The following is a 72,089-nucleotide window of genomic DNA, read 5'->3' on the forward strand; positions in this document are numbered from 1 at the left end:
GCTTGCTCTTTGTTCGCTTGTGTGCTTGCTTGCTTGCCGAAGTCATCATGACTGAAAACACCAAACTTTGTGACTTCTCGAATACTAATAATAATGATTTTATTAGTACTCCGATTGCTCCCGCCACTAGTGCGGAGTCATACGAAATCAATGCCGCTTTGCTGAATCTTGTTATGAAAGAGAAATTTTCTGGCCTTCCTAGTGAAGATGCTGCATCCCATCTTAACACCTTCATTGAGCTTTGCGATGTGCAAAAGAAGAAAGATGTGGATAATGATGTGATTAAGTCGAAGCTTTTTCCTTTCTCGTTGCGAGATCAAGCAAAACCTTGGTTTTCCTCTTTGACCAAAAATAGTATCGATTCTTGGGATAAGTGCAAAGATGCTTATATATCCAAGTATTTTCCGCCGGCTAAGATTATACCTCTCCGTAATGATATCATCAATTTTAAGCAACTTGATCATGAACATGTTGCACAATCTTGGGAGAGAATGAAATTGATGATTAGAAATTGTCCCGCTCATGGTTGAGTCTTTGGATGATTATACAAATCTTCTACGCTGGCTTGAATTTCGCCTCTAGAAATATCTTGGACTCCGCCTCAGGTGGAATGTTCATGGAAATCACGTTACGAGAAGCCACGAAACTCCTAGACAATATCATGACGAACTACTCTCAGTGGCACGCTGAAAGGTCACCTACTAGCAGGAAAGTACACGCTACAGAAGAAATTAACTCGTTGAGTGCTAAGATGGATGAGTTAATGAATTTGGTTGCTAGTAGAAGTGCTCCTTTAGATCCTAATGATATGCCCTTGTCTTCTTTGATTGAGAGTAGCAACTCTAGCTTGGACGTTAATTTTGTTGGTAGGAATAATTTTGGCAACAACAATGCTTTTAGAGGAAACTATGTTCCTAGGCCTTTTCCTAGTAACTTCTCTAATAACTTTGGCAACTCCTACAACAATACTCATGGAAATTAAAATAGATTACCCTCTGATCTAGAGAGTAATATCAAAGAGTTTGTCAACTCGCAATTTTTTTAATGGGTCCATAGAGGAAAAACTACTCAAAATTGACGATTTGGCTAAGAGCGTTGATAGAATGTCTAGTGATATTGATGCTTTGAAAGTTAGATGTGCTCCTCCCAAGATCAATATGGATGAAACTTTGAAAGCTATGCGTGTTTCCATGATTGAGAACAAAGAAAGAACCGCCCAAATTCGTGCTAGACATGAATGGCTTAAAAAGGCGTGTTCTCGTGATAAGGATCACGAAGATATTAAAGTGCTTGGTGTGACTCCCATTGAATCTTTGTTTTCTTGTGTCAAGCGCAATGATGATGGGGCTGGATATGAATCCACTTTGGTTGAAAAACGCCCCAATGATTCGGAGTCCATCTATCTTGATGCTAAAAGCATTGAAAGTGGAGTAGAAGATATTAAAACTTTGAGTAGTAATGAAGTTACTACTTTAGATTTCAAGGAATTCAATTATGATAGTTGCTCCTTGATTGAATGCATTTCCTTGATGCAACCCATGCTAAACTCTCCACACACTTATAGCCAAACACAAGGCCTTTACCGATCATATCGTCGAAGCTATGATAAATTCTCTTGAAGAGAAACTTGAATTGGAAGTCTCTATCCCTAGAAAGCTTCATGATGAGTGGGAACCAACTATCAGAATCAAAATCAAAAACTATGAATGCAATGCTTTGTGTGATTTGGGTGCTAGTGTTTCCGCGATTCCAAAGTCTTTATGTGATGTTCTGGGTTTTAGTGAGATTGAAGAGTGTTCTCTTAATTTGCATCTTGCGGATTCCACTGTCAAGAAACCCATGGGAAGGATCAATGATGTTCTTATTATTGCAAATAGGAACTATGTACCCGTTGATTTCATTGTGCTTGACATTGATTGCAATCCTACATGCCCTATTATTCTTGGTAGACCTTTCCTAAGGACTATCGGTGCCATCATCAATATGAAGGAAGGGAATATTAGATTTCAATTTCCTTTAAAGAAGGGCATGGAGCACTTCCCTAGAAAGAAAATAAGATTGCCTTATGAATCCATGATGAGGGCCACTTATGGTTTGAGCACCAAAGACGACGATACGCGATTTTGTCGCCTTATGCCTAGCTAAGGGCGTTAAACGATAGCACTTGTTGGGAGGCAACCCAATGAATTTATTTATTTGTCTTTCTTTTTTGTTGCGTCCACACCATCATAATTCTGTTATGACTGTGTTTTTTGTGTTTCTTTTTGTGTTTGTTCCAAGCAAAACCTTTATGACTAGTCTTGATAATGGTTGTTTGATCCTGCTGGAAAAAGACAGAAACTCTTCGCTCACGAGATGATTTTTCATTTTTATTCAGAAAGAGATTTTGAGTTTATTCTTTTGCTGCTGGTTGATATGCCTTTTTCCCAGGCATTCGTAATATTTCAGAATTTTGAGGTACGAGAAGCATACGAAGTATATAGATTTATACAGACTGGTCTGTTTTTGACACATTATGTTGTTGTTGAGTTGGTTGTTTGTTTTGATGAAACTATGGATAGTATCGGGGGGGGGGGGGGGGTACTAGCCATGGAGAAGTGAGAATACAGTATCCCAACACCAATATCAATACAAATCGAATTGCTACAGTACCTGAAGTGGTGGTAGTTTGTTTTCTTGTGCTAATGTTATCACAAGTTTTTGTTTAAGTTTTGTGTTGTGAAGTTTTCAAGTTCTAGGTGATGATCTCATGGACAAAGGGACAAGGAGTGGAAAGAGCTCAAGCTTGGGGATGCCCAAGGCATCCCAAGCCAAATTCAAGGACACCAAAAAGCCTAAGCTTGGGGATGCCCCGGGAAGGCATCCCCTCTTTCGTCTTCAATCCATCGGTAACATTACTTGGAGCTATATTTTTATTCACCACATGATATGTGTTTTGCTTGGAGCGTCTTGTATCTTAGGATTCTTTTCTTTTTGTTGTGTCACAATCATCCTTGTTGCACACCTTTAGAGAGAGACATGCACTCATCATGATTTTGCTAGAATGCTCATAGTGCTTCACTTATATCTTTTGAGCTAGATAATTTTGCTCTTTGTGCTTCACTTAGATCTTTTAGAGCACGGTGGTGCATGACTTGGTAGTTGGCTTATGCTATGAAAGTAGTCCCAAAGGTGATAGGTACCCAAAGAGGATACAAAAACCTCCATCTTCATGTGCATTGAGTAGAAAGAGAAGTCTTGATTCCTCTCAATTAGTTTTGAGACGTGGATTTGGTAATATTAAGAGCTATGTTAGTAGGGTGTTGTGAATCTAGAAATACTTGTGTTGAAGTTAGTGATTCCCGTAGCATGCACGTATGGTGAACCGCTATGTTAGGAAGTCAGAGCATAATTGATCTATTGATTGTCATCCTTTGTGTTGCGGTCGGGATCGCGTGATGGTTAACACCTACCAACCCTTCCCCTAGGAGTATGCGTTTAGCACTTTGTTTCGATTACTAATAAAAACTTTCGCAACAAGTATGTGAGTTCTTCATGACTAATGTGAGTCCATGGTATAGATGCACTTTCACCTTCCACCATTGCTAACCTCTCTAGTGCCGCGCATGATGGGCTTCCTCAAATTGCCCTAGGTCTTCGTGCGCAAGCAAGTTGGATGCATACCCACTAGTTCTCCTTTTGAGCTTTCACATACTTATAGCTCTAGCGCATCCTTTGTATGGAAATCCCTATTCATTCACATTGATAGCCCTTTGATACACCGAGTCAATGTGACCATCTCCTCCTTTTTTTCACACAACCACCACCACACTTTATTCCACCTATAGTGCTATATCCATGGCTCACGCTCATGTATTGCGTGATAGTTATAAAAAGTTTAAGAAAGTAAGAGTGCGAAAACAATTACTTGGCCAATACCAGGGTTGTGCATGATTTACATTAGTTGTGTGAGGATGATGGAGCATAGCCAGACTATATGATTTTGTAGGGATAACTTTCCTTGGCCTTGTTATTTTGAAAGTTCATGATTACCTTGCTAGTTTGCTTGAAGTATTATTGTTTTCATGTCAATAGCAAACTATTGTTTTGAATCTTACGGATCTGAACATTCATGTCACACGAAAGAAGTTGCAAAGGACAACTATGCTAGGTAGCATTCCACATCAAAAATTCAGTCTTTATCACTTCCCTACTCGAGGACGAGCAGGAGTTAAGCTTGGGGATGCTTGATGCGTCTCTAACGTATCTATAATTTTTGATGGTTTCATGCTATTATCTTGTCAAACTTTGGATGTTTTGTATGCCTTTTATATCTTTTTTGAGACTAACTTATTAACTCAGTGCCAAGTGCCAGTTCCTGTTTTTCCATGTTTTTGACCCCTTTAAGAGGAGGATTTTAAACGGAGGCTAAACGGAATGAAACTTCCAAAAAGATTTTTTTCGAAACAGAAAAAGATCGGGAAGCCTGAGAATCAGGTCAGGATGCCACCAGGGACCCCACAAGCCCCCTAGCCGGGGCCAGGGCCCCCCCGCACCTCCCAGGCTTGTGGGCTCCCTGGGCCACCTCTGCCCTAGGTCTTTCGCCTATAAATTCCCAAAAATCTCAGTAAAAATCAGGAGATCATCGAAAGTACTTTTCCGCCGCCGCAAGCTTCTGTCTCCGCAAGATCCTATCTGGGGCACGTTCTCGTGCCCTGCCGGAAGGGGATTCGTATACGGAGGGCTTCTTCATCAACACCATGACCTCTCCGATGATGCGTGAGTAGTTCACCATAGACCTACGGGTCCATAGCTAGTAGCTAGATTGCTTCTTCTCTCTCTTGGATCTTCAATACGAAGTCTCTCTTGGATCTTCAATACGAAGTTCTCCATGATCTTCATGGAGATCTACCCGATGTAATCTTCTTTTGCGGTGTGTTTGTCGAGACCCGATGAATAGTGGATTTATGATCAGATTATCTATGAATCTTATTTGAGTTTCTTCTAATATCTCTTATGCATGATTTCATATCCTTGTAATTCTCTTCGAGTTGTGGGTTTAGCTTGGCCAACTAGATCTATGATTCTTGCAATGGGAGAAGTGCTTGGTTTTGGGTTCATACCGTGCGGTGACCTCACCCACTGACAGAAGGCGTAGCGAGGCACACATCGTGTTGTTGTCATTAAGGGTAAACAGATGGGGTTTTCATCATTGGTTTGAGTTTATCCCTCTACATCATGTCATCTTGATTAAGGCGTTACTCTGTTCGTCATGAACTCAATACACTAGATGCATGCTAGATAGCGGTCGATGTGTGGAGTAATAGTAGTAGATGCAGAAAGTATCAGTCTACTTGTCTCGGACGTGATGCCTATATGTATGATCATTGCCTTAGATATCGTCATGACTTTGCGCGGTTCTATCAATTGCTCGACAGTAATTTGTTCACCCACCGTAATATTTGCTATTTTGAGAGAAGCCTCTAGTGAACACTATGGCCCCCGGGTCTACTCCACACTATATTTTCAGCTTTAGACTTTTTGTTCGTTGCACTTTCCGCCATCAGATCTCACTTTGCATTCAATCTTGAAGGGATTGACAACCCCTTTATAGTGTTGGGTGCAAGATCTTTGTGTTTGTGTAGGTACTCTGGACTTGACGAGATTCTCCTACTGGATTGATACCTTGGTTCTCAAACTGAGGGAAATACTTACTGCTCCTGTGCTGCATCACCCTTTCCTGTTCAAGGGAATACCAACGCAAGCTCAAGAGACGACAGAAGGTTTCTATCGACGTAGCAGGCTCCTGCGATCAGCGGTAGACAGAGTAGAGAGGGGAGAGACTGGCCACCGACAGGTGGGGCATGCCTTTCGGGGTCGTCTTCCTCCTCTAGACAGAGGGAGGGGAGGCACGCCGGCGGCAGTACCGACACCCTCGAGACCAGGTGATGGCACGAACGACACCGTGGCATCGTCGCCTACGTGCTGGTGGTTGAATGAACGACGGGGAGGCCCTAGGTCACCAGCGATGAGGTGGCCGCGACGAAGGTGCTTCGGGTGCTGGTGGAGTTGGGTGGTACGGGCAGGGAAATGCTCGGGGAAGAGGTGGAGAAGCTCCCGGAGCTTACTACATTCATAGAGGAGGTGAGAGGAGCGCGAGACCTGGCCTGTAGCCCGAGATCAACGGAGCTCCGAAGCGGCAGGGCCTCAGTCGATCTCGAGCACCAGATCTGTTTGTGCTCGAATGGGGTGGCTAGGGCCTCGATTGAGGGTGTGGAGGAGTGGTGTGAGGTGCTGGAGTGAAGGGGGAGGGCCTATTTATTGGCCAGCAATGGTGCACCGAGCGAGGGAGCGCTGGTGGTTTCACCGCGGCTGCTGGAGAGGGAGAGAGGGCTCGGGGTCGATACCACGGTTTCACGGACGTGGTTTGAGACCCGAGAGACTCAACGAGAGATAGATAGATAGATAGATAGATAGATAGATAGAGAGAGAGAGAGAGGAGGCTCAGTGCGCGCGTGCTGCGGGGCTGCACTCTTCTGGTCGAATCTGGTGCGTGCGGGCACGCGTCGCCCTGGCCAGCACAGAGGGGGAGAAGGGGCCCTGAGGCTTCCCCGAGTCAGGAGGTTTTTCGGAGACGCAGAGAGACACCGAGGGGAGGTGAGAACCGGCTGGGACTGGCCTCCTTTGCCTTTTGTGTGCCCTATAGCACGCCCAGAGCGTAGATTTGGCATGCCATGGCATGCTGGCACGCTCTCGGGTGCTTTGGCCCTCTCTGGCGTGTCCGGGGGTTGGCTTAGATGCCCCTTAGCCACTTGGGAGCCGAGGGTCTCACTGCTGGTCAAAGGAAGAGCTTGGAGAGGAGCTGTCAGCCTTGATTCAGAAACTAAAATGGATATTTGGGCTTACTTTCTTGGAACCAGAGAGGGGCTACTCGTGCGCAGTTGAGGAGTGGTACTGGGAGCTTGCACTAAGAGTTTAGTGCAAAGGGAGTGGGTGTAGAGGGTGTTAAGTGATGTTTGACCAAATTGGCAGAAGGTGTTCGACAGGTGTTTGGGGTAGTTAACCTTCACCATTGATGTTGTAAGTTAATAAGATTGGTTTTGATGCAAAAGTAGGATGCTCCACCAAGTTTGAGCTCCATTGGACAAGTTTGACAGTGCAAACTTGAAATCACCCCCAAAGGGGCAGTTCTGTCCTTTTGAAAGAGAATGTGGCTAAATTAATCCCCACAAATCCAATTTTTGGCAGGGCTTCCTCATTTGGGGACTTGAGCACACGTGCAAAGTTTCAGGCCATTTGGACAAACTTTGCTATGTTAAGTTGCTACAACTTGATTCTAGACAAGGAAGGTTTTGGGATTATTTGGTGAACTAAACCATCTTGGAATGAGGTGAAACTTGGCATGACTACTAGATATAGCTTGGGAAACATGCTAGAATTTTCTAGGAATTTATTGCAAATATTTCAAAAGGTCAAAATAGACAGAATAGGTTTTCAAGTATTTGCTCAAATATTTTGAACATAAATAGGGGTTGAAAATCTTATGTATGGAAAATATATGTCCTTTGAGTATCTCCAAATTTTCTCAGATTTTTCTAAGGTAGGAAAATAATTTTCCACCCAGAAATATCATTTCTGGCCTCAGAAAAGTACATGCAAATAAAATAGAAAAATATTTTATAAAATAATTATTTTATGATTTTGGAGAGTTAAAATAGTGCTAAAGTCAGAATACAATCTTTGGGTGAAGGCACTCCCTTGGAATCAGGAACTTGTAGTGCAAACCGAAAGCAAGGTTTTGAAATAGTCAAAAATGAGAAAAAGGTATTTTTGGAAATATTATGTTTATAAAAATATTGTTTTTGGATCCACTCATTCAAGCATACACACAAATAATGGCAATCATGGCACTCATAGCACTTGCTTAAAAAGTTTTAATAAACTCAGGTTTTTGAAGAGACTACAGTTGAAGTAAGGTAAAAACAGGGTCTGACACACCTATCCCCCTTACAAGAATCTCGTTCGTGAGATTCCTAAGCTAGGTGCTAAAAGGTACGGAAATTCGGATCGGAGATAGTCTTCACGCTTCCATGTTGCTTCTGCTTCGGTGTGGTTGCTCCACTGAACCTTGAAGTACTTGATGGTGCGGCTCCTGGTATAATGCTCGGCTTCGTCCAGGATGTGGATCAGCCTCTCACGATAAGTGAGGTCAGGTTGAAGGTCAATGGCTTGATGGTCGATGTACTTATAAAGATCAGGACGGTTTGGCGCTTGAAGGCACTTCCGAAGTTGTGACACGTGGAAGACGTTGTGCACACCCCAAAAGTTTCGGAGGTAGCTCGAACTGGTAAGCAACTTCTCCATGCCTTGCCATGATCTTAAAGGTCCAATGAACCTTGGAGCCAGTTTCCCCTTGACGTGGAAACGCTTAGTTCCCTTGAGAGGTGTGACGTGAATGTACACCTAGTCTCTGGGGTTGAACTCCATTTCTCTGCGGTGAGAATACGCATAGCTCTTCTGTCGCGACTTGGCTGCTTTCCGGTGCTCCCTGATAAGTTGCACCTTGTCTTGTGCTTCACGAAGAACATCTGGCCCGAAAATCAATCCTTCACCAGTTTTGGACCAGTTGAGAGGGGTGCGGCACTTCCGTCCATATAGCACTTCAAATGGGGCCATCTGGAGACTGGACTGATAGCTGTTGTTGTATGAGAACTCAGTGAATGGTAGAGAGTCCTCCCATTTGGTACCATTTGCTAAGACACAAGCGCGTAGCATATCCTCAAGTATCTGATTCACTCAGTCCGTATTTCCGCCCGTCTGCGGGTGGAAGGCAGTGCTGAAAGAGCGCTTGGTTCCTAAAGCTTCTTGGAACTTCTTCCAGAATCTTGAGGTGAACTGGGTGCCTCGGTCGGATACAATCTCCTTGGGAACTCCATGGAGGCCCACAATACGATGGATATATAGGCTGGCCAATTGGCTACCATTGTAAGTGGTGCTGATCGGAATACAATGGGCCACCTTGGTTAGGTGATCAACAATGACCCATATGGAGTTGTGTCCTTTGCTCGACTTGGGCAGACCGATGATGAAGTCCATGCCGACTCTGTCACACTTCCATTCGGGCACCTGGAGAGGTTGTAGTAGCCCGGCAGGTCGCTGGTGCTCAACCTTGACATGCTGGCACACATTGCACTTGGCGATATAGGAAGCTATTTCCCTCTTCATGCCATGCCACCAGAACCTTTCCCAGAGGTCTTGATATGTCTTGGTCCCACCGGAGTGAATTGTGTAGGGTGTGTTGTGGGCTTCTTGCAAGATTAAATTCTTGAGTTCAACCTTGTTGGGTACGCATAAACGTTTCCCAAATCACACAACTCCTTATTCATCCACTGAGAATTCTGGGGCCTTGCCTTCCTGGATCTTCTTCTTTATGCCTTCAATGCTCTTGTGTCCCTTCCGGGCCTCTTCGATGTTGTCAGCCAGAGTGGGTTTGACTTTGAGGTTAGCTAGGAATCGTGGTTCAACCAGCTCCAACCCGAAGCTGTCCAGCTCGTCATATAGGGCAGGTAGACTTTCCTTGATTATAACATTCAATGTGCAGGCCTTCCGGCTCAAGGCATCGGCCACGACATTGGCCTTACCGGGGTGGTATTGAATGCTGAGGTCATAGTCTCTGATCAGTTCCAACCATCTTCGCTGCCTCATATTCAACTCCCTTTGAGTAAAAATATACTTCAGACTCTTGTGGTTGGTGTATATTTCACATCGCTTCCCCAGAAGGTAATGTCGCCATGTCTTCACGGCATGCACTACTGCTTCCAACTCGAGGTCATGAGTGGCGTAGTTCTCCTCATGCGGGCGCAGTTGCCGTGACAGGTAAGCCACGACCCTGCCGTCTTGCATTAGGATGCCACCGAGCCCGATTCTGGAGGCATCACAGTGTATCACGAACTCCTTGTTGATATCTGGAGTAGCAAGTACCGGGGCGGTAGTCAACCTCTTCTTCAGTTCCTGGAAGCTTTCTTCGCACTCCGGCGTCCATTCAATCTTTTTGCCCTTCTTCAAGAGGTGAGTTATTGGTCGGGCGATGCGGGAGAACCCTTCCACAAACTTGCGGTAGTATCCCGCGAGTCCAAGGAAGCTTCTGACTTCCTTCACGTTGATTGGCGACACCAAATTGGTAACCGTGGTAATCTTGGAAGGATCGACTGCCAATCCGTTTTCCGTCATGTTATGACCGAAGAATCCCACTTCGTGCAGCCAGAATTTGAATTTGCTAAACTTGGCATAAAGTTGGTGCTCTCGAAGCTTTTCCAGTACTAGCCTCAAGTCCTTCTCATGTTCTTCTTTGGACATGGAGAAGATTAATATGTCATCGATGAAGACGTTGACAAACTTATCCAGGTATTCCATGAAGACTTTGTTCATGAGGTACATGAAGTATCCTGGGGCATTGGTCAACCCAAATAACATGACTGTGCACTCGTATAGACCGTACCGGGTCACGAATACCATGTTAGTTATGTCCTCGAGTCGGATCTTCAGCTGGTAATATCCAGACCTGAGGTCGATCTTGGAAAATACCTTGGCACCATTTAAGTGGTCAAATAGGTCATCAGTCTTGGGGAGTGGGTACTTGTTCTTTATTGTGACTTCACTTAGGGAACAGTAATCGACGCAGAGCCAGATAGTCCCATCCTTCTTGGAGACGAATAGAACGGGTGATCCCCAAGGTGATGCACTCAGATGGATGAATTCCTTCCTGAGTTGCTCATCCAACTGCTTCTTCAACTGTGCTAGCTCTTCGGATCCCATCCTATAAGTCTTCTTATAGATAGGCCTTGATCCAGGCATGAGCTCAATGATGAACTCGATGTCTTGGTCAGGAGGCATCCCAGTCAGCTCATTAGGAAAGACGTCCGGGTACTCGCAGACTATTGGTACTCGGTCTAACTCTTCTTCCGAAAGGCAATTAACCTGAGGGACTTGAGTGGAAGTAGGTTCAGGGACATACTTGACTTTGACCCCTTGGTCACTTGTCATTGTAATAGCTCTTTTGGCGCAGTCCAGTATGCTTTGGTGCCTGGCCAACCAATCCATACCAAGGATCACGTCCAAGCCTTGCGACTTAAGGACGATGAGATCTGCTAAAAAGCTTATCCCATTAATGTTGATCCCGACTCCTCTACATCCTAGGTTGGTCCTTAGCACTGATACTGGGGTATGTACTGCCATTTGTCCATTAAGGAGGGTAGGCTTCAAAACACATTTTTCTGCAAACCTTTGGGTGTCAAAAGAATGCGAAGCACTACAATCAAAGAATACTGTTGCTGGGGTGGAGTTGACGAGGAACGTACCCAGAATGCAGTCCGGGTCCTCCTGGGCTTCTTCCGCGGAGATGTGATTGATGCGTCCCCTGCTGTGATACTGCTGGTTGTGGGGAGCCTGGTTCCTGCTTGGTGCTCCATGACCTTGTCCTTCATTAGGCGCATTCGGGTGCGGTGCATCGGGATTCTTGTTGGGGCACTGCATGGAGTAGTGCCCAGGCTGACCACATCCAAAGCAGGTAACCTGCCCTGGAATGTTGGTTTTGACCCCATTGCTGTTGGGTGAATTGATTGCTAGCTTGGGGTTGGCATGCTGCAGGGGTTGGTAGTTCTCGCGGAACGTTGGTTCCTTGTACCGATGTTGCTGATAGCTGGGTTTTGCCGGGGCGGATTGCCACAGACGTGCCTTTTGGTTACCGGAACCTCCATTGCCCACCAGCTTATGCTTGCGGGTGTCATCCATTGCAAGACGCTTATCTTCCAGCATGAGGTCCATGTTTACCAGATCGCAGAAGGTCCTGCGTTCACAGACGACAAGCTGATACTGAAGCGACTGCTCAAGTCCTTCCATGAAGCGTTCCACCTTCGCAACTTCAGTGTTGACATCTTCTGGTGTAGACCTTGACAAAAGGTTAAACTTATACAGGTACTCCTTGACCGTCCCGCTGCCTTGCCTCACAGCTCAGAATTCCCGCTTCTTAATGGTCATCATTCCAGGAGGAATGTGAGCAGCGTAGAATCCTTCCTTGAAGACAGTCCAAGAGATAGCCCGTCCGTCCCGCATAATTTGGAACCTGTCCCACCAAGCCCTGACCATGCCTCTGAGATAGTGAGAAGCATTAAGGACTTTCTCGCGGTCGTCGGTGGATTTAACCAGTGCGAGGAGGTCTTCAATGGTGCAGATCGAGTCATCAGCATCCAAGGGTTCAGTTGTCTCCATGAATATGGGAGGCGTAGTCCTCATAAACTCAGACAGAGTGGAGCGACCATTGCCATTTCCGCTTTGTGGCGGATTGTTCACTAAGACTTGAGCCAACTGCTGTATGGCGGCATTGTTGGCTTGACGTTCCTCTCAGAGAGCCTGGAGGAATTGAGCCATGGTCATGCTCTCCGGAGCAGGCGGTGGCGGGGGAATATCGCCTTGCTGCTGCTCGGGGTGATCTCCAGCTTGGGCAGACCTACCGGTTCCTGGCGTTTGGCTAGAAGTGCCAGTGCTGGGGTTGCCGAAGGTGCTGGTGCGAGTTGAAATCACCATCTTGTTTGTGAGCAGACAGGTCAATATTCCGAAGTGGTCGGTGAATCATAAAGGGATGACGCGCCTAGATAAGGGGGTTTGGTACAGTGCATGTGTGTGAGACAAAAAGGTTTTGAGATGCTTGATACGTCTCCAAAGTATCTATACTTCTTGCTGGTTCCATGCTATTATCTTCTCAAACTTTGGATGTTTTGTATGCCTTTTATATCTTTTTTGGGACTAACTTATTAACTCAGTGCCAAGGTGAGTACCTGTTTTTTCCGTGTTTTTGACCCTTTTCAGAGGAGAATATTAAACGGAGTCCAAACGGAATAAAACTTCCGAAAAGATTTTTTCCGGAACAGAAGATACGCAGGGGACGGGAGAACCAAGGCAGACGCCACCAGGGGAGGCCACAAGTCCCCTAGGCGCGGCCAGGGGGGCGCGCCTAGCAGGCTTGTAGGCCCCCTGTGGCTCGTCTGCCCTACTTCTTCTGCCTATAAATCCCCGAAAAATCCAAAACCACGGGAGAGATCCATGAAAATACTTTTCCACCGCCGCAAGCTTCTGTCTCCACAAGATCCCATCTGGGGCACGTTCTGGTGCCTTGCCGGAGGGGGGATTCGGATACGGAGGGCTTCTTCATCAACACCATTGCCTCTCCGATGATGTGTGAGTAGTTCACCATAGACCTTCGGGTCCATAGCTAGTAGCTAGATGGCTTCCTCTCTCTCTTGGATCTTCAATACAAAGTTCTCCATGATCTTCAAGGAGATCTATCCGATGTAATCTTCTTTTGCGGTGTGTTTGTCGAGATCCGATGAATTGTGGATTTATGATCAGATTATCTATGAATCTTATTTGAGTTTCTTCTGATCTCTTATATGCATGATTTCATATCCTTGTAATTCTCTTTGAGTTGTGGGTTTTGTTTGGCCAACTTAATCTATGATTCTTGCATTGGGAGAAGTGCTTGGTTTTGGGTTCATACCGTGCGGTGACCTCACCCAGTGATAGAAGGGGTAGCGAGGCACGCATCATGTTGTTGCCATCAAGGGTAAAAAGATGGGGTTTATATCTATTGCATGAATTTATCCCTCTACATCATGTCATCTTGCTTAAGGCGTTACTCTGTTCGTCAGGAACTCAATACACTAGATGCATGTTGGATAGTGGTCGATGTGTGGAGTAATAGTAGTAGATGCAGATAGTATCGGTCTACTTGTTTCGGACGTGATGCCTATATGTATGATCATTGCCGTAGATATCGTCATGACTTTGCGTGGTTCTATCAATTGCTCGACAGTAATTCGTTCACCCACCGTAATATTTGCTATCATGAGAGAAACCTCTAGTGAACGCTATGACCCCCGGGTGTACTTCACATCATATTTTCAGCTCCACACTTTTACTTTGTTGCACTTTCCACCTTTAGATCTCACTTTGCAATCAACCTTGAAGGGATTGACAACCCCTTTATAGCGTCGGGTGCAAGCTCGTTTGTGTTTGCGCAGGTACTCTGGTCACTTCTCTTGATTCTCCTACTGGATTGATACCTTGGTTCTCAAACTGAGGGAAATACTTACTGCTAGTGTGCTGCATCACCCTTTCCTCTTCAAGGGAAAAACCAATTCAAGCTCAAGAGGTAGCGGGAACCTCATGCAAATACTAAACAAAAATAGGTGATACAGTCTCTTAGAAGCTGCCTAAGGTAGAAATGCGGCTTGCATCAACACATGAACAGGAAGCACACAACACTCGTGGTTCTCATGAACCGATACACGAACTTGACTTCGCAGGGGGACTCCTAACTTGCCTAAGTCAGTCCTCTAAGCAACGGACTGCTTGGTCTCGTATGCATGTTCTACATGGTGTTCTTCTTCATCCTCGTTGGTGTATTCTTCCTTCAAAGGTGTGGGGGATGGGAGAGGTCTATCACGGCGTTGCTTTGTTGGCGAAGCGGTGAGGAGCTCAGTGTATTATTCCGCGGTAAGATGACGACTCGGTATAGGAGTGGCCTGGAGCGATGGTATTCCTCCTCGGAAGGCAATGCTAGGATGCCCTATGGGTGCTCCTTCCTTCTTGACCTTGTGGGTGTTCATATTTTCCAGGCGAAGTAGGTCCTTGACTTGGTGTAGCTCTTGGCAAAGCATCACAGATTCCATGATTAGAAGGTGAGTCCGGGTGTCGGCAGAGAGGCCGTAGTAGGTCTCAAACCTGAGTGGCGTCCCGTCTTCCGAGGATGGGTTGAGTGTCGAGCTCCCGTCAATCCCGTCCTTAAGAAAAGGCAGGTGACGAGTAGCCCGCTCGTTGGCCATCTCGGGAAGTATATCGCAGATATGCATGAGCGCCTCTCATGCCATGTCGCCACTGCCAACATCAGATTCTCCATCTGTGGTCCTTCAAAGAACCAACTAGTTGGGGAGTCGTTTTCCTTCACTATCACGTGCACGTGATATTCCTTTGTGTCGGTGTTGACCCAGTGCTCGTGGTAGAGAAAAATGGGCGTGCGGCTTACTTGACACTTCTCCAGGATGTCTACCAAAAGTAGGGGAAAGACAGTTTCTAGAAGCATCTCACGTATGACGACCATCTACAAGGTTTTTAGGAGAGGGTTAGAAATTTGTGGGTGGTATGAAATGGTAGTAGGGTGTAGCTATCTCGAGCGTAAGGGCTGAGTGTGCTAATCGTCATGGATATCGTCCCTGCTACCGACGGCTTCCTACAGTCAGGATGGCTCTCATACCAGCTTTGTGGGGACCCCGACTTACGAGTCGAGATCGCCGAGTGAACGTGCTCAGTGATCCCAGAGATCAATGCTCACTGAACACACATATACTAAATATTAAGAGTCTTACATACAAACATACCGTTTGATACAACAAATGACCATCATGGTTAAGTGTCACATAGGTAGGGCCTATAAGGTCAATCACACCGATACATCTACTAGCGGAAATCTTGGTAATAGAGGGGAGCCCATGCCATCAGCCTTCACCAACAGGCATTCTGACTAGGAAGCGTCCTAGTTCGCGTGTCCGTCTCCGATGAAGAATTCTTCTCCAAACTCTGGTTCCTCCATGTCTGGTCAATAACATAACCAGTGGCAAGCCAGTGAATACTTTGAATGTACTCGCAAACAGCCCATGATATGGATAATGCAGTTGGTGCAATAATAAAGTAATATGCAAACTTTATGGAAAGCAAGCTCTACTTAAGAATATGTATGGTCAATTACTTGTATGGATATGCGTCATAAACTAGATGGTAATCATAAGAACAAGTTACAGATATCAGCATATCTGCTAAGGGCTGAACACTTTGGGTTCACCCGATATGCCAAGTCACCAAACTTTACCATATCAACTTTCTCAGATAACACATTGAAACACACACACTCACACTTGGTTTATGCGGAAACGACTGGACGTAGTTTAAGCAGCACCACCCAACTGTCCTTCACCGTGGACATGACTATTCGAATAGTTCTACACTCTGCAAAGGTTGTACGCTGTACCCACGAGATCCGAGAAACTTCCGTGTCATCCACGACTCGCGGTATATAACATACCTGAGTAAGTACCCAATCATTGCCTTTCCCCTGACGATAATAGACAAAGAGTTCACTCGATTGGTACCTAGCCCACATGATGTACGTCTTATGAGCATCGACTCTAGACCGTATCATCCATGCGGGGACCAACAGTATGCCCGGAACACGTAAAGATGGCATAGTCGACCTACCTGGTACGACTCCGTCACGAGACTAACCACATATCACTCCCGCCACTAGTAATGTGGCTCTTTGCTAGCACCGACCAAAGTAATAAACAAAGCCATGTCCCATAAAGGGGTATCATGGTCGCACATGTAAGGTTTGCACGGTCGACACATCATAAGTCTAATCCCATTTCCGAAATCACTCACACAAAATATTCCCGGTGCACCACTTCTTTCACAAGTGGTCACCTAACTCATCATCACCCTCGGGCATTAGTGGCACCCGACGGGGTTTTCGTAAAACCTTTGATATCAACTATGTGTTACCATCCTCATGCACATGCTCTTACTATGCGTAGCACTACTGTCTACTTGTCAATATATTATCTGCGTGACCCTCATAGGTGGTAGGGTCATGCTCTGTGCAAGTTCTCCAGAGGAGCTATCGGAAACACCATGTTGGGGTGCAGCAATCATTCTTAACTATATGCATCATAGTAGTGTAACCAATGTGTCATGTATAGAAGTATTTCTTAGACATGGTCATAGGGCTACTTGCCTTGATCAGCTAGGTATCCGGGGTCTTTGGGGTCTTGGAGTCCAACTCCTTCGTCGAACGAGGAATCTATCATCGTAATAATATTAATAAAATAAGAAGCTCATTCAAAAACAGAGCACAAACTCACTCTAAAAATGTTATCCTATTCTGATAAATCTATCTTACAATTTTAAAAATATTTGGCCATGGTTTTTATGTAAAAATGTATTTTTAAAACCTAAATAACAGGGGCTAAAGTATTTAAAATAGGCATTTTAATCAAAGCTATGTGTAAAAGTTTTTACAATAATTAGTGCAACAACACTAATAAATTCTACACATTTTTAGAAGATTTGTGGTGGATTTTTTTTAAATTTGATTAAATATTAAATTCTACAAAAAATCATTTAGAATCAACATAAAAAGAAAAAGGAAAAAGGGGCTTTACCCTGGCCTAGCTCGGCTAGTGGCTGGGCTGGCCCAACTGGCCAACCGGCCAGCTAGCCAGCCAGCAGCCCAGGTGCGCGCGCGCCGTCAGGTTTAAACCAGAGGCGGGGGCCCGTGCCGTTAGTGGCAGAGAGAGGAGAGAGGGGGAGAGACTGGCCACCAACAGGTGGGGCATGCCTGTCGAGGTCATCTTCCTCCTCTGGACAGAGGGAGGGGAGGCACATTGGCGCCGATACCAACGCCCTCGAGACCAGGTGATGGCAGGAACGACAGTGTGGCATCGTCGCCTACCTGCTGGTGGTTGAATGAATGGCGGGGAGGTCCTGGGTCACCGGTGACGAGGTGGTCGCGGCGGAGGTGCTTCGGGTGGTGGTGGAGTTGGGTTCTACGGGCAGGGAAATGCTCGGGGAAGAGGTGGAGAAGCTCCGTGAGCTTACACAAGAGGTGAGAGGAGCACGAGAGCTGGCCTGTAGCCCGAGATCGATGGAGCTCCGAAGCGGTGGGGCCTCGGTTGATCTGGAGCACCGGAGCTCTTTTTGCTCGAATGGGTGTGGGGCCTCGGTTGATCTAGAGCACCGGAGCTCTTTTTGCTTGAATGGGGTGGCTAGGTCCTAGATGGAGGGTCTGGAGGAGTGGTGTGAGGTGCTGGAGTGAAGGGAGAGGGCCTATTTATAGGCCAGCAACGGTGCACCGAGCGGGGGAGCGCCAGTGGTTTCACCGCGGCTGATGGAGAGGGAGAGAGGGCTCGGGGTCGATACCACGGTTTTGTGGACGTGGCTTGAGACCCCACAGACTCAACAAGAGAGAGAGAGAGAGAGAGAGAGAGAGAGAGAGAGAGGATGCTCAATGCACGCATGCTGCGGGGCCTCGCTCTTCTGGCCGAATCTTGCGCGTGCGGGCTCGTGTAGCCTTGGTCAGCAAAGAGGGGGAGAAGGGGCCCTGAGGCTGCCTTGAGTTAGAAGGTTTGTTGGAGACGGAGAGAGACACCAAGGGGAGGTGAGAACTAGCCGGGGATGGCCTCCTTTGCCTCGGGTGCGCCCTGTAGCGCGCCCAGATCACATATTTTGCATTCCTCGGCATGCTGGCGCGCTCTGCGGAACTTTGGTCCTGTCTGGCGTGTCCGGGGGTTGGCTTAGATGTCCCTTAGCCGTTTGGGGGCCGAGGGTCTCACTGCTGTTCAAAGGAAGAGCTTGGAGATGAGCTGTCAGCCTTGATTCAGAAACTAAAATGGAGATTTTGGCTTACTTGTTTGGAACCAGAGAGGGGCCACTCGTTTGTAGTTGAGGAGTGGTGGTGGTAGCTTGCACTAAGAGTTTAGTGGAAAGGGAGTGGGTGTAGAGGGTGTGAAGTGCTATTTGACCAAATTGGCAGAAGGTGTTCGACAGGTGTTTGGGGTAGTTAACTGATACATCTCAAACGTATCTATAATTTTTGATGGTTTCATGCTGTTATCTTGTGAACTTTGGATGTTTTATATACCTTTTATATCTTTTTTGGGACTAACTTATTAATTCAGTGCCAAGTGTCAGTTCCTGTTTTTTCTGTGTTTTGACTCTTTTCAGATCTGATTTTGGAACGGAGTCCAAACGGAATAAAATCCCCGAAATGAATTTTTCAGAACAGAAGAAGATCGGGGGACTTGAGGGCCAAGGCAGGAGGCCCACAGGGAGCCCACAAGCCCTGACGCCGCGGCCAGGGGGGCGCGACAACCAGGCTTGCGGCCTCCCTGGCGCTCCCCTGCCCTAGTTCTTTGGCCTATATATTTCCCTAAAATCCGAGAAAAAATCAGGGCGTCTACGAAACCACTCTTCCGCCGCCGCAAGCTTCCGTTTCCGCGAGATCTCATCTGGAGACCCTTCCCGGTGCCCTGCTGGAGGGGACTTTGGAGTTGGAGGGCTTCTACATCAACATCATCGCCTCTCCAATGACTCGTGAGTAGTCTACTTCAGACCTACGGGTCCGTAGTTAGTAGCTAGATGGCTTCTTCTCTCTCTTGGATCTTCAATACAAAGTTCTCCATGATCTTCATGGAGATCTATCTGATGTAATCCTATTGGCGGTGTGTTTGTCGAGATATGATGAATTGTGGATTTGTGATCAGATTATCTATGAATTATATTTGAGTCTTTGCTGATTTCTTATATGCATGATTTTATATCCTTGTAAGTCTCTCCGAGTCTTGGGTTTTGTTTGGCTAACTAGATCTATGATTCTTGCAATGGGAGAAGCGCTTGGTCTTGGGTTCATACCTGTGGTGACCTTTCCCAGTGACAGAAGGGGCAACAAGGCACGCATCATGTTGTTGCCATTAAGGGTAACAAGATGGGCTTTCATCATAGATTTGAGATTGTCCATCTACATCATGTCATCTTGCTTAAGGCGTTACTCTGTTCTTATGAACACAATACACTAGATGCATGCTGGATAGCGGTCGACGTGTGGAGTAATAGTAGTAGATGTAGAAAGTATCGGTCTACTTGTTTTGGACGTGATGCCTATAGATACGATCATTGGCATAGATAATGTCATGACTTTGCGCGGTTCTATCAATTGCTCGACAGTAATTCGTTCACCCACTGTTTACTTGCTTTCATGAGAGAAGCCACGAGTAAACACTACGGCCCCCGGGTCTATTCTCAATTATCATCTCCACTTTTACTTTTACTTTGCTTTGTTTACTTTTTTGCTTTCAGTTCTCACTTTGCAAACAATCTATAAGGGATTGACAACCCCTTCATAGCGTTGGGTGCAAGCTCTTTGTGTTTGTGCGCGTACTTGTGACTTGACGCGATCCTCCTACTGGATTGATACCTTGGTTCTCAAACTGAGGGAAATACTTACTGCTTCTGTGCTGCATCACCCTTTCCTCTTCAAGGGAACACCAACGCAAGGCTCCAAGGCCGCGGGGGAATCCTTTTCATATTTTCCAAGGAAATTCCTATAGGCGTAGCCAGCAGCAGAAGGACCTCTGACGCCGTTGCCGGGGAAGGTCTTTTGTTGCCATAGTAGAAGGATTTCTGGTGCCGTTGCCGGGGAGAGATCAAGTTAAGATCTATCCAAGTAAGTGTCACAAACTCATCTCTTGCATTTACCTTTTTTGCCACTTGCCTCTCATTTTCCTCTCCCCCACTTCACATTTGCCGTTTTCATTTGCCTTTCTCCTTTGCCGTTTTCATTTGCCTTTTGCCGTTTTCCTTTGCCAGTTTTCTTGTTTGCTTGTGTTCTTGTTTGTTTGTTGAAGTCATCATGGCTGAAAACACCAAACTTTGCGATTTCTCGAATACTAATAATAATGATTTTATTAGTACTCCGATTGCTACCGCCACTAGTGCGGAATCATATGAAATCAACGCTGCCTTGTTGAATCTTGTTATGAAAGAGCAATTTTCTGGCCTTCCTAGTGAAGATGCCGCATCCCATCTCAATATTTTCATTGAACTTTGTGATATGCAAAAGAAGAAAGATGTGGATAATGATGTTGTTAAATTGAAGCTTTTTCCGTTCTCTTTGCGAGATCGTGCAAAAACTTGGTTATCTTCTTTGCCTAAAAATAGTATCGATTCTTGGAATAAGTGCAAAGATGCTTACATATCCAAGTATTTTCCGCCGGCTAAGATTATCTCTCTCCGTAACGATATCATGAATTTCAAGCAACTTGATCATGAACACGTTGCACAATCTTGGGAGAGGATGAAGTTAATGATTAGAAATTGTCCCGCTCATGGCTTGAGTTTGTGGATGATTATACAAATATTTTACATTGGTTTGAATTTTGCTTCTCAAAATATCTTGGACTCCGCCTTAGGTGGAACGTTCATGGAAATCACGTTCGGAGAAGCTACAAAACTCCTAGACAATATCATGACCAACTACTCTCAGTGGCACACTAAAAGGTCACCTGCTAGCAAAAAAGTACACGCTATAGAAGAAATTAACTCGCTTAGTGTTAAGATGGATGAGTTGATGAATTTGGTTGCTACTAGAAATGCTCCTTTAGATCCTAATGACATGCCACTATCTTCTTTATTGAGAGTAGCAATGCTAGTTTGGACGTTAATTATGTTGATAGGAACAATTTTGGCAACAACAATGCTTTTAGAGGAAACTATGTTCCTAGGCCTTTTCCTAGTAACTCCTCTAACAATTATGGCAATTACTACAACAACACTGATGGAAATCATAACAAATTACCCTCTGATTTGGAGAGTAATATAAAAGAGTTCATCAACTCTCAAAAGATTTTCAATGCGGTCATAGAGGAAAAACTACTCAAAATAGACGATTTGGCTAAGACCGTTGATAGGATGTCTTGTGATATTGATGCTTTGAAACTTAGATGTGCTCCTCCCAAGGTTAACTTGGATGAAACTTTAAAAGCTATGCGTGTCTCCATGAATGAGAGCAAAGAAAGAACCGCCCAAATTAGCGCTACGCATGAATGCTTTAAAAGGGTGCGTTCTAGTGATGCAAATCACGAAGATCTTAAAGTGCTTGGTGTGACTCCTCTTGAATCTTTGTTTTCGCGTGTCAAACCTATTGATGAAGGGGCTGGATATGAATCCACTTTGGTTGACACATGCCCCAATGATTCGGAGTCCACCTATCTTGATGATAAAGGTGTGGAGAGTGGAGTAGAAGAAATCAAAATTTTGGGTAGTAATGAAACTCCCACTTTGGATTTCAAGGAATTCAATTATGATAGTTGCTCCTTGTTTGAATGCATTTCCTTGATGTAATCCATTGCAAACTCTCCACATGCTTATAGCCAAAGCAAAGCCTTTACCGCTCATATCGTAGATGCTATGATGAAATCTCTTGAAGAGAAACTCGAATTAGAAGTCTCTATACCTAGAAAACTTCATGATGAGTGGGAACCTACTATCAAAATCAAAATAAAAAACTATGAATGTAATGCTTTGTGTGATTTGGGTGCTAGTGTTTCCGCGATTCCAAAGTCTTTATGTGATATTCTTGGTTTTCATGAGATTGAAGAGTGTTCTCTTAATTTGCATCTTGCGGATTCTACTGTCAAGAAACCCATGGGAAGGATCAATGATGTTCTTATTGTTGCAAATAATAACTATGTACCCGTGGATTTCATTGTACTTGACATAGATTGCAATCCTTCATGTCCCATTATTCTTGGTAGACCTTTCCTAAGGACTATTGGTGCTATCATCGATATGAAGGAAGGGAATATTAGATTTCAATTTCCTCTAAAGAAGGGCATGGAGCATTTTCCTAGAAAGAAAATAAGATTGCCTTATGAATCTATGATGAGGGCTACTTATGGTTTGAGCACCAAAGATGACTATACGTGATTCCATCACCTTATGCTGAGCTAATGGCGTTAAACAATAGCGCTTGTTGGGAGGCAACCCAACGAATCTATCCTTTTTCTTTCTGTTTTGTGTTTTCCACATTTTCTTAATTCTGTTATGATTGTGTTTTTTGTGTTTCTTTTTTGCGTTTGTGCCAAGTGAAACCGTTATGATTAGTCTTGGGGATGATCGTTTGGTCATGCTGGAAAAGACAGAAACTTTCTGCTCACGAAAATAATTTTCATTCTTTTTCTGTAAGAGCTTTTGAGTTGATTCTTTTTTATGCTGATTTCTACGCAAATTCTTCAGACTGTCGTAATTTCTCAGAATTTTTGAAGTACCAGAAGTATACGAAGTATACAGATTGCTACAGACTGGTCTGCTGTTAACAGATTCTGTTTTTGTTGAGTTGGTTGCTTATTTTGATGAAACTATGGATAGTATCGGGGGTATTAGCCATGGAAGATTTAAAATACAGTAATCCAACATCAACATAAGTAGAATTTAAGTTTGCTACAGTACCTAAGGAAGTGGTGATTTGCTTTCTTATACTAATGTTACCACGAGTTTCTGTTTAAGTTTCGTGTTGTGAAGTTTTCAAGTTTTGGGTGAAGTTCTTATGGACAAAGAGATAAAGAGTGGCAAGAGCTCAAGCTTGGGGATGCCCAAGGCACCCCCAAGTTGATTCAAGGATGCCGAAAAAGCCTAAGCTTGGGGATGCCCCGGGAAGGCATCCCCTCTTTCGTCTTCAATCCATCGGTAACGTTACTTGGGGCTATATTTTTATTCACCACATGTTATGTGTTTTGCTTGGAGCGTCTTGTATCATAGGAGTCTTTTATTTTTGTTGTGTCACAATCTTCCTTGCTGCACACCTAGAGAGAGAGACATGCACTCACCGTGACTTTGTCGAGATTCACTTATATCCTTTGGTTAGACAATTCAGCTCACATGTGTTTCACTTATATCTTTTGAGCTAGTTGATTTTTCTCTGTGTGTTTCACTTCCATCTTTTAGAGTACGGAAGCGCGTGGCGTGGTAGTTGATCTATGCTATGAAAGTAGACTCAAAAGGGGGTAGTTATCCAAAGGGATATGAAAACTTCCACCTTCATGTGTATTGAGTAGTTAGAGAAGTTTGATTCTTCTCAATTAGTTTTGAGTTGTGGTTGTGGTAATATTGAAGTTATACTAGTACGGTGTTGTGGATCTAGAAATACTTGTGTTGAAGTTAGTGATTCCCGTAGCATGCACGTATGGTGAACCGCTATGTGATGAAGTCTGAGCATGATTAGTCTATTGATTGTCATCCTTTGTGTGGCGGTCGGGATCGCACGATGGTTTATACCTACCAACCCTTCCCCTAGGAGTATGCGTTGAATGCTTTGTTTCGATTACTACTATAACTTTTGCAACAAGTATATGATTTCTTTATGACTAATGTTGAGTCCATGGTTTAGATGCACTTTCACCTTCCACCATCACTATCCTCTTTAGTGCCGTGCAACTTTCGCCGGTGCATAAAACCACCATTAGGCTCCCTCAAAACAGCCACCATACCTACCTACTATGGCTTTTTCAAAGCCATTCCGAGATATATTACCATGCAACTACTACCATGACATGTGCCACCACTTCTACATTGCCATTGCATGATCATAAGATAGCTAGCATGATGTTTCCATTGATGTCTGTGCCATGCTAGATCATTGTCACGGTACACTACCGAAGGCATTCCATATAGAGTCATCATTGCTCTAAGTTTTGAGTTGTAAGTGTGATGATCATCATTGATGGAGCATTGTCCCATGTGAGGAAATAAAAGAGGCCAGAGAAGCCCATTTACAAAAAGAGGCCAAAGATGCCCACAAAAAAAGAGATGGCAAAGAGCTCACCAAAAATAAAAAATGAGAGAAAAAGAGAGAAGGGATAGTGCTACTATCTTTCCACACTTGTGCTTATTAAGCACCATGATCTTCATGGTTGAGAGTCTCTCGTTTTGTCACCACCATATAGCTAGTGGGAAATTTTCATTATATAACTTGGCTTGTATATTCCAATGATAGGCTTCCTCAAAATTGCCTTAGGTCTTCATGAGCAAGCAAGTTGGATGCACACCCACTAGTTTTATTTAAGAGCTTTCACATACTCTTAGCTCTAGTGCATCATTTGTATGGCAATCCCTACTCATTCACATTGATATCTGTTGATGAGAATCTTCATAGCTCGTTGATATGCCTAGTCAATGTGACCATCTTCTCCTTGTTTGCCTTGCAACCTCCACCACACTCCATTCCACCTATAGTGCTAAAACCATGGCTCACGCTCATGTATTGCGTGAGAGTTGAAAAAGTTTGAGAAAGTAAAGTTGTGAAAACAATTACTTGGCCAATACCAAGGTTGTGCATGATTTAAATTCGTTGTGCAAGGATGATAGAGCATAGCCAGACTATATGATTTTGTAGGGATAACTTTCTTTTTGCCTTGTTATTTTGAAAGTTCATGATTAACTCGCTAGTTTGCTTGAAGTATTATTGTCTCCACGTCAATAGCAAACAATTGTTCTGAATCTAATAGATCCAAACATTCACGTCACATAAGAGGAGTTACAAAGGACATCTACGCTAGGTAGCATGAAAGCATCAAAAATTCATTCTTTATCACTTCCCTACTCGAGGACAAGTAGGAGTTAAGATTGGGGATGCTTGATACGTCTCAAACGTATCTATAATTTTTGATGGTTTCATGCTGTTATCTTGTCAACTTTGGATGTTTTATATACCTTTTATATCTTTTTTTGGGATTAACTTATTAATTCAGTGCCAAGTGCCAGTTCCTGTTTTTTCTGTGTTTTTGACTCTTTTCAAATCTGATTTTGGAACGGAGTCCAGACGAAATAAAATCCCCGAAATGAATTTTTCCTGAACAGAAGAAGATCGGGGGACTTGAGGGCCAATGCAAGAGGCCCACAGGGAACCCACAAGCCCTGACGCCGCGACCAGGGGGGCGCGACCACCAGGCTTGTGGCCTCCCTGACGCTCGCCTTCCCTAGTTCTTTGGCCTATATATTCCCTAAAATCCCAGAAAAAATCAGGGCGTCTACGAAACCACTCTTCCGCCGCCGCAAGCTTCCGTTTCCGCGAGATCTCATCTGGAGACCCTTCCCGGTGCCCTGCCGGAGGGGACTTTGGAGTTGGAGGGCTTCTACATCAACATCATCGCCTCTTCAATGACTCGTGAGTAGTCTACTTCAGACCTACGGGTCCGTAGTTAGTAGCTAGATGGCTTCTTCTCTCTCTTGGATCTTCAATACAAAGTTCTCCATGATCTTCATGGAGATCTATCTGATGTAATCCTATTGGCGGTGTGTTTGTCGAGATATGATGAATTGTGGATTTTTGATCAGATTATCTATGAATTATATTTGAGTCTTTGCTGATTTCTTATATGCATGATTTGATATCCTTGTAAGTCTCTCCGAGTCTTGGGTTTTGTTTGGCTAACTAGATCTATGATTCTTGCAATGGGAGAAGCGCTTGGTTTTGGGTTCATACCTGTGGTGACCTTTCCCAGTGACAGAAGGGGCAGCAAGGCACGCATCATGTTGTTGCCATTAAGGGTAACAAGATGGGCTTTCATCATAGATTTGAGATTGTCCATCTACATCATGTCATCTTGCTTAAGGCGTTACTCTGTTCTTATGAACTCAATACACTAGATGCATGCTGGATAGCGGTCGACGTGTGGAGTAATAGTAGTAGATGTAGAAAGTATCGGTCTACTTGTTTTGGACGTGATGCCTATAGATACGATCATTGACATAGATAACGTAATGACTTTGCGCGGTTCTATCAATTGCTCGGCAGTAATTCGTTCACCCACCGTCTACTTGCTTTCATGAGAGAAGCCACTAGTGAACACTACGGCCCCCGGGTCTATTCAAAATTATCGTCTCCACTTTTACTTTTACTTTGCTTTGTTTACTTTTTTGCTTCCAGTTCTCACTTTGCAAACAATCTATAAGGGACTGACAACCCCTTCATAGCGTTGGGTGCAAGCTCTTTGTGTTTGTGCAGGTACTTGTGATTTGACGCGATCCTCCTACTGGATTGATACCTTGGTTCTCAAACTGAGGGAAATACTTACTGCTTCTCTGCTGCAGCACCCTTTCCTCTTCAAGGGAACACCAACGCAAGGTTCCAAGGCCGCGGGGGAATCCTTTGCATATTTGCCAAGGAAATCCCTATAGGCGTAGCCAGTAGCAGAAGGACTTCTAACGCCGTTGCCGGGGAAGGTCTTTTGTTGCCGTAGCATTAACCTTCACCACTAATGCTGAAAGTTAACATGATTGGTTTTGATGCGAAAGTAGGATGCTCCACCAAATTTGAGCTCCATTGGACACGTTTGACATTTCAAACTTGAAATCACCCCCAAATGGGCAATTCTGTCCTTTCAAAAGAGAATGTCGGTAAATTAATCCCCACAAATCCAATATTTGGCAGGGCCTCCTCATTTGGGGTGTTGAGCACTCGTGCAAAGTTTCAGGCCATTTGGACAAACTTTGCTATGCAGAGTTGGTACAACTTGATTCTGGACACGGAAGGTTTTGGGATTATTTGGTGAACCAAACCATCTTGGAATGAGGTGAAACTTGGCATGACTACCAGATATATCTTGGGAAGCATGATAGAATTTTCTGGGAATTTATTGAAAATATTTCCTGTGGAAATATTTCAAAAGGTCAAAACATATAGAGTAGGTGTTCAAGGATTTTCTCAAATATTTTGAACATAAATAGGGGTTGAAAATCTTATGTACGGAAAATATATGTCCTGTGAGTATCTCCAAATTTTCTCAGATTTTTGTAAGGAAGGAAAATAATTTTCCACCCATAAATATCATTTCTGGCCTCAAAAAAGGACATGCAAATAAAACAGAAAAACATTTTATAAAATAATTATTTTATGATTTTGGAGAGTTAAAATAGTGCTAAAATTAGAATACAATCTTTGGGTGAAGGCACTCCCTTGGAACCCAGAGCAAGGTTTTGAAATAGTCAAAAATGAGCAAAAGGTCTTTTTGGAAATATCATGTTTATAAAAATATTGTTTTTGGATCCAGTCATTCAAGCATACACACAAACAATGGAAATCGTGGCACTCATATCACTTGCTTAAAAAGTTTTAATAAACTCAAGTTTTTGAAGAGACTACAGTTGAAGTAAGGTAAAAACAGGCTATGACAGGGAGCCTCCTACTTCGTGATGTGGTGTTGAACCAAGATGTTTGTAAGGGCAAGGAGATTGCCTACTTCGTGAAGATCTACCGTGAGTGAGGCTATTCCTTCATGGGCAGAAGCCATGGTGGAATAGACAAGGCCACTTCTTCATGGACCCCTCGTGGGTGGAGCCCTCCGTGGACTCCCGCAGCCGTTACCCCCGTGGGTTGAAGTCTCCACTAACATGGCGTACGATAGCGCCACCTATCAGAACCATGCAAAAAATCGCCGTGTCAACCTCTTTGCGTTTGATCTCCTAAACTCTACTCCTTTACATGTGCAAAGTCTTTACTTTTTCGCTGCCATATATGTTGACTAGCATGTGTAGGGTGTACTAGACTTGTTAGAACTGCTGAATTTCTGCCTTCCTTGAAATTGGATTAGGCTAGTATTTTTATCTTGACAAGTAGTCTATTCACCCCCCTCTATACACATCTTCTATCGATCCTACAAAATCCTTACTTATTCATTCTTAAGGGAGATAGTTATATGGAGAAAGTTCTAAATTCTCTTGGAGACATATGTATCATCAAATCCTATTTTCAATATGTCTTCAATATCTTGGTACTTTTTAAGCTCTTTTCATCTTTAGAATAGAGTATTGTTATGTTATCTAACATTTGTTTTCCCAATTGTACTCCTACTACTAAGAAGCTTAAGAACCTCAAGGTAAGTATATGCATCATATCTTTGTTCACGATGATCTCTTGTCTCTTGCACATATTGTTTGCAAGAGTGAGTCTTAAACATGGAAGTTCTTCATTCACATACATTTGATGCATAGCCAAGATTAATATGACTTGTCTTGTCCTTCTACCATGTGTGTGCCCATGTAGTCGAAAGCAACTATCCTTTAAAAAGGGACTGCACACATTTAGGGGGAGCTTGTACTAGTCATGTATATTTCAAAGCTGTCATATTCTAATGCATATCTTTATTTGAAGCTTTATTTGTATGTTTTCATCAATTACCAAAAAAGGGGAGATTGAAAGCACAAATGCTCCCTTGGTGGTTTTGATAATTCATGACAACATACATTGTCTCTTGGACTAACACTTTTACCTAGTATATATCAGGTATAGTCCATAGAGAGCCCTGACTATAGGATTGTGCGGAGAAGCCCCTTGATTCAAGAAAAGGAATAGGATTGGCTCAAGATTCAAGCAAGAAGACTCTATAGTTTACATTTGTGAGAAATCACTCTGAGTCCATAGGAAAGCCAATACTATTAAATGGGGGTGAGGTTTTATAATGAATTGGTTGCTCAAGTGCTTAGAGGTAGCCACCAAAAATACTAAGCCATTCTCCCACAAAATATCTTTTTCCAAACCTATACGAGGAAAATTGGTGCCACCAACTATTTCCATTCGGCCCTACTGATTCTCCTCTTGACAGATCCCATACAAAACCCTACCATCTCGGTGCCACCAACTTTCACATCGGTGCCACCGAGATTTAGTGACCAACTTTCTGTTGAGAAGATTTCAGGAATCAGAATTTTCGAGTTTGAAATCGGTCTCACCGAGATTTGGAAACTGGTCTAGGTCATCGTATCGGTACCATCAAGATTCCTATACCAGTCTCACCGAGAATTCGAAAGCTGCCACATTGAGTGCAACTCGGTACCACCGAGATTCATTTTGGTGTCATCGAATTGGGAAATAATGTTGTAACGATGGGATTTTTGGGGATGCCTATATATACCCCTCCCACTAGCACTCATTCGTAGAGGAAGCACTCAGAACACACTTATACCTGCTAGATCCCTTTTTTCTGAGAGAGAGCCACCTACTCATGTGTTGAGATCAAGAGATTCCAATCCAACCATTTGAAACTTGACCTCTAGCCAACCCAAGTTGCTTTCCACAAGATCAATCTCTCCTACCCCTGCCAAATCTGTGAGAGTGTGATTGAGTGTTGAGGAGACTATCTTTGGAAGAACAAGAGCAAGGAGTTCATCGTTCTACCACACCTATTACCTTTTGGAGGGTGGTGCCTCCTAGATTGGTTAGGTGTTGCATGGGATACTCCTACTTCATGTTGTGGAGTTGAGCCAAGAAGTTTGTTAGGGCAAGGAGATCGCCTACTTCGTGAAGATCTACCATGAGTGAGGATAGTCGTGTGTGGACGGAAGTTGTGGTGGAATAGACAAGGCCGCTTATTCATGGACCCCTTGTGGGTGGAGCCCTTCGTGGACTCTCGTAGCCGTTACCATCCATGGGTTGAAGTCTCCACTAACATGGACGTACGATAGCGCCACCTATCGGAACAATGCCAAAAATCGCCGTGTCAACTTCTTTGCGTTTGATCTCCTAAATTCTAATACTTACTACACGTGTAAAGTCTTTACTTTCCGCTACCACATTTGTTGACTAACATGTCTAGGGTGGACTAGACTAGTTAGAATTGCTAAAATCTGCGAACCACTAAAATTGGGGAAAAGGGTAGGATTTTAATTTATGCAAGTAGTCTATTCACCCCCCTCTAGACACCTCTTCAATCGATCCTACAATAGAATTAGGCTCTAAAGTGTTTGTGTATTCATCTTGCATATCCCTCCAGTGCACTGGAGAAACTCCAGACCGATCTGGAAATAGCTTGACAAGAGGCCGAGCAACACAAGGTTGTGGCGGGGTGGGCCAGCTCGGAGCTAGCTGATACGTCTCCAACATATCGATAATTTATGAAGAATTCATGCCATTTTTACTATGTTCACATTACTTTTATATGGTTTTGACGCACTTTATATGATTCATTTAGAACTAGCCTGGACTGATGCTGTTTTCTCCAGAATTACCGTTATGATGGTTTTTTTGTGCACAAAATGGAAGTTCTTGGAATCGCCCGACATTTATATATATATTTTTTTCTGTAGGAAATAAGAAATATTGGAGCGATGAACCACCGGAGGAGAGCTACCTATGGGCTACAAGCCAAGAGGCCCCCCTAGGTTGTGCCGTGATGGCTTGTGGGGCCCATGTGGCTCCGTTTGGCATGATTCCAATGCTGAAAAATCCTATATATACTAGGTCCACTCCACGGTGATCGTCTTCATCAACATCACCGTCTCCATCACCTTCCCTCATCTAACTATGGCGGTCCATTCTCCTGCACCCCGGTGTAATCCCCAACTTGAACATGGTGTTTCATGCCACATATTATTAATTAATAATGTGTTGCCATCCTTTGATGTTTGGTTATATCGCTGTTGTCCTTTGGGTTGATTGATGATTTTGATTGATTTGAGTGTATGTTTTATTTTGGTGTTGTCCTATGGTGCCCTTAGTGCAGCGCACATGTGAGGGAATTCTTGCTATAGGGTTTGCAATATGTTCATGATTCGCTTATAGTAGGTGGCTAGAATGGCAGAAGCTTACACCCGAGTAAGGGAGTTGTTTGCGTATGGGAGTAAAGGGGACTTGATGTTTAATGATATGGTTGGGTTTACCTTAATGATTTCTAGTAGTTGCGTATGCTTCCTAGAGATCCACTCATAAGTTCATATGATCCAAGTAGAGAAAGTATGTTAGCTCATGCCTCTCCCTCGTATAAAATTGCAAGAATGATTACCGATCTTGTTATCAATTGCCTAGGATGATTTCGCATACCATACCATCATTATTCCACACTGGCTATTTGCAATATATTTTAATATATTCTAGCTCTATTTCATGTTGCAACTATTTTCATATTTTAGTTCTCCAATATCATGCAAAGCTATCCTCTTTATACCCACAACGCAATTTTATTTCTTGTTACTAGATAGAAGCAACGTTCGATGTATGTAGAGTCATATCTGTGGCAGATAGGACTTGTGAGAATATTGATCTTAGCTTTAGATCCTTGTGGGTTCGACACTCTATACTTACCACTTACATCTTTGGGAAGTGCTACGAGGATTCCTTGTACTTGGGGATTATCAAACTCTTTTTTGGCGTCGTAGACAGGGAGCAATAACGTCGTGTATGCTTGTTTGCTTATATCACTAAGTAGCTTTTCTTTTTTGTTTTATTGTTTTATTTCTTTAGTTGTGAGTGAAACAAAAAAGATGAAAAATGAAAAATACATTTTTTTAATTGTCTCATAAAAGAGAAGCGATTGGAAAGTTATGCATTGGAGAACTGAGGTCGACCTTGAACACTTGTGCTCATGCTCATGGAAATAATGTAGAATTTTTTATGAAAGTTTCTCATAAAAATAATTATCCCCTTGTATTTACCACCAAACCATAAAAATAATGTGCTTTTCATAATATTCATGATGCTCTTTTGCATGTTGCATCAACTATCCTCAGGTGAGCATCATTGAAATTATCATGTCTAGCTAAAATTCTTTAAAGAAAAGCGCTTGTTGGAAGACAACCAAACACTTATCCTTTCTATTTTTGTGTGTTCACATGATTAAACTAGTGTAGCAACCATGTTTTGTGTCTTCTATTTCAGTAATGTGCCAAGTAAAGCCTTTGGGATGATTAGTATGATGAGTAGAATTGATACGGTGCAAAAACGAAAACTGTGACGTCCAGTGCAGATTTTTTTTGAATATACTGGGACTTCATTTTAAGCTGAAGTTTTTACACAGTACCGATATACAAATTCTTCAAGTCTTACTATTTTTTCAGAATATTTTTAGTTACATAAGCATTTCAATTAAATGTATCTTTAGAGACTGTTCTGCAATAAACAAATTCTGTTCTTGCTTGCATAGTTTGCTTGTTTTGATGATGCTGTGGATTGTATGGAGGGTATAATCCATGGGGTAGTTAGAATACAGTACCTTATGCTAAAATAAAATTATAATCAACTTATAGCTTTACCTAAAGTATTTGATATGCTCCCTATACTAACGAATCTCACGAAGTTTTGTTGAGTTTTATGTGGTTGAAATTTTTAAGTTTTGGGTGAGATATCAATATGCGGAGAATAAGGATAAGAAAGAACCTAAGATTGGGGATTCCCAAGGCACCCCAAGGTAATATCCAAGGAATACTCAAGCGTCTAAGCTTGGGGATGCCTCGGAAGGCATCCCTCTTTCGTCTTCAACACTATCGGTATATCTTACTTGGAGCTATATTTTTATTCATCACATCATATGTGTCTTGCTTGGAGCATCATTTTATTTTGTTATTATCTGTTAGATGTTATTTTTAATCTTTTTTTATAATAAAAGGTTCCAAGAATTTCCTTTAGAATGCTTGAATTGCATGTGTCATGTGTGTTGTACAAAAACATAAGGTTTTGTTGTAGTATTTGAATTATCAGATTTTACTCGAATGTGGAATGTTTGTGAAATTTTGACATAGTGCTGTCAGACAAATTCGTTATCATGTCGTAAATTGTCAGAATTTTTTGACATATGTTAATAAATTTCTACATACTGTGTTGTTTAGACAAATTGCTGTCATAGTTTTGTTATCTACTTATCCTAGTGTTTTCATAACTTATATTGGTATATATAAATTGTGGAAATGATAGTATATAGTATCTAATGTTTGAAAATTATTATGCAACTTGTATTAGCAGTACATGAAGTGTTGATTTATTCTTATGTGTACTAACCTATCTCACGAGTTCTTTTCAAGATTTGTGTGGATGAAGTTTTTGAGACTTAGGTGAAACCGCGATATGAGAAGATTGAAAGGGATACAAAATCTCAAGGTTGGGGATTCCAAAGGCACCCAAAGTAAATATTACAATAAGTTTCAAGCATCTATTCTTGGTGATGCTAAGCATCCCACCTCTCTTCGTCAACAATTATCGGTTAGCCAATGTTGATCCTAAGTTTTCATTCGTTCAGATGTGCTATTCTTGGAGCATATTTTGTGTTTATTTTTACCTTTTATTTGATGCACCATGCTGGTATGAGATAATCCTTGGTTGATTTATAGAATGCTTCATCTGCTTCACTTAAATCTTTTGAGTATGGCTTTATAGAATGCTTCGTGTGCTTCACTTATATATTTTGAGCTTGGACATTGTTGTCTCCATATTGATTGAAGAATGCTCTAAAAAATTCACTTATATCTTGTTGAGAGTAGTTTGGTGATCACTCTTGTTCTTCACTTATATCCTAAGATAAAAACTTGAATGAATTTAATGTCATAAAACATGAAATTATATATGCTTCATATGATTGTCCCCTCGGGAGTAGTGACTTCACGTTCTAAGAGTATAAGCAATAAAATTTATTGGAGGTTAGCAAACATAATAGTGATCACTTGAACAATTCATGAAAGAATATTTAAGCAAGAGAGATTTCACGTATAAATATAGTATTTTGACATCTTCTATGATTGTGAGCCCCCATTAATTATTTTCAAACTTGATCAAGTAGTTGACGTTGGACCAAGAAGACAACATAATGGTTATGTTTGCTTATATTCAAATAGAAGTTATATTTTCAGGGATCCTCTAACATGTGGTGCTTGCTTTTGGTCATTTGCTAGCCCAAAAATCTGCACAAAGTCGAGATACTACTTGTGCATCTATAACCCTTAAACCCAATTTCTTACCATGAGAGTCCACCATACCTACCTATGGATTAAATAAGATCCTTGAAGTAAGTTGTCATCGGTGCACAAGGCAATAAAAATTGCTCCTAAACATGTATGATCTTTTATTGTAAGGGAAAATAAGCTTTGTACGATCTTGTGATGGAAAATAAATAAAAATGACGGACTAAATAATAATTTTTTCTATCACAAGGGGAAATATAAAGTGACGTATCTTTTCATTAAGATATTGCACATCCAAAAATAAAAAGTGCATGACAACCTTTGCTTCCCTTTGCGAAGGGCCTATCTTTTATTTTTATGTTTTTACTTTTTTGCAAGAGTCAGTAATGTTCATCCCTATTCCAATCTATTAATTCTTTAGTTGGAAAGCATCATGTGGTGGGGAAATATATAGGCACATATATCTAGTTGGATATAGGTGATCATGGTACATTGTTGTTGACAATTATCTTTATGATAAGTATGTTGGGAGGCAAAACTTTAAGCCCCTATCTTCCTGTGTGTTTGATTGAAACTGCTTGTTCGAAAAATATGCGTTGAGTGTTCGCAATCATGGAATACTAAATGATAGTTGAGCATGTGGAATTTGCTAAATCAAAGCTCTTACATAGACACTTCCTCAAAATAAGATGAATTGTAATTGTTTGAGGACTGAAAATATAGTTTGCTAGCTTTCAAGAAAGTTTATGGTCTATACTTTAACATGTGAATAACTTGTTACTTGATCATGAGAAGTTCTATGAGAAAAGAGTTGTTCTTTCATGATGCTAGGAAAAGTGATTGAAAGTATTATTGATCAAACTTATATACTATGCTAGCATTCACACTTCATAAATTACTTATTTTGTCATTTACCTAGTCGAGGACGAGCAGGAATTAAGCTTGGGGATGCTGATACGTCTCCAATGTATCGATAATTTATGAAGTATTCATGCCATGTTTGCATATGTTTACAACAGTTTTATAATGTTTTGATGCACTTCATATGATTTATTTAGAACTAACCTCGACTAACGATGTTTTCACTAGAATTACCGTGGTGTTGTTCTTTTTGTGCACAAAATGAAAGTTCTTGGAATCCCCCGAAACTTTTATATATTTTTTCTTGAGGAAATAAGAAATATTGGAGCCAAGAACTACCGGAGGGGAGCCACATGTGGGCCACAAACCAAGAGGCCCCCCTAGGGTGTGCCATGATGGCTTGTGGGGCCCACGTGGCTCCGTTTGGCATGATTCCAAATGTGAAAAATCCTATATATACTAGAAACTCCAAAAATAAAGAGGTATCTTCTGCTTCGCCGCCGCAACTCTCTATATCAATGAAAAAACAACCCGGAGAGAAAGCAGTAGCGAAAACAGGAGAGAAACAGAGAGAGAGATCCAATCTCGGAGGGGCTCTCGCCCCTCCGCGTGCCATGGCAGCCAAGGACTATAGGGAGAACCTCTCCCCATCTAGGGAGAGGCCATGGGGGAGGAAGCCTAAGGGAGGAGACTCTCTCCCCCTCTCTTTCGGTGGCGCCGGCCGTCGGAGGAACCATCTCCGAGTGATAGTCTTCATCAACATCACTGTCTCCATCACCTTCCCTCATCTATCTATGGCATTCCACTCTCCCGCACCCCGATGTAATCCCCAACTTGAACATGGTGTTTCATGCCACATATTATTAATCAATGATGTGTTGCCATCCTTTGATGTTTGAGTAGATAGATGTTGTCCTTTTGTTTCATTGATGATCTTGATTGATTTGAGCGTATGTTTTATTTTGGTATTCTCCTATGGTGCCCTTTGTGCAGCGCACATGTGACAGAATTCTAGCTGTAGGTTTGCAATATATTCATGATTCTCTTATAGTAGGTGGGTAGAGTGACAAAAGCTTACACCCGAGTAAGGGAGTTGTTTGCGTATGGGAGTAAAGGTGACTTGGTGTTTAATGCTATGGTTGGGTTTACCTTCATGATTTCTAGTAGTTGCGGATGCTTTCTAGAGACCCAATCATAAGTTCACATGATCTAAATAGAGAAAGTATGTTAGCTCATGCCTCTCCCTCATATAAAATTGCAAGAATGATTACCAATCTTGTTATCAATTGCCTAGGATGATTCCACATACCATACCATCATTATTCCACACTCGCTATTTGTAATATATTTTAATATATTCTAGCTCTATTTAGTGCTGCAATTGTTTCCATATTTTAGTTCTCCAATATCATGCAAAGCTATCCTCTTTACACCCACAACACAGTTTTATTTCTCGTTACTAGATAGAAGAAAACGTTCGGTGTATGTGGAGTCGTATCGGTGGCAGATAGGACTTGAGAGTATTTTGATCTTACCTTTATCTCATTGTGGGTTCGACACCCCATACTTACCACTTCCATCTTTCGAAAGTGCTCAGATGATTCCTTGCACTTGGGGATTATCACTAGCGATGGTGAAGGAGGCCGCAAACAAGCACACGACCCATTTCCAGGAGCTAGAAATATACCTCGCGGGGGTTTATGCCGAGTGGGACACCCTATGGGAGGAGAATAAGAAACTCCGTGCAGATCTTGCCATGGTGAGCCTGGAGTGCAAGGAGGATCGGACCCAGGCCCGGGCGGATTGTCAACTGGTCCAGCAAGTGAGCCACATCCTCGTCGGTAAGCCCTATTTGCTTCAATGTTTTTTGGCAATGGTCATTTTGCCAATATTATGCAAAACTTACATTCCTCAAATGCCATTGCAGACCTCCCCTATAGCATTGCAGACGCCTGTGCGCATTATGTCGGCCACCCTGATGAGCCGACCGAGAAGATATTCTGGTGTTAGTTCCACGCGCCCGAGCACGTGCCACATGTAGATGAAGTAGCTGGCGGGGCAATTCCAGGCAGCAAGTCCTATTATGAAGGATCTCTGCATCAATCTGTGGCCATCAAGGCCAATACCGAGCAACTTCTTTGGTTTGTTGAGCAGGTGATAACCCACAAGTATAGGGGATCATTACAGTCTTCACATGTAGTATTTCACCCTGATTTGTTGACTTGACACAAGGGGAGCCAAAGAATATTTATTGGCCATGGCAGTTGAGTTGTCAATTCATCCGCACCTGGGATATCTCCCTGCAGCAAGAATTTAGTAGCACACCAAATGATAGTAGTAACGGTAGCAGTGATAGGAGCAATTTGGTAATAGTAGTAATAATGGCAATTGAGTAGCAGGTGTGACATCATTAGCAACAGTAGTAATCTAGCAAGATTCAGTATATGTAAAGTTTAGGAACGTGGATCTGTGATGTATAATGATTTAGATTACATTTATGATGTAATAGTTACACACTAGGGCTACACGAAACTATCTCCAATTCATCAATATAATGTAGGCATGTATTCTGTATATAGCCATACGTGCTTGTGATAAGAACTTACATGATATCTTTTATCCTACCCCCCGTGGCAGCGGGATCCTATTGGAAATTAAGGGATATTAAGACCTCCTTTTAATAGAGAAACGGAACAAAGTGTTAAGACATGGTGAATACATGAACTCCTCAAGCTACAACAATCACCAAAAGCTACTTTCACTTCCGGCTATGCGGATCAATACACGTAACCGGTGACTACAACTTGCAATATAGGATCCAAATCACTCTTATATTGATGAAAACACAATTGGTTCAGATCTAAAATCATGGCACTCGGGCCCTAGTGACAAGCATCAAGCATAGAAAAGTCATAGCAACAGGAATCTCAGAACATAGTGGATACTAGGTATCAAGCCCTATCAAACTTAACTTGATTACATGATCTAGATCATCCAATTCCACCATCGTCCAACAAGCCTACAAAGTAGTTACTCACTCTTGGTTGTGAGCATCATGGTGGTGTTGATGGAGAAGTGTTGGTGATGACGACAACGACGAATCCCCCTCTCCAAAGCCCCAAATGGACTCCACATCAACCCTCCGGAGGAAGAACAGGAGGTGGCGGCGGTTTCGTCTTGTGAAACGCGATGAAAACTTCTCTCCATTTTTTTCTCCAAAGATGTGATTTTATAGGACTAGAATTAGGCTCGGAGGAGCCACATGAGCCCCACAAGCCACCAGGGCGCGACCGGGGGGGGGGGGGGGGGCTCCCGGTTGGCTTGTGCCCCCTGGTAGCATTTCTCCAACATGTCTTTGCTCCATAATTCGTAATAAATCCCAAAAATAATTCACAAAAAGTTTCGACCAATTCCCAGAACTTTATTTGTGCACAAAAATGACAGCAAGGTAGTTGTGCAGAAAATAACATCAGTCTGGGTTAGTTTGATTCAAATCATGCAAATTAGAGGTCAAAACCAGAGAAAACGTGTTTGGAAAAGTAGATACGTTGGACACGTATCAACTCCCCCAATCTTAACTCGTTGCTTGTCCTCAAACAATTCAGTTTATAAACTCAAAGTGATAAAGAATCCTTTTACAAACTCTTTTGTTCTTGTCGTTATACATATGCTTAGCTAGTGTTCAAGTTTTCAGAATACATCATAACTAACCACAACCATGATACCAATTAAGAATCATATTCAATCATGGCAATACATAACGAACTAGAAAGCAATAATAAGATATGTCACATGGCAATAGTTTGTCAAAACAATCACGATATAATATGGTAACATGGTATTTCGCTAGCCATTTTTGAGACCACAAAACATAAATATGGACCACCTTTGAGATTCAAGAAGTGACTAAATATTATAATTCAGAATAAAAAAGATCCTAGTCATGCTCATATCCAACATTGACTAGGCTCGATGCATAAAAATGACAATAGTGCTCTCCAGTCTGGTGTTGTAGGTAAGAGGGCGATGACTCAACATAAAAGTAAATAGATAGGCCCTTCGCAGAGGGGTGTATTGATTTGCAGGGGTGCCAGAGATCAAGTTTTAAAGCAGGATCGAAAATATAATTTTTGAGTGGCGTTCTTTACTGTCAACGTTACGATAAGGGTTTTCAGTATCTTCCATGCTAAACTCATTATTGGTGGTTCCTAAATAGAGTTGTAAAGTTTTCCTCCTATCCACTATCCATACACAACCATGGCTAGTCGAATACATGGGTGCCCTACAACATATCAACTCTCCTAGGAGTTCTGTTTTAATTTATTTTTGATTATGCAGGTGTGGGGACCCCGACACATAAGGCGTGATCACCGAATGAACGTGCATAACGATCCCAGAGATCAATGCTCACTCAACACACATAAACTGAATAACAAGAGTGTTACATCCATTACGTACCGTTTAGATTGGATATGACCTTTACGGCCAAGTCTTCATATATTTGCAACAACAAAAACCTTCATTGATAGCGTCAACCCATGCCATCCACCTTAACCCTACATGCATTCTGACTCGGAAGCATCCTAGCTCGCACGAGCATCACCAATGTATTCTTCATCAAATCCTTTTCTCTCATGCGTGATCAATGAAATAACCAGTGGCAAGCTAGTGAGTACTTTGAATGTACTCTCAAGCAACCCATGGAACAAGGCAATAACAATGCATGATATAACACTAAGTAGGTTATTTTGCAGAAAGCTAATTTGAGTGCAATGGCCTAATGAATCTTGTAAAAGCATGCATCAACCTGTTGCAGATATCCATCTGAACAAGTTATAGATATCATTGTAAGCAGGGGTTGAACGTCCCATGTTAATTCATCATGCCAAGTCGTCTGGCTTAACTCAAGTATCATCTTTCACACACAACCCTCTTTCTTTCTCCCTCCCTCTCTCTCTCTCTCTCTCTCTCACACACACACACACACACACCTGGTTTATGCAAAAACATCTGGACGTAGTTTAAGCAGGATTACCCAACTGTCCTTGACCATGGACACGACTATTCGAATAGTTTTACACTCTACAAAGGTTGCGTGCTGTATCCACAAGACTCGGGGAACTTCCATGCCAACTACAACTCGCGGTATATAACATACCCGGGGTCAGCACCCGAACAATGTATTTACCCTGGCGACACTAAACAAAGAGTCCACTTGTTGGCCCACGTCCTCATGATGTACATCATACGAGCCTCACTCAAGATTGTACCATCCATGAGGGGACACAACGGTGTGCCCGGTGCGTGTGAAAACTGCTCATGGTCTCCCTACCTGGCACAACCCCGTCTCGAGAGGGTGACTTGGCCATCCCGCCACTAGTAATGCGGGCTCTCTGCTAGCACCAACCAAGGTAATCAACAAAGACCTGTCCCATAAATGGGTATCGTGGTCGCACATGTAGGGTTGGGATGGTCATCAATTCTTAAATCACTCCTATTTTCGAAACCACACACAGACACAACTTTTCTCGGTACACCACTTCTTTCTCAAGTGCATACCCAACTCGACACCATCTCCCTCGGGTATTAGTGGCACCCGACGGGGTTTTCTAAAATCCTATGAATTGTTTTCCTTTCCGTCATCATGCATACTCCCGTCCCAATTTGTATAGCAACTTCATAGCAACCTAACTACTTCCCACCCGCTCAACCCTCATAGCAAGGTAGGGCCATGTCCAAGTGCAAGTATCAACGAGGAGTTATCGGAAACAACCCAACAAGGTGGTCACTGATTCGACATGATTCAATGCATCAGAACGATCGAGTGCTATATGTCATGCATAAACGTTGTTTATTAGACATGGTCAAAGGGCTGCTTGCGTGGCTCAGCAAAGTCTTCGAGGTCTTCTCACGCTTTTCGTCCAACTCCGACCATTCCGTCTACTTTGTCAACTATCGTCGGAAACAACCGTGGTAAGCCACAGAATCAAGTAGAGAAACAAAGTGCTCTATAAATATGAGTTGTACTTTTCTTGGACATCAATGGTCATAAGAAAAATACCCAAGGTTTGAGCCAATGGATTTTGGTCACCAGAGATTTTTGAACAGTGGAAACAGAGAAATTTATGATCTTATAAGAAGTCTACAGAAAACATTTTTATAAAAATGAGTGGACGTGCCCATCAATTAGGGAATGATTTTAGAAGAATTTAGGAAGCGGTTTCACTAGATTTTGAGTTGGCATGAATATTCTAGGGATTTTCTGATATTGGACAAATGGTAAAAGGGGCTATTTACTTGGTGCAACAGAAATAATGCATGGAAAAATGTCGACTAAGGCTAGAAAAATAGGTTATGCTTTTTGAGGTCTCTAGAAATTGGAATCACTCAATTTGGAGTTGATCTGAGCTTTTTGAGGTCTCTTGAAATTATGCTTTTTGCAAGCTCGGGTCTCAAATATTCGAATTTGAATTTGAATATTAACACTACAGAAAGTTTCTTTGAAAAAATGTGCAATGCACATATTTGGGTAGCACATGATTTTAGGGATCTGTAGGAATTCGAATAATCAAATTTGGAGGCTATTTCAATATTCTATGATTTGTTTTGTCTACTCGTAAAAAAAAAAGAAAAAGAAAAAGGGAATTTACTGAGAAGGCTAAACTGCACTCAGGGTGCAAGATAATGCTTGGGCCGACCTAGTGGCTTAGCCCGGCGAGCACAGTGGCCACGCCGAAGGTGCACTTTGGCCCGTGCGTTTTCAACACCGGGAGGCGGGACAGGTGGCGGGCCTGTCCATTTAAGCAGGTGGGGGCCCGACTCGCGGTCACTAACAGGACGGGACTGCCTATCTGATTCGTCGCTCACCTCCCGCTCGAGCAGGGAGCGACGGGGGAGGCGAGATAGAGCAGAGCACCCGCGTCGATCCGGTAGTCCAGGCTGCCTCAGGAGGACTGATACGTCCAAAATGCATCACTATTTTGTATCATAATTTGTCTCTATTCATTGATATATTTTACATTATGATGGTGTACTTATAGAGTTTTGGCCTCTTTTACACAGTTTACAACTTTCCGGTGCTGAAACAAAAGACGCAAGATTGAGCGGAGAAAATAACACGAAGAGTCACCATATCAGAACATCTCCAACTGCGCTGAAAATTGGAAGGAAGAAGTTTCCGAACAGATCTCGAAGACATGCCAAAGAAGGGCTGGAGGGGGCCACAGGTCACCCAGGCGACCTGCTGGCGCCTCCTAGGCCGCGCCCGAAGGCCGCCTAGGTGATGGGCCCCACCTCCGGTGCTCTCCTCTGGCCTATATGTTCCTCTTGACCTAAACGTTCCAGGGACAGAAGAGTTTTCGCGATTCCGCCGCCGCACTGCGGCGGAAACCTACAGAGAAGAAAAGACCTTCCCGGCGGGCAGATTCCGCCGGGGAGAATTCCTCTCGGAAGGGGAGATCATCCTCATCGTCGTCACCATCGTCACAGGCATCATCGATATCATCATCACCATCATCACCAACACCAGCACCATCTCCACCTTCATCCCATCTACTTCACCATTGCAATGGGAGTTGTACCTTGCACTATTCATCCTCTCTACTCCACCGGTGTTGATTACTCTTTTATGGTGAATGCTATTGAGTTTTGTTGGAGGATTATTGTTATGACCAGATTGTTAGTCATATTTTCATCACCTCTGATCATGATCTCTTTTATGTCTTGTGAGTAGTTCCATTAGTTCTTGAGGACACGAGAAAAGTCTAGATGCTAGTAGTCATATGATGTTGAAGTAATATGTGTTGATTGATATTTAAGTTATGGTGTTATTCTTCTAGTGGTTTTATGTGAACGTCGACTACATAACACTTCGCCTTTTTAAGGACCTAGGGGAATGCATCATGTACAAAGAATGCTTATGGTGGGTTGCCGGGGTGACAAAAACCCGAACCCCAGTTCGCATACTTTAGCATGAGGGAGTATTGGATCCTAAAGCCTATTGCTATGGTTTGGCTTTGCCTTAATTTCCCTCTTGTATTTGCGGATGCTTGCAAGAGGGATTAATCATCAGAGTGTACTTGTCTTAGCCTAGATGGTGCACTAGTTAAGATCCACCCACATAACACTTATCAATACAAAACATAGTACTAGACAGAGTATGACGGAAGCACTTGACTATCTCTCCCATGTGTCCTCAAGAACGCCTTAGTCTTTATAAGTTTAGTCCCTCGGCTTATCCTTTGTGTTTAAAAGGATTGGGCCACTTGCTGCACCTCGGCATGATTTTCTTTACTTGCATTTATTTCCTTGTTGCTTATACTAGAAAACCCATAAAAAGTTACCTTTCAGTACTTGCACTTATTACTTGCTCAAGATCACTTGTCAATACCTTCTGCTCTTCGTTGGGTTCGACACTCTTACTTATCGAAAAGGTTACGATAGATCCCCTACACTTGTATGTCATCAAGACCATTTTCTGGCGCCGTTGCCGGGGGTGTAGCACTATTGGTAAGAGAAATTGGTAAGGAAACCTTTACACTGTACATGCTGTTTTTGTTTTACTATTTCCACTTTTTGTTGTTATGGACAACTCTGCTCTTGGTTTGTTGCTTGTGGGGAACCTCCCTAACGCTATTGTGGTGGAGAAGCCTCCCCCACCTACTGAAATTGCGCACTTTAAAATACCAACTGGTATTATTGATTGTGTTTTGGCTAATCGATATGCCGGAGATAGACATCCAGGTGAACACTTGCTATATATTTCACAACTATGCTCCTTATTTAAGCTTGTAGGTATATCGATGGATTTTGTTATGAGAAAGTTATTCTCTCTATCTTTAAAAGATAAGGCTTTGGATTGCTATAGGCTTCGTGATGACTCTCATTTACTAAATTGGCAAGATCTTATGCCTCTCTTTTACGCAAAGTTTTATCCTCTTCACGAAATACATCTAGACATGAATTATATTTATAACTTTTGGTCTCGTGACGGAGAAAGCATCGCTCATTCTTGGGGGAGATTGAAGTCCTTAATGCTCAAATGTCCCAATCATGAGCTCTCCAAAGAAATTATTCTCACAAATTTTTATGCAAGGCTTTCTCGTCAAGATAAAGAGATGCTTGATGCTTCCTCTAGCGGGGCATTCTCCAAAAAAACACTGAAGCTAAGTGGGATCTTATTGAAAGGATCCAGAAGAACACTGAAGACTGGGAGATTGATAAAGGTATTCAAACCGTTATAAATTATGAGCGTGATTACATTGATAGCTATGTGAAAACTGATTATTTCAATACCTTTTGCGCTAAGATTGGTCTTGATCCCCAGCTTCGAATTGATTTTTACAAAGACTTTGCCTCTAATATTGACTCTTCTAAGAAGGAGGATCAACACCATAAACCTTTTAAGGAATTACCTGTTGATATTAATGTTGTTGACCCTACCTTGTGTGCAGTTGAATATAAAAGCCCCCTTTTCCCGCAAGGATGAGGGAGCATTCTTTTGTGACACGCATCCTGAATAAAAGTGAAAGAACGACTGATGATCATGAGGACCTGATTAAAGTTGATCGTCAAGTTGCATTAGTCAAGGATCTTGTTACTAGTAATATTGAGGATTCCAATATAAATTTTTGTGCTGTTTCCACTGACCTTGTTACAGCCAAGAATAAAGGCCCAATTTCAGGTACTCTAGTTGTATCTATTAAAATAGCAGATCATAATTATTATGGGCTATGCGATTTGGGATCCAGTGCTAGTGCTATTCCTTTTTCACTTTATCAAGAGATTATAAATGAGATTCTACCATGTGAAATTGAAGAAGTTGATGTTACTATTCATCTCACAAACAAAGAAACTATCTCTCCTATTGGAATTGTAAGAGATGTTGAAATTCTATGTGGAAAGGTAAAATACCCTACCGAGTTTTTAGTACTTGATTCAGTACAAGATAGTTTTTGCCCTATTATATTTGGTAGGCCTTTTCTCAAAACTTGTGGAGCTATTATAGATTGCAGGAAAGGAAAAGTATCTGTTGAATTTAATGGTGAGACATATGAATTTAACTTTTCTAAATTCTCGAAGCAAACTCGTGGTACTGATCTACCTAGTAATGATAAAATTATTGAAGAGATTGCTTCTATTGCTATTCCTCCTAATGAACCTTTGCAGCAATTTATGGAAAACCAGGAGAATGATATGAATATGCAGGAGAAGAATGAGCTAGATGACATATTCTTGAGACAACCTGTTATCCTGAAGCACAACCTTCCAGTTGAGCATTTGGGAATTTTAGCGAAACCAAAAGAAGACCCGGTGTTTGATCTTGAACCTCTTCCTAGTACGCTCAAGTATGCTTATTTAGATGAAAAGAAAGTATATCCTATTATTATCAATTCTAACCTTTCAGGATATGAAGAAGAGCGATTATTGGAAGTCCTTCGTAAATACCGAGGCACTATTGGTTATACCCTTGATGATCTTAAGGGGATTAGTCCATCTATTTGTCAGCATACTATCTATCTTGAGCCTGATGCTAAACCTGTTGTTGATCATCAACGACGGTTAAACCTTAATATGAAGGATGTTGTGAGGACCAAAATCCTCAAGCTTCTAGCCGCATGTATTATCTACCCTATAACTGATAGTAAGTGGGTAAGTCTAGTACATTGTGTTCCCAAGAAAGGAGGTACGACTGTGGTTCCTAATGATAAGAATGAACTCATACCTCAAAGAATATTATTGGATATAGAATGTGTATTGATTACAAGAAGCTGAACAAGGCAACCAGGAAGGACCACTACCCGCTGCCGTTCATCGACCAAATGTTTGAAAGGTTATCCAAAAACACTCACTTTTGCTATCTTGATGGGTACTCTGGCTTCTCTCAAGTTCATGTTAATACTGCCGATCAAGAGAAGACCACTTTTACTTGTCCCTTTGGTACTTATGCTTATAGACGTATGCCTTTTGGTTTATGCAATGCTCCTACTACTTTTCAAAGGTTTATGTCCGCTATCTTTCATGGTTTTTGTGGGGAAATTATGGAGGTCTTCATGGAAAATTTCTCCGTCTATGGAACCTCTTTTGACCATTGTCTCCACAACCTTAATAAAGTTTTGCAAAAATGTGAGGAGACGAACTTGGTACTCAACTGGGAGAAGTGTCACTTCATGGTCAATGAGGGAATTTTTCTTGGCCACAAGATTTCTAAAAAAGGAATGGAGGTGGACAGGGCAAAGGATGAAGCAATCGAGAGAATGCCTTATCCAAAACACATCAGGGGTATTCGTAGTTTCCTCGGTCATGATTTTTTCTATAGGAGATTTATTAAAGACTTTTCTAGAACTTTGAAACCCCTCACTAATCTTCTCCAGAAGGATATTCCTTTTGTGTTTGATGAAGATTGTGAAGAAGCCTTCGAAGTTCTTAAGAAAGCCTTGATAACCGCCCCTATAGTCCAACCACGTGATCGAAATTTGCCTTTGGAAATCATGTGTGATGCTAGTGATTTTTCTATTGGAGCCGTGTTAGGACAAAGGGTTGATAAGAAATTGAATGTTATCCATTATGCTAGCAAAACAGTTGACACTGCTCAAAAGAATTACGCTACTACTGAGAAATAATTTATAGCTGTAGTGTTTGCTTGTGCTAAGTTTAGGCCTTACATTGTTGATTCTAAAGTCATCATTCATATTGATCATGCTTCTATTAAGTATCTTATGGAAAAGAAGGATGCCAAACCAAGGCTTATCAAATGGGTCCTTCTTCTTCAAGAATTTGATTTGCACATTGTTGATAGGAAAGGAGCAGACAACCTTTCCAGCATGGAGGACATACCACACGATCCCATTCCAATCAACGATAGTTTTCCTGACGAACAGTTAGCTGTTTTACAGGTGAAATCTAATTCAGATCCATGGTATGTAGATTATGCTAACTTTATTGGTGCAAAGTTTTTGCCTCTAGGTTTAACATTCCAGCAGCGGAAGAAGTTCTTCCACGACTTGAGGTATTACTTTTGGGATGACCCACATCTTTTTAGAGAAGATGCTGATGGAATTGTGAGGAGATGCATACCAGAGCATGAGCAGAAGGATATCTTGAGACAGTGTCATAGCAGTCCTTACGGAGGACATCATGCCGGTGAGAGGACCGCACGCAAGGTTCTCCAATCAGGTTTTTATTGGCCTACTCTCTTTAAACATGCTAGAAATTACGTTTTATCCTGTGATAAGTGCGAGAGATTTGGTAATATTAGTAGGAGGAATGAGATGCATATGAATTATTCGCTAGTCATTGAGCCTTTTGATTGCTGGGGTTTTGATTTTATGGGTCCTTTCCCTCCTTCACACAAGTATACTCACATCTTAGTAGCTGTAGATTATGTGACCAAGTGGGTTGAAGCAATCCCCACCGTAAGTGCTGATCACAAGACATCTTTGAAAACGCTCAAGGATGTAATCTTCCCTAGGTTTGGTGTACCTAGGTACCTCATGACCGACGGAGGATCACATTTTACACATGGTGCTTTTAGAAAAGCTCTAGCCAAATATGATGTTAATCATAGAATTGCTTCACCTTACCACCATCAAACAAGTGGGCAAGTTGAGCTCACAAATAGAGAGATCAAGTTGATCTTGCAAAAGACAGTGAATAGTTCTAGAAAGAACTGGTCCAATAAGTTAGGAGATGCCTTGTGGGCGTATAGAACTGCTTACAAAAATCTCATGGGGATGTCTCCGTATAAGATGGTTTATGGCAAGGCATGCCATCTACCTCTAGAGATAGAGCACAAAGCTTTCTGTGCTATTAGAGAGCTTAATGTTGATCCAAAGCTCGCTGGTGAAAAGCGTCTCATGAACTTGACTTCTCTAGATGAGTGGAGAAGTGAAGCTTACAAGAGTGCAAAAATGTTCAAAGAAAAGGTAAAGAAGTGACATGACAAGAGAAGTTTGAAACGTGAATTTAATGTTGGTGACAAAGTTTTGTTGTATAGATCTCGTTTCTGGTTTTCTCCAGGTAAATTACTTTCCAAGTGGGAAGGACTGTATCATATTGAAGAAGTCTACCGCTCCGGTACAATCCAGATTAATAATTTTGAAGGCACAAAACCACAAGTTGTGAATGGGCAAAGACTCAAGCATTGCATGGCTGGAGACCCCATCAATGTAGAGGTGGATGTCATACAGGTAGCCACTCACGAAGAACATATTGCAATACTGTATCAAACACCGGCAGAAGCAAAATAGGAAAATGTATGAAATACGGTAAGGAAACTTCGCGAACATCAATAAAAGTTCCGTATTACGCGTTTTTGCAAAATTACGGAAATTCGGAGCCGAAGCGGAGCCGGAGAGGAGCTCCAGGTCACCCGGGCGACCTGCTGGCACGGGCTAGCCCCTGGCCGCGCTAGGAGGTCACTTGGACCACTCAGAGTTCGTCTCTGACCCTACTTTGGCTTGTTACCTTCCTTTTGGTGCAAAAATGTTTCCTATAAATTTTCCCGGATTGTCCCGACTTTGTATCTTGCGATTCCGTGCGTTTTCTCTTTCGATCTTTTTCTGCGAGGCTAAGAAGCTATTGTTCGAGATGTCTTCTTGCGACTCAAGCGGGGAAGACTACACAGGTCATCATCTCCGCCGTGTCCAGCAAGATATCAACCAAAGGAAGGTCACCGGATGGGCTACCAATGAAGAGATAGCCGCAAGACAAGCGGAGATGGAGTGCTTCGTGAGAGAGGAAGTGAAGATGGTCACTACCCAGCAAGAAGGAGATCCTTCATCACGAGGATCCTTCTCCAACAACCCCATCCTCGTGGGGTTTATTAACCCTCAACATGACCTTTCTCTGAACCTTTCAGAAAGTGCCCCTCCACCAGGAGCTCTAGCTGTGTCATCTACTATATGTGAAGCTTATAGAATCACTAACCAATTTTGTGAAGACTTCCATGTGCTTAAAGTACTGGTGGCCATATTGGAAGCTGAAAACAAAACCCTTCGGCGCATGATAGCGGACTTGAAGAACAGCTAGAAGGATGAAGAGTGAAATCTTCATGGGTAATGGCATTCCCTTAGCTTGTTCCAATCGTGGGGGAGTGCCCGTTATCTTTATTTTTTATCATTTACCTTTTATGGTCAAGTTTAGTGTCGTATCATGTCTAGGGAAGTTATCTTATGAAATATGTGTTTGCATTGAGGTCTATCACTCCTTTGCAGAGAGTTGTATCCGTGAGCGTGTAGTGTCTATGATGGAATATTAATGAGAAGTCTATTGGTTTCTTTGCTGCACTTGGTACTCTCTTCATGCAATCGATCTTTTATGCTGATTCTTATGGAAGTATTGATCTTACACATCAGGTATGGCTTTGAAAACTTTATTTAATCTTGGCAAACATAGAATTTGTCCTAACAACAAGCATGAGTTTTTCTATTAGCGACATAGCCAAAACCTTTATGTTCTTATGCTTGAAGTGTTATGCTGACAAGGAAGACAACTTGATGTTTCATACCAATTCTTTTTGTTAAACTTTATGTTGTTTTACATCCAACTCAACATTATTTGTCTGCTCCTGAAAGCCTTTGCTAGCCAACCCTTGCACTAAGCGGGAATACTGCTTGTGCATCCATACCCTGAAACCTCAACCTTCTCAAGAGTCCACCATATCTTCCCTTTACGTGGTATTTCACCACCACTCCTAAAGTATATTTCTCATGTGTTATATTTAAACCTTCAAATATTACTCCCTGTTTTGTGCCTCTGTTTTAGCTCATGAGGAAGTAGTAGGTAATTCATGATCTTCTCATACTGGACAAGTTTTATCCTGGATTTGCATGTAATCTGCGAACCCCTAACACCAGACGGGACTGGCATGAGCGCGCCCAGCTCGCAGAAGATAATAACAACAAACAAAACCTCCTTCACACTTTGTTGATGAGAAATCAGAAAACTTTGGTAGTGATAAACAAAGGTGACTAAGGGGATGTGATCGTCCCCACTTTGGGAGCCGTTCCCAAAAACTTGTCCATCATGATAAGTATTGGGCTATCGACTAGCATTCGTTGACAAATTATGCACCTCTCAAAAGCTTGTTTTACAATCTTGTTGATTTCAAAATCTCTAAAAAGCTCTAGCACATGAGTTTTCCCTACTTCCCTCTGCGAAGGGCTAATCTTTTACTTTTGTGTTGAGTCAGTAAACCCACTTCTTTCTATCCTAAAAAGAGCAGGCAACTTATGTTGACAAAGATGCATGCATTTATATTGTTTCACTGAGAGTTGTCATATCAGACCCTTGTTGATGTTATCATTAAGATAAGTAAGTTGTTTGTTAAAGCCTTGCTAAAGAAAACATCTTCCCTTGTGTTAGCAATTTCATTTCTTGACTAATAACCTGTTCTTTCAAAATGCTTCAATTGATCTCATCAAAATATAAGAGGAAGAGCAAAAGTTAAAATTTATTAGTCGTTCTTTGACCAAGGACATGTTTGCCGTGGTTTGATGAGTTTTCTTAGCACTACTTTTGATTGTAATTGATATTACTCTTTCATAAGGGCCTTATGAGTTGAGATTGCTGTTGAGGATGGTTGAGTTTAGTAGAGAATTTATGATGCTTCCTGTGTGTATTCTTATGTATCGACACTTCACTCTCTAAACTTGTAGATAGGTTTACCGAGCTCAGTATTCGCTTGGGGACAAGCGAGGTCTAAGCTTGGGGAAGTTGATACGTCCAAACTGCATCACTATTTTGTATCATAATTTGTCTCTATTCATTGATATATTTTACATTATGATGGTGTGCTTATAGAGTTTTGGCCTCTTTTACACAGTTTACAACTTTCCGATGCCGAAACAGAAGACGCAGGATTCAGCGGAGAAAATAGCACGAAGAGTCACCATATCAGAACATCTCCAACTGCGCTGAAAATTGGAAGGAAGAAGTTTCTGAACAGATCCCGGAGACAGGCAAAAGAAGGGCCGGAGGGGGCCACACGTCACCCAGGCGACCTGATGGCGCGACCCCCCTAGGCCGCGCCAGGAGGCTGCCTGGGTGATGGGACCCACCTCTGGGGCTCTCCTCTGGCCTATATGTTCCTCTTGACCTAAAATTTTCGGGGACAGAAGATTTCTCGCGATACCGCCGCCACACCGCAGCGAAACCTACAGAGAAGAAAAGACCTTTCCGGCGGGCAGATTCCATTGGGGAGAATTCCTCCCGGAAGGGGAGATCATCCTCATCGCCATCACCATAGTCACGGGCATCGTCGAGATCATCATCACCATCATCACCAACACGAGCACCATCTCCACCTTCATCCCATCTACTTCACCATTGCAATCGGAGTTGTACCTTGCACTATTCATCCCCTCTACTCTACCGGTGTTGATTACTATTTTGTGGTGAATGCTATTGAGTTTTGTTGGAGGATTATTGTTATGACCAGATTTTTAATCATATTTTAAACACCTCTGATCATGATCTCTTTTATGTCTTGTGAGTAGTTCCATCACTTCTTGAGGACACGGGAAAAGTCTAGATGGTAGTAGTCATATGATGTTGAAGTAATATGTGCTGATTGATATTTAAGTTATGGTGTTATTCTTCTAGTGGTGTTATGTGAACGTCGACTACATAACACTTCGCCTTTTTAAGGACCTAGGGGAATGCATCGTGTACAAAGAATGCTTATGGTGGGTTGCCGGAGTGACAGAAACCTGAACCCCAGTTCGCATAATTTTGGATGAGGGAGTATTGGATCCTAAAGCTTATTGCTATGGTGAGGCTTTGCCTTAATTTCTCTCTTGTATTTGCGGATTCTTGCAAGAGGGATTAATCATTAGAGTGTACTTGGCTTAGCCTAGACGGTGCACTAGTTAAGAGCCACCCACATAACACTTATCAATACAAAACATAGTACTAGATAGAGTATGGCGAAAGCACTTGACTATCTCTCCTGTGTGTCCTCAAGAACGCCTTAGTATTTATAAGTTTAGTCCCTCGGCTTATCCTTTGTGTTTAAAAGGATTGGGCCACTTGCTGCACCTCGACACAAATTACTTTACTTGCATTTATTTCCTTTTTGCTTATACTAGACAACCCATAAAAAGTTACCTTTCTGTACTTGCAGTTATTCCTTGCTCAAGATCACTTGTCAATACCTTCTGCTCCTTGTTGGGTTCAACACTCTTACTTATCGAAAAGTCTACGATAGATCCCCTACAGTTGCGGGTTGATGACCCACAAGTACAGGGGATCAATCGTAGTACTTTCGATAAGTAAGAGTGTCGAACCCAACGAGGAGCAGAAGGCTCGGATAAACGGTTTTCAGCAAGGTAATAACTGGAAGCACTAAAAGTAGCGGTAACAAGTGATGATGTAGTGAGGTAAAACGTAGCAGGTGAAAAGTAACAAGTAACAAGTAGTAGCAACGGTGCAGCAAAGTGGCCCAATCCCTTTTGTAGCAAGGGACAAGCCTGAACAAATTCTTATAGGAGGAAAAACGCTCTCGAGGACACACGGGAATTTCTGTCATGCTTGTTTCATCATGTTCATATGATTCGTGTTCGTTACTTTGATAGTTTGATATGTGGGTGGACCGACGCTTGGGTACTGCCCATACTTGGACAAGCATCCCACTTATGATTAACCCCTCTCGCAAGCATCCGCAACTATGAAAGAAGAATTAAGACAACGTCTAACCATAGCATTAATCTAGTGGATCCAAATCAGCCCCTTACGAAGCAACACATAGACTGGGGTTTAAGCTTCTGTCACTCTAGCAACCCATCATCTACTTACTACTCCCCAATGCCTTCCTCTAGGCCCAAATATGGTGAAGTGTTATGTAGTCGACGTTCACATAACACCACTAGAGGAAATGACAACATACAACATATCAAAATACCGAACGAATACCAAATTCACATGACTATTATCAGCATGACTTATCCCATGTCCTCAGGGAAAAAAGTAACTACTCACAAAGCATAATCATAATCATGCTCAGAGGTGTAATGAGTAGCATCAAGGATCTGAACATAAACTCTTACACCAAGTAATCCAACTAGCATCAACTACAAAGAGTAATCAACACTACTAGCAACCTTACAAGTACCAATCGGAGTCGCGAGACGGAGATTGGTTACAAGAGATGAACTAGGGTTTGGAGAGGAGATGGTGCTGATGAAGATGTTGATGGAGATGACTTCCCTCTTACGAGATGAGTGTTGGTGATGACGATGACGATGATTTCCCCCTCCGGGAGGGAAGTTCCCCACGCAGGATCGTCCTCGTGTCGGCGGAGAATCCACGAAAAAGCTCCACCTTGATTTTTTCTTGGACTAAACCCTTCATATAGAAAAAGAGGGGGGCCAATGGGCCACCAGGGTGCCCACAAGCCCTGTTGCCGCGGCCAGGGGGTAGGTCGCGGCAACCAGTCTTGTGGGCCCCTCACAGCTCCCCTCTGACACTTCTTTCGCCCAATATTTTTAATATATTCCCAAAAAATTCCACGTTGATTTTCAGGGCATTTGGAGTTGCGCAGAATAGAGGACTCAGACATGCTCCTTTTCTAGTCCAGAATTCTAGCTGCCGGTATTCTCCCTCTTCAAATAAACCTTGCAACATAAGAGAGAAAAGGCATAAGTATGGCACCACAAAGTATAATAACAGTCCATAAAGCGATAAATATCAACATGAAAGCATGATGCAAAATGGACGTATCAACTCCCCCAAGCTTAGACCTCGCTTGTCCTCAAGAGGAAACCAAGACCCATAACATGTACACATGTTTAGGGCTGAAGGTGTCGATAAAACATAATACGGACATGAGGGCATCATGATCACACATAGAACAGCAATACATCATAAAGATTCTTATGGGAAAGTAATAATTCCTTCACAAAGCAAAGTATGAAATAAAAACCTTACCGAGAAGTTGCCAACAACAGTCCATAGTCATTGAAGCAATTGCAATTTATCATATCATCAGAAAGAGTCAAATAAGAGCTTGTAACGCAAATCCACATACTCAATCATCTCTTTTGTTTTCCACAATTGTTACAACTGACGGGGTACTCATCGTATCAAAGTTCCAGTTGGACACAGAGAAAGATAGGGGCTTATAATTTTGCCTCCCAAACATTTACCTCAAGGGTAAAGTCAACAATAATAAAGCACAAGTACTCATCTCCAAGTTGATATATGAATATAGATCTTTCCCAAGCATATGAGGTAGCCAAGATAAAGGCGAAATAAGGAATTGGTGAAGATCACCATGACTATTTCAAGGGCAAAAAGTAAAGGTACAAGATAGGCCCTTCGCAGAGGGAAGCAGAGGTTGTCATGCGCTTTTGAGGTTTGGATGCGTGTCCTCTTAGTGCGGAGGAACGTCACTTTATATTGCCTCCTGTGATAAAGAACTTTATTATGCAGTCTGTCGCTTTTATGTCTTCCACATCAGAGGTTCGTATAAAGCTTATTTTCCACACACTAATAGATCATACATATTAGAGAGAAATTTTTATTTCTTGCACCGATGAAACTTACTTGAGGGATCTTATTCAATCCATAGGTAGGTATGGTGGACTCTCATGGCAAAACTGGGTTGAAGGTTTATGGATGCACAAGTAGTATCTCTACTTGATGCGGGAGTTTTGGCTAATATGAGGTGGAAGCAATCGTCACATGCTAAGGGATCTCTAATCATACAACATTGTTTGGAATCAAGCAAACACAATTCATTATGTTGTCTTCCTTGTCCAACATCTACTTCTAAGCATGTAATAGTTTGGTGAGTGCTCACAATTATAGAAAGTGTCTAAGATGATATATTTGTATGTGAACCTCTCTTTCCTTTATTACTTCTTATTAATTGCAACAATGACTGAGGTCTATGTTGGTCTATTCTCAACAAGTTTCAATCATCACACTTGTTATATGTGAAGCTGTCACTTTCCATAAGATCATCTCACGATCTTTCATGCTATCGTTCCTTTCATACTTTTGATCACGGCACAAAACAAAGCCCTCGACTAAGATACTCTTTATTATATAGCTCACAAGCTCGAATACATCGAGGGAGACACAAGGCAAGACACTCAAACTAAACACTAAAGACTTATTCCAATACGAGAAGAAATAAAAACTGAAAAGGAAAGAACTAAAACAAAGGTAAAAGCAAAAGATATAAAGGTGATACGATACGAGGGCAACTCCCCCAAGCTTGGCATAAGCCAAGGGAGTTTCCCATACCAATGCTTAGTTGCCTTCCTTTGGTGGTGATGGTGGTGGAGTCTTTGCCTTTGATTCCAAGAGAGCTATCAATCTTTGATTTATACCTTGGAGATCTGTGACATGGTTTTCCAGCAAAACAACTTCACGAGAAAGGGAAATATTGCGAACACGAGTCGTTTCACAAAACCTCAAGAGTTCAATCAAGGATGGAGACAGCACGTGGAGGATGGGTTGGAGAAAATCCACTCCTTCAACGTCTTCAATGATCAACATAGGTTGGACTTCCTCCCTAGCTTGGGTTTTCTCCTTAGCTTTGTCCCTGGCTTCCGTGACTTCTACTCTTTTCACATTAGCATCTACTTCTTCATGAACTTGAGGGAGATTATTCTCCCCAACAGATTCCTGAGACATCTTTGCTCTAAATCTGCGGCAGACAACAGGCTCGAAACGAAAACAGAGGAAAATTGCGTGATACGGAGATCAAAACCCTCGGGCATATATAGAATGATTTTTTTCTGGACCAAAAGGAGTGCTCCGCAAGAAAACGGAGTCCGAGAGGCACACGAGGTGCCCACAAGACCTCTTGCCGCGGCCAGGGGGGAGGCCGCGGCAACCAAGCTTGTGGCCGCCTCGTGCGCTCTCTGGACTGCTTTTTATTTTTCTATTTTTCCATAAATTCCAAAACAGAGAAAACTTCCTACTGGAAAAGTTTCGGAGTCCAATTACTTACCGAAACACATACCTCTTCGTTTTCAGGGTCTGAAAAAGGCTGATAAACATCCCTTATGTACTCCTCTGGAGTTATGATATTGATGATATTGGTTTCAACCTTTATGGGAGTACCAGAGATATAATGCTTGATTCTTTGCCCATTTAACACTCTAGGAAAATTACCTTCCGTGTTATTGATTTTGATGGCACCGGAACGATATACTTCCTCGACAACGTAGGGACCTTCCCATTTAGAGAGGAGCTTGCCTGCGAAGAATCTCAAGCGAGAATTGTATAGCAAGACATAATCACCTACATTGAATTCTCGTTTTTGTATTCTTTTGTCGTGTCATCTCTTAACCTTTTCCTTGAACAACTTGGCATTCTCACATGCCTGGGCCCTCCATTCATTTAATGAGCTGATATCAAACAACCGCTTCTCACTGGCAAGTTTGAAATCGAAGTTGAGCTCCTTGATTGCCCAATAAGCTTTGTGTTCCAGCTCAAGAGGTAAATTAAATGACTTACCGTAAACCATTTTATGCGGCGACATGCCCATGGGATTCTTATAAGCAGTCCTATAAGCCCATAGTGCATCGTCAAGTTTGCTAGACCAATTCTTTCGAGATCTATTGACAGTATTTTGTAAGATCAATTTGATCTCCCTACTACTCAACTCCACTTGACCACTAGACTGAGGATGATAAGGAGATGCAACTCTATGGTTAACATCATACTTAGCGAGCATCTTGCGAAAAATACCATGAATGAAGTGTGAACTGCCATCGGTCATCAGATATCTAGGGACTCCAAATCTTGGGAAAATGACTTCTTTAAGCATCTTAATAGAGCTGTGGTGATCAGCGTTTCTAGTGGGGATAGCTTCTACCCACTTAGCGACGTAATCCACAGCAACTAAGATGTGAGTATACCCATTGGAACTCGGGAAAGGTCCCATATAATCAAAGCCCCAGACATCAAATGGTTCAATGACAAGTGAATAGTTCATAGGCATTTCCTGACGCTTACTGATGTTCCCTATTCTTTTGCATTCGCCAAAATACAAGACAAACTTACGGGCATACTTGAAGAGAGTGGGCCAATAGAAACCTCATTGCAATACCTTATGAGCAGTTCTGTCTCCAGCATGGTGTCCTCCGTAGGCCTCGGAATGACACTTCTGCAAGATCTGTCCCTGTTCATGTTCAGGCACACAACGTCTAATAACACCATCTACTCCTTCATTATAAAGGTGAGGATCATCCCAAAAGTAGTGTCTCAAATCAAAGAAGAACTTCTTCTTTTGCTGGTAGGTGAAACTGGGTGGTATGTATTTGGCTACGATATAGTTTGCGTAATCAGCATACCAAGGTGCACTATGTGAAGTACGGATGACATTCAGTTGCTCATCAGGAAAGCTGTCGTCAATAGGTCGTGGGTTATCAAGGACATTCTCTAGCCTACACAAGTTATCTGCTACAGGGTTATCAGCACCATTTCGGTCAACAACGTGCAAATCAAATTCCTGTAGCAGGAGAACCCATCTGATTAGCCTAGGCTTAGCGTCCTTCTTCTCCATAAGGTACTTAATAACAGCATGATCAGAGTGAATAATGACTTTGGAGTGAACTATATAAGATCTAAACTTTTCACATGCAAACACGACTCCTAAAAATTCCTTCTCCGTAGTGGCATAGTTTCTTTGGGCACTGTCTAGAGTTTTACTAGCGTAGTGAACAACATTCAACTTCTAGTCAACTCTTTGTCCTAGAACAACACCAACAGCATAATCACTAGCGTCGCACATGATTTCAAAGGGCAAGTTCCAATCAGGTGGTTGAACAATAGGTGCGGTCATCAAGCCCTTCTTAAGTATTTCGAAAGCTTCCTCACAATCCTCATCAAAAACAAAAGGAACATCCTTTTGCAAAAGGTTGGTAAGAGACCTAGAAATCTTAGAGAAGTCTTTAATGAACCTTCTATAGAAACCAGCATGGCCTAGGGAATTTCGTATACCTCTGATATCTGTGGGGCAAGGCATTTTCTCAATTGCATCAACCTTAGCCTTATCAACTTCAATGCCTTTCTCAGAGATTTTGTGTCCTAAGATGATGCCTTCATTAACCATGAAGTGGCACTTCTCCCAGTTCAAGACGAGGTTGGTATCTTTGCATCTCTGTAAGACTCGATCAAGGTTGCTGAGGCAATCATCAAAGGAAGAACCGTAAACGGAGAAATCATCCATGAAAACCTCAACAATCTTTTCACAAAAGTCAGAGAATATTGCCATCCTACACCTTTGAAAGGTGGCAGGTGCATTGCATAAGCCAAAAGGCATACGTCTATATGCAAAGGTACCGAAGGGGCAGTTGAAAGTGGTTTTCTCCTGATCAGATTGTGCAACAGGTATTTGTGAGAAACCTGAATAACCGTCTAGAAAGCAGAAGTGTGTGTGTTTAGATAGCCTTTCTAGCATTTGGTCGATAAACGACAAAGGATAATGGTCTTTCCTTGTTGCCTTGTTCAGTTTCCGGAAGTCTATCACCATCCTATAGCGAGTAATAATCCTTTGTGGGATTAGTTCATTCTTATCATTAGGAACGACGGTGATACCTCCCTTCTTAGGTACGCAATGTACTGGACTTACCCAATCACTATGAACAAAAAGGATAAATGATTCATGCTTCCAGAAGCTTTAATATTTATTTTCTTACGACCTCTTTCATCCTAGGATTTAAACTCCGTTGATGATCAGCAACTGGCTTAGAATCATGATCGGTTTTAATCTTGTGCTGACATAGAGTGGGACTAATGCCCTTAAGATCATCAAGAGTATATCCAATAGCAGCACGGTTCTTACTCAAGGTTTTTAATAACTTCTTCTCTTCGTGGTTCAAGAGGTGAGCACTAATAATAACTGGATATATCTCCTTCTCATCAAGATAGGCATACTTAAGAGTATCTGGTAACTGTTTTAGCTCGAACACAGGATCACCCTTTGGTGGGGGAGGATCCCCAAGCAGTTCAACAGGCAGATTATTCTTGAGAATATGATATTGTTCTAAAACAATTTTATCTATCTCATCTCTTTCATCCATATGCATATCATTTTCATGCTCAAGCAGATATTGCTCTAAGGGATACTTAGGAGGTACGACAATAGAGGCAAGAGCAATGATTTCATCCCTACCACACGACTCTTTTTCATGAGGTTGTCTTCCAAACTTGGAGAAGTTAAATTCATGAGACACACCCTCGAAACTAACAGTGAAAATCTATTTAACACAATTAATATGAGCATTGACAGTGTTGAGAAAGGGTCTACCAAATATGATGGGACAAAAGCTATCTTGTGCAGTAGCAAGGACGAGGAAATCAGTAGGATACTTCGTCTTACCACATAGGACTTCTACGTCTCTCACAATTCCCACATGGCAGATAGTGTCTCTATTAGCTAGCGTAATAGTGACATGAATGGGTTCTAACTCAGCAGGTGCAATCTCATCTTTGATTTCATCATATAGGGACCGGGGTATTGCACTAACACTAGCACCCATATCACATAAACCATGATAACAGCGATCTCCTACCTTGACAGAAACAACGGGCAGGCCAAATACAGGTACGTATTTGTCTTTCGCGTGAGGTTTAGCAATTCTAGCAGAGTCCTCACAGAATTTGATAACATGCCCGTCTATGTCTTCGGCTAAGAGATCTTTGATAATAGCAACACTAGGTTCAACTCTAATTTCCTCAGGGGGTGCAAGTGGTCTAATGTAACCCCTACGTATCACCGTTGGAGCTTTAGAATAATCCTTTTTCCTAGCAGGGTAAGGTGGTTTCTCAGTGTAGGCACAAGGAACAATAGGATCACTAAAGGCAATGACTTTCTCTTCAACTATATTGGGTTTAACTATGTTGACTTCTACAGGAGGATGATACTTAAAACACTTCTCTTTGGGAAGATCAACATGAGGAGCAAAAGATTCACATAGAGAAGCTAGTATCTCAGAGTCAAGTCCATACTTAGCGCTAAAATCTCTAGAAGTGCTTGTTTCAACAAAAGATTTAATGCAATCAAACTGGAAATTCATACCTGACTCCTTACCTTCTTCAAGCTCCCAATCTTCAGAGTTACGTTTGATTCTTTCCAATAAATTCCACTTGTTGTCAATATCCTTCTTCATAAAAGAACCGGTACAAGAAGTGTCAAGCATGGTAGGATCTTCATTGATTTAAGCCTCCCCCAAGCTTGAGCTATGCTTTCCCTGTCACGAGGCCAAAAGTTATAAATATAATTCCGATCACGATGTACTAAATGCATAGGATAAAACTTTTGATGAAATTCCAATTTCAACCGATTGTAGTCCCATGATCCAGTATCATCACATACCTATACCATGTCAACGCCTTATCTTTCAAAGATAAAGGAAAGACTTTCTTCTTTACCTCATCCTTAGGCAAACCTGCAAGCTTAAATAAACCACAATCTTCATCTACATAGATCAGATGCAAGTCTGGATGTGATGATCCATCTCGTGTAAAAGGATTAGCCAGCAGTTTCTCAAGCATACCCGAAGGTATTTCATAAAAGATATTTTTAGTAGGTACCTCATGTTCAGGAGCAACCCCTCGTACTTCCGTTTGTGGTGAAGATACCCCGAACAAATTCCTCAAAGGAACAATTTCCAAAGTTACAAGTGACAATAAATTTCAGCACATTATATAAATGTTTCCTTACCAAATTCCACTTACCAAAGGCGCTTCACTCCCCGGCAACGGCACCAGAAAAGAGTCTTGATGACCCACAAGTATAGGGGATCAATCGTAGTCCTTTCGATAAGTAAGAGTGTCGAACCCAACGAGGAGCAGAAGGCTCTGATAAACGGTTTTCAACAAGGTAATAACTGCAAGCACTAAAAGTAGCGGTAACAAGTGATGGTGTAGTGAGGTGAAACGTAGGAGGTGAAAAGTAACAAGTAACAAGTAGTAGAAACGGTGCAGCGAAGTGGCCCAATCCCTTTTGTAGAAAGGGACAAGTCTGAACAAAGTCTTATAGGAGGAAAAACGCTCTCGAGGACACACGGGAATATCTGTCATGCTAGTTTATCATGTTCATATGATTCGCGTTCGTTACTTTGATAGTTTGATATGTGGGTGGACCGACGCTTGGGTACGGCCCTTACTTGGGCAAGCATCCCACTTATGATTAATCCCTCTCGCAAACATCCGCAACTATAAAAGAAGAATTAAGACAACGTCTAACCATAGCATTAAACTAGTGGATCCAAATCAGCCCCTTACGAAGCAACGCATAGACTGGGGTTTAAGCTTCTGTCACTCTAGCAACCCATCATCTACTTACTACTCCCCAATGCCTTCCTCTAGGCCCAAATATGGTGAAGTGTTATGTATTCGACGTTCACATAACACCACTGGAGGAAATGACAACATACAACATATCAAAATACAGAACGAATACCAAATTCACATGACTATTATCAGCATGACTTATCCCATGTCCTCAGGAACAAAAGTAACTACTCACAAAGCATAATCATAATCATGATCAGAGGTGTAATGAGTAGCATAAGGATCTTAACATAAACTCTTACACCAAGTAATCCAACTAGCATCAACTACAAAGAGTAATCAACACTACTAGCAACCTTACAAGTACCAATCGGAGTCGCGAGACGGAGATTGGATACAAGAGATGAACTAGGGTTTGGAGAGGAGATGGTGCTGATGAAGATGTTGATGGAGATGACTCCCCTCCGAAGAGAGGAGTGTTGGTGATGACGATGGCGACGATTTCCCCCTCCAGGAGGGAAGTTTCCCCGGTAGGATCGTCCTGCGGGAGCTCTAGATTGGTTCTCCTCAAGTTCCGCCTCGTGGTGGTGGAGAATCCACGAAAAAGCTCCACCTTGATTTTCTCTCGGACGAAACCCTTCATATAGCAAAAGAGGGGGGCCAGTTGGCCACCAGGGTGCCCACAAGCCCTGTTGCCACGGCCAGGGCGGTAGGCCGTGACAACCAGGTTTGTGGGCCCGTGGCAGCTCCCGTGTGACACTTCTTTTGCCCAGTATTTTTTATATATTCCCAAAAAATTCCACGTTGATTTTCAGGGCATTTGGAGTTGCGCAGAATAGAGGACTCAGACTTGCTCCTTTTCCAGTCCAGTATTCCAGCTGCCGGTATTCTCCCTCTTCAAATAAACCTTGCAAAATAAGAGAGAAAAGGCATAAGTATGGTACCACAAAGTATAATAACAGTCCATAAAGCGATAAATATCATCAGGAAAGCATGATGCAAAATGGACGTATCATGGGTCATCAAGGACCTCCGTCCAGTGGCGTGCTCAGGGCGATGAGCCGCACCAGCCAGGAGCTAAAGTTCCGTCGGGGAAGCTTCGGAGAAGAAGGGCGGCGGTCGTGGCGGAGGCCGACGTTGGGCGGCCTTGGCAATGGCACTCTGGCCATTGTGAGGAAGGAATGAGTTCGCAGGGGGGGTCTGAGGAGATGCTCGGGAGGTCCCTTGATAGCCTAGAGGAGGTGGGAGTCGTAGGGGAGCTCGGATTTGGGGAACGCTTCCGGCAATGCTCCGGCCGTTGCCGACGATGGACGGGGCAAGAGGGTTAATGGGGGAGCTGTGGGAGCTCTGAGGGAGGGAGAGAGAGCAAAGGGGGAGCAGGGGAGCCGAGGGGATTGCTTTATATGAAGGGGCGACGGGGAGGAGCTCGGGTGCCCTCTAATACTGTGGGCGCGATGGGTATGCATGCCAGAGGCGATTTGGACGCAAGCTAGCATCGTGGAGGGGCATGGGAGACCGAGAGGGATTCCCTCGGGCGCTGGGATCATCCTGCCAGAACCACCAGCAAGCTATAGACCAAGTGGGTGTTGCAGAGCACCACTTTTGCTGGTTAGTGGTACGGTCACCACGCCACTTTGTGTCGAGTGCATCATTTTGGTCGGCCAAAGTTGTGTAATGCGTGAGGCACGCATGCTTGAGTGCTCTGATCAAGTTTCAAGGGAAATGGAGCTGGGTTGGGTTGGTCTGCACTGAGGTAAAGTCTGGAGCAGCAAACTTGGGAGCTCTCCAAATGGTTTTTAGTGTAGTCCACAAGGAATGAAACCTTGTACACTCGTTCTAGGTAGGGATGTACTACATTGCCACCAAATTTGAGCTCAAGCAGATCAATCACTACAACAGGATCCCCCCTTCAGCAACACATCAATGTGTTGTCGAATGTCCATATAAGCATTGCTAATGTCTACACCAACGGATTAATATGTGTTGCCGTAGGTGGCGTTGGAAGGGTCTACAACAACACATACACATCTCTTGGAAACCAACATGAAAAAGCGTTGTAAGACAGCAACATATATAGTTAGAGCATAGCAATGCTTCATATGCGTTGGTGATTACCCTGTAAGAATGAATGCGGACATGTACACAACAAATCATTGCAACACATAAAAGCGTTGTGGCATAGCACGACCAACCAATTAATGGTATTTCATATATTCCATAATTTACATATATCAAGTAACGATTATTAGGCCAACGTAAATAGTGCACAAGAGCAGCAATATAGTAAGAAAGACATCATATATTAAATAAAAAATGTTACATTACAAGACATCATCCGGGGAATATATGCTATAGAATACATAATATATACACGATATGCTCTAACATTGACCAATGAATGACATTCAAAACATAATGTAGAGCTATCTGGTAGTAACACCATTTTGCGCCTTGAAATCAACATCTTGGCCATGCATCAACCATTTGTCCTATCAATCTACATAAAAAAACTATGACCAGTAAAGTACCATTACAGAAATTAAAAAAAGTTAATAATATAATAAAATTAAAAGGGTCACCATACATAGGAGTGTAGCAAGAGCACCATTCTTGTTTGGAGCTCCCGAGCTCTTAGAAAATACTATACTACCGACCTATTTCACAAACAAAAGTAGATAACAACAATTTCCAACGCAAGCAATTCAAATGCTGATAGTCATACATCTATAGAGTTGGCATGGAAAAATTTGTTACATTGAATTGTTGTTTATACAGGAGATATTTTCTGCAACATTATTATAAAGTATAATTAAGGCTCTAGCAAACAGAGCTAAAGAAGAAAAAGATTGAGGAGGTATATGTTACACATTAGCCAACTTTCTTGCACTAGCACCTTCTGAGATCCTAGTGTTTTGGCGACCATGCTAATAATAAGAAGCAAAATAACCAGGAATACTTGAAGAAGTAAGCTGAATATTAACATGGTGAATGAAAATGTATGATGTGTGTAAAGCAAACCTGTAACCGTGGGTTTTGTCATGTTGGTGCTCAATTTCCCGGTCTTAATGTGTAAACAACAAATCGTTACATAATCAGAAACTTATTTATGGTGTTATTATTGAAATGGATTCAACGCTACCAAGAGATCGTGACTGGGAATATACTAATGCACGCAAAGTGGCCTACGCGTTGGATGTGAGTAACTATAGCTACACGTGGTACTCCATTACTCCATCCCATCTACTCATGAATGGGGCGCTAACTATCATTAGAGTTGATTTTAAGTTACATGGGAGCGAGGCAAACACAAATCACTTGAGATCCAAGAACCATTGCATTGTTCCTGTCACCATTATCTGGAACTCACCCATGGGGCTAAGAAGACTAGATATAGAAGAGTGAACTCACAAGAGAATGACCCTTATATTTCATAAACTGAAGTAGGTTGCGCAAAAAAGATATTGTGAGTGTTTCCAGAGTTCATTCTATTGTCGATCAACATTGCACTTCCTTTGGAAATATTTTCATGGTCTGCGACATTGTTTCCGAAATCCAAAAAAGTGATACAACGTTATCTCACTAGCATTTACTTTCCTTGTTGGATAGTTTCATTTTGGGACCAAGTTTTGTTGTTGAGTGACAAAAGATATATAGCCAGATAAGCAAGAATAGTAACCAACATTAATATTTCAAAAAGTACTATCAGTAACATTGGAGCTTACCTTCGTTGGGTCCCAAACATAATATAAGTGATCACACCTTATCAGTAGCACGACATATGTTTGATGGTCGCTAGTCCTTATCATTCAAAATAACTTGCTTGCTCTATAGTGGAAGGGAAAATGTAAGTATCTTCAATATAATACAAACAAGAATATATTAATACATTATTTTGTTGTCCAACCAAGCTCTGGACTATGACGATCACCATATACTCTCCGTCGATCATCTTTATTAAATAGGTTTGATTTACTATTACACTTAACGATGCATACTTTTTTTTAGTTTTTCTTTATTATATATCCTCACTCACGTATTCATCACTGCACTACTCAACAAGTAATTTACCTATTTCACTTATATCTACTACACGACGAAAACCAAAATAATTGAAAATAAATTAAATCAAACTAGTCTGTAGTTGCCCTAGTGTTGATTTCTATTTATGTCAGTGAGCATTCTATATGGCTAATAGTCGCTCCTCAGAAAAATTGCAGATTCAGTCAATCAGTTTTTCTTTTAGCTAGACTAGAAGAGTGTTTTACGGAAGCCCGACGGAAATAAGCTTCAAAGCCAAGAAATAAAGTATATGGAGGAAACAAAGCACCACTTGATTTTCCAATTTAATCTCAGTCCATGCACCGTGTGAATCAATATCTGCATATATCAAACGAAACTAGCATGTAGTTGGGTAGTATTGATTCTATCAATGTCACTAATCACTCTGCATGGCAAATAGTTACTCTGCCACTCAAAAGCGGTACATTCTGCAAACCGTTTTTTTGCAGAACTGGAATAATGTTTTCCAAAAGCTATGAATAAGCTTGAGGCCCAAAAATGAAGTATGTAGCAAACAAAGCATTGACTGTTTTGTCCAATTTAATCTCAATGCATTCACAATGTGAATCAGTATGTGGATATGCTCCGTAAGATCAAACCTTGTGGAAGCAAAAGTAATGCATAATGAGATGTGATCATCCTCACAAATATATTGATTAATTATCTAATACATAGTAACAAGAAATTTTAAACCAAATGTATCACAAGAAATAATTATTAAGAAAAAGAGGGGGAAACGTTATTCTGAATTAACACGTACAGAGTACAGACAAGTGGTGAATCACCCAATCACACATCCAAATAAATGAAGGTCGCATAGATTGTCGCCTTGACAGCCTGCAAATATTCTACCATGGCACGATGTCCTACCACACATAGAACTAGACAGGTTAAGAGAAGAGATGACGAGTGCCTTACTAAACCATCAACTCTGGAGTCAAGGTAGACAAGGCGATGAAGCACGGTTGGTCCAGAGACGACAGTCGTGCGTCCGGAGCCGCGCTGGCAACCCTGTAGCGACGTTGCCGAGGCGTAGGATCCGTGGTGAACAGTGATGGGAGTCGGGCCGGTAAGCTGGGGCGCGAAGGGTGTCATTGTGGTAGAGAATCGTAGAAGAGCAAGGGGGCAGGGGTGGGTGAGCAGAGGACGTCACCGCGGCGGGGGATCACAGATCCGGAGCCTGATCAGTAAGCAGCCGCGCGAAAGAACGCTAGAGCTATCTGAGATCTGAGGTGGTGGTGGGTGCACTATTGTTGCATAGTTCGTATGGGAGAGGAATTGCAGGGGGTGATTGGATGAGAGATATTTGTACAGGGAGGTACAAAAGTACAAATAACATGGAGATAGATATGGGGAGGTTAGCTTTTTTTTAGGGAAGGGGAGGTTAGCTATTCGTGGGAGGTGGGTGGTTGACCTAAACAACACATATTATAAAATCGTTGGTATGGATGCGTTGGTGTATGGGGTTCTTGTTGTAGTGAATATTCAAGGCACTTGCAGTACAAAGTTGCATTAGCTGCCAGAATCTAGCTTTAGATGGGTTGCTCATATTTTCCACATGAGCCTGCCATTTTTGGGTGTGCGAAGAAGCATTAGCACACTAGAGGTGCCGTTGAAAGGCTCGGGGGCAGTTGCATGAACAAAAATAATGGGAGAGGGGTAAAATAGGTGTTGCCATGGTGAAAAGGTGAGGGAAAGAGAGGGAATTACCCTCCACTAATTGAGGAGAGGCCATGGCAAGATTTCTGGAGATGATATGGGGTCATAGCATCCTATGGCAAAAAGTTGGATGCAAGGGTAAAACCTTGGGGCCAACTTTGCTTGTCCTCTAGTTTATGGCAGAAGCTATTTGATGTCGTCGAGGGGTACCTAGGGGATACGAAATTTGGGATTTGCTAGAGAAAGTTTCCAATGTAGACGTGAAAAACCCTAGAAATGGGTAGAAATGGTTTTCTATGGATAAATCCATGGAAATTAAATCCTACTAATACACCTCTTGTGTGGTGGCATTATTTGAGTACTATATGCTTCCCAAAAAGTTTGGGGTCAATTGGAGAAACTTCACAATGTGAAATTTCCCAATTCTAGAAATCAGCAGAAGTGGTTTTGAGGGTCTTTGGACAAGTTCATCTGATCTCCATGATGCACCACTTGGTATGGATGCATTATTAAAGCATTAGAACATGTCCACAAAATTTGGGCACAATTGGAGACACTTGGCAATGTAGACTTGCTCAAATTTGGATCTGGGCAGATAGGGTTTTGGAATATTTAGATGAATCAAATCAACTTGGATTGAGATGAAACTTGGCAAGATCATCACATATATCATGTGTGACTTGCTAGAATGTTCTTGGAATTTATTGAGAATATTTCTTGTAGAAATATTTCAAAATCTTGAAATAGCCATAAAGGGTTTCGAAGGGTTTTGTCCAATATTTTGAACATGACCATGTGTTGAAATTGTTATATATGGAATATATGTGTCCACTGAGTTTCCCTAAATTTTCTCAAATATTTGGGAAGCAAGAAAATATTTTTTCTTCATAAAGACTATTTCTACCTCAGAATAAGGTATTTAAATAAAATAGACAAATAACTTAAAAAAATAATTTTGCGGTTTGGGAAGTGTACCTGATAATAGAATCTAAATGAAATATTTGGGGCAAAACATCTTCCCTAATTTGAGGACTTGTAGTACAAATCTCAATTCAGGGGTTTTTGGAAAGCTAAATAAAATGCTTTCTGGTCAAAATAATAATTGGTAAAAATTGTTTCTGGTCCTATACTCATGGCATGATCATTGGGCATGGTTTGGGGCCAAGGAGATGAGACTAGAGAGTATGAGGAAGTTTGTGATTTATAACACAAGCAAGCAAACAAGCAATCAACAATCAATTCAAGCATCCAATCATACAAGAAAGTTTCAATTGGTTTTAATTTTTGAGCTATGTCAACTTTGTGAGCAGAGACGAAACACAGGGTGTGATAGCAGGACTGGGCATCCGTTTTACCAATCTCTCTTGTGCAATGACAGCGAATAAATGCTCGTCTTGAGAATAACGCACTTACCATGGAAGATACTAATTGCCCCGTCGCTCCATGAGGAGCACGAGTGCACAAAACAGATGTTTGTTTGAATATTTAGAGGTGGCACATGCAAATTTACTTGGAACGACATGGTAATACTTCAGATAGGTAGGTATGGTGGACTCATGTGGAATAACTTGGTTTTAAGGGTATTGGATGCACAAGTAGCATCCCTGCTTAGTACAGGTGAAGGCTAGCAAAAGATTGGGAAGCGAACAACTAGAGAGCAATAACAGTCGTGACCATGCATTGAAAATAATCAACTTTGGACCGAGCATGAGTAGGATATAAAACACACTGAATTTAAATATCATGAAGGTTGCATTGGTTTTGAAACAACTACATGTTTGCACATGGGCCAAGTCAAACCACTCAAATTTATCACACGGAAATACCATACTACCCTATCACATCGTAACCATTTTAATGCTTCTTGACATAGAAGGTAAATCATTATAAACTCCTAGCTATTTAAGCATGGCATTAAAAACTATGATCTCCAATTGTCATCAGAAACATGTTCACTCATGATATACTAAGCCAATATCGAACGAAACATATTTAGAAAAACGAAAAACAAGAAGAGTACATACCCATTTCCTTTGCCATGATAACTTCATCAAATATCGACATTATTGTCTTTCACTTGCACAACTGAATAATGTGATAATAATAATAAAAGTGTAAGGGTGCCGTGGACTAAGCTGGAATCTGCACGACAACTTTAAATGAAGGAGAAGACATGGTAATATTGGCTCATTATTATGTTGACGGTAAGGCATAAGGGAGCCACTCAACATTTTAATCATGGTCTTATTCTTTCATAACTCCACAAAAAGGGAAATAAATTCAGAGAAACCCACTGAAATATTCTTGGAGTTTTTGTTTTCTTAAGCAAGAAAAATAAACTAAGGGAAAACAAGAACGAGAAAAATTATTTACACGTGAAAGCTCCCAACATGCAAGAGGAAATATTTTTGGGTTTTCTTTTAGGCGAAGCATCAGGTGAAAATAGGTTTCCAGTGAAAATCTGAAATTCTCACGTGGTACATTAGATCTATAATGAAGGACACTAATCAAAGGTGGGATGTTTAATGATCCACTTAAGCACAATTAGCAAAAAAACCCCTCACCTGTCCACCATCAAGGAGGAAAAATCCTTCGTGAGTGTCCCTTTGATAGGTTCACATTTCAATCTTACACACCACCATGGAGAATCACGTTTCGGCGGCCATTAGCCCTTGCCTTTTGACGACAGTTACTGCCCCTCCGATGAGAGCAACATGCCCTTCATCCGCTATGGCTCATCCTCCACAAGTTGCGACTCGAGCCATGGCCTTCCCTCCGACAGCAGCTATCGGCCCTCCGATGGCAATGTCGGGCCCTTCGTCCGGTATAGCTCATCCTTTATGGGTGGCGACTCGAGCCATGCTGTTCCCTCTTTAGGTCGTGACAGGGCTTCCGTTGGGTGCTCACCCTTCGCCGGATGTGTCACAATCTGTAGAGTACTCAACACCGTCGCTCGTGACTGCCACCCTTGTGTCCCCTGATATGCCTTGAGTTCTTCCTAACCATGCGAAGATAAGCTGTTACATGAGTAAAAGCCAAAGATCAATATGAAGTTATGATGCATTAGATGGAAAAATAGCTTAATGCTTACCGAACAATGATTGTTTCTTTGTTTATGCGAAGTGAACATGCTAACACCCATGATGTTGCATACAGATGGAGCATGAATTTGATATTGTAAACGATCGAGGGAGCCATGATATGGAAATTCATCCTCCTCCAATCAATCTAGACAACTTCAGTACACCGAAAAAGGGAGCTATAAGTGGCCCATTTTGCGTGTGTATCATTATGACCATAATTTTGGTCAAATTTCTTTAACAATCACAAGTTTGAATGACTAATGGGTTATATATTTTTTAGGGTTCATCCTATACACGTGATTGTGATGAGAACTTAAAGCCGGTTGTAGGTATGACATTCGAGAATATATAAGCCGTCGAAAAGTTTTACAAGGCTTATGCACACAATGTTGGATTTTCAGTTCAAATTGGATAGGAAAGGACTGTAGATGATGTGGTGGTCTGGAGGCGATTTCTCTATGTCAGAGCAGGTTTCCGAACTGTAACGGAAGAGGAACGAAAGATGGATTTGAAGGGAGAGAAAATAAGAACACATGCAAGAAATATTACCATATGTGGTTGTGAGACCATGATAACAGTCAAGCAAATGCAGGATGGAAAATATTGTATATCATATTTTCATGAAGGACACACCCATGAATTTGTCACACCTAGCAAGCAACATTTAATGAAGTCTAACAAAGAAGTCAGCGAGAAGGCTAAGACCATAGTATTCACATGTCATGCACCTAGCATTGACACATCTGGGGCCGTTAGATTGCTTCGTGTTGGTGAGGGTGGATTCAAGTTTGTGGGGTGCACAAAGAGAGACCCGCAGAATTATCACCATGATATGCGAAGCACTTTCAAAGATATAGATGCTCAAATGTTCATTGACAACCTCACGAAGAGGAAGAAAATCGACCCAAATTTCTTCTTTTACTAGGTTCTTGATGAGAAAAACTGACTAACGTGTGTCTTTTGGGCAGATGCGTTTTGCAGGAAGAATTATGCTTTATTTGGAGAAATGGTGTCTTTTGACTCCACATACAATACCAATCAGTACAAGATGATATTTTGTTCTTTCGTGGGAATAAACTTCCATATGGGATCTGTTTTCAATGGTGTCACCTTGATTGTTGATGATAAGATAGAGTCATATAAATGGGTGCTCGAAACATTCTTGGAAGCAATGGATGGGGTAGCACCGAGGCTTATAGTAACTAATGAAGATGCTAGCATGAAGGCTGCCCCTGATGGAGTTATGCCAAACACCGTCCATGGGTTATGCATGTGGCACATAATGAGAAAGCTTCCACAGAAGGTTGGTCATCCACTGAGAGAGAATGAACATTTCTATAATTCAATTAACTCATGTGTATGGGCCTCTAAAACCCAACTGAATCTGAGGTAAAGTGGTCTTCCATGATTTCTGAATTTGGACTTGAGGAAAACACATGGTTTGCTAGGAGATATGAAATTCGTAAGTCATGGATTCCCGCATACTTCAGAGGTGTATTCATGAGTGAAATTCCAAGAACCACTTCAAGGTCAGAGAGCGCTACCTCATGCTTCAACCATCTTATTGGTTACTGATACGTCTCCGTCGTATCTACTTTTCCGAACTCTTTTACCCTTGTTTTGGACTCTAATTTGCATGTTTGAATGGAACTAACCCAGACTAACGATGTTTCAGCAGAATTGCCATGGTGTTGTTTTTGCGCAGAAATATAAGTTCTCGGAATGACCTGAAAATTTACGGAGAATTTTTGTGGAATATATAAAAAATACTAGCGCAAGAATCAGCGGAGGAAGTGGAGCGTGGAGCCCACAAGCCCACCACGCGCGGCCCCCCCTGGTCGCGCCTGGTAGGCTTGTGGGGCCCACGTTGCTCCACCG

This window comes from Hordeum vulgare, chromosome 4H, assembly GCF_904849725.1.
Source record: "Hordeum vulgare subsp. vulgare chromosome 4H, MorexV3_pseudomolecules_assembly, whole genome shotgun sequence".
NCBI classification, from domain to species: Eukaryota; Viridiplantae; Streptophyta; class Magnoliopsida; order Poales; family Poaceae; genus Hordeum; species Hordeum vulgare.